At 43.6% G+C, this 71,727-nt stretch overlaps 2 protein-coding genes across 2 annotated transcripts; one reads left to right on the top strand and one right to left on the bottom strand.

Annotated features, from left to right (window-relative positions):
- Nucleotides 1-25,424: 25,424 nt before the first annotated feature.
- GLRX3 (glutaredoxin 3) lies at nt 25,425-39,422 on the bottom strand. Its single transcript, XM_050337583.1, has 11 exons — nt 39,288-39,422; nt 36,245-36,353; nt 33,967-34,041; nt 33,446-33,647; nt 30,137-30,309; nt 29,985-30,046; nt 28,730-28,787; nt 28,174-28,226; nt 27,364-27,403; nt 27,125-27,217; nt 25,425-25,675 (listed from the first exon to the last, which is right to left on the bottom strand). Exons 1-11 carry the CDS (start codon nt 39,353-39,355, stop codon nt 25,625-25,627), a joined length of 984 nt encoding a protein of 327 aa, XP_050193540.1. The 5' UTR covers nt 39,356-39,422; the 3' UTR covers nt 25,425-25,624.
- A 6,288-nt stretch (nt 39,423-45,710) lies between these two features.
- Nucleotides 45,711-53,587, top strand: CUNH10orf143 (chromosome unknown C10orf143 homolog). The gene is made up of 4 exons (XM_050337610.1): nt 45,711-45,838; nt 49,544-49,687; nt 49,813-49,878; nt 51,314-53,587. The coding sequence occupies exons 1-4, from the start codon at nt 45,752-45,754 to the stop codon at nt 51,341-51,343; spliced, it is 327 nt and encodes a 108-aa protein (XP_050193567.1). The 5' UTR covers nt 45,711-45,751; the 3' UTR covers nt 51,344-53,587.
- The last annotated feature ends 18,140 nt before the right edge of the window (nt 53,588-71,727 follow it).

Genomic DNA, 71,727 nt, shown 5'->3' with positions numbered 1-71,727 from the left:
TATAGACACTTCTCTTTTTCAAAGAGCCTCAGAATTTAATTTTGCTCTTCATTCAGAGCCACACAAACACGATCCCCAGGGATTCATTAGTGGCACAGAGGAAGCTTTTCCAGCACCCGGCACTGCAGGAGGCGGGTGGGGAATTTATTTTCCAGTCCTGCCCAAGGTCCACTGGCACCATCTCATCCAGATGCAGAACTGTGCATGTAAGGATTAGATTCTGAGGATTAGACTTTGTTTGTGTTTACTCTTGCTTGATAAATTCAAAAAGTCATTTGAGATCTTAAAATGGTTCACTATTAGTTGCTATTACATTTTTCTCTATCACCAGGTAGAAAATTTCATATCACCAGATGACACACATTGCTATGCTTTTTTATTTTTTTTTAACTTTTTGTTGGGTTTTTCCAGGATTAGTTTCTCATGGAATTTACAGTGGCAGTGTCACATCACACATTTTTGGGTGCACCATGGGTGTCCCTTGCACCAGTGTGGCACCAATGGACCTTGTCACTTCCACCCCTGCAGGCCACACAGCAGAGCAAACCCTTCCCATCTCACCCTTCTTCATCTCCAATTCACAGAATCCCCGAATAGTTTGGGTTGGAAGGGACCTTAAAGCTCATCTACTCCAACCCCCTGCCATGGGCAGGGACACCTTCCACTAGCCCAGGTTGCTCCAAGCCCCAGCCAACCTGGCCTTGGACACTTCCAGAGACTGGGGCAGCCTCAGCTTCTCTGGGCAGCCTGTGCCAGGGCCTCACCATTTACTTTAAGCGCTGTGGTTTTGGGGTGAGGGGCATTAATACTCCACACCAGCTGCAGGAAAGGTGAACACAGAACACCTCAGTCATGATTAACCTTATAGTTAAAATACACTGACAAATTTGCTAAAAATCTGAAGGCATCTACACCCCAGATGTGCTGCTCAGAAGCCTGGATGTGCCCATCTCTCATAGCAGTCCCTTGGTGGGAGAAGCCACCCAAATGCCCCTTCCATCCAAGCAATGTCCTTCTCCAGGCTCTGGACACAGCATTTTGGCAGGGACAGGGTTCCCATCACCTGCACTTCACATGTTTGAAAGCAGCTGGCAGTGCCCACACACCTCACAATTTAAATATCCCTCCATTAACAATTTATACTTCCATGCCAGGAGCACCCCATGTCATCTCATCAAAGATTATTTTTGAGAACAGAAAGCTCAGCTCTCACTCAACAGATTGGTAGCAATTAAATCTCTTACCACTGGCACTTATTTTACATTTCTTACCTCAGGAAATGACCTTTTTGACCAAAGGACAACCTGCTGCCTCCTCAGATGGCACCAGAATGGAACTGAGAACATTTTGTTTAACTCCTGAAGTCAAAAACCATAATCTGTGTCGAGTCTTTACTGAGGGATTGTATTTCCCAACACCTAGGTCCCCATCATTCAGGGACATGCCCAGGTGGGTTTGAACATCTGCAAGGATGGAGATCCTGCAACATCTCAGCATCCACCCTTGGCTTTGTGAGCTGAAAATCCTTAAAGAAAGCACAGGTGGTTCCAAGGACTGAATGGATTCACCCTCCATGGCAAACTGTGGGATGTGGCATCACCCCACAACATCCCATCCCCACATCAGCCCCATTACTAAAAGACTCCAAATCTCCAGGGTTTTTTAATAGTGCTAAAATCCTGACATTTCTGCACCTACATCCCAGCTTTGTCCTGTCCCTGGAACCAGGCTCTGTATTTCCAACCCAAACTAAACAAAGATTTGGTATTCATCTCCCAGAGCAGAGATTCCAGATTTTCTGTCTTCCATTCACCTCTTTCCCATGATCAACACTGAACATTTCATCAGTGCACAGGCTCTTTTTTTCTTTTTTTACTAACTCTAAATCATTCTTTCTGTACTTCCACAACTCAGAAATAACAGGAACCATATGCTGGTTTCTGGTTTTCCCTTCAATTTTCAAATTACTTCTAAATTGTGACCTTGACTACCAAGATTTTGCCTAAAGCAAGGTTTTATTGCCATGTTATCAACTCCAGAAAATAAACCCCTCACATTGTAAAAGGAAACAGACCTTTAATTAACTGTAATGATAGTTCTGGGTACCATTATCACACATTTTAGCTACAATAAAGAGCTTTTAAGGGAGTTGACAGCAAGTTCAGCCCTTATTTCTCCCTCCTTCCCAGCACTCAGGCTTAAGAAAGGAGGAAAGCTCTGAGCTCCCTCTGTAAAAGGAAAATTTGGAACATCTCAGACACTTGAGCAGTTGCAGGAGTGCAGTGTTGGACCCACACAAGCTCCAGAACTGATGTGATGGGATGGACATCTCTCTGGAAGAACCTCTAGAAGACATGGAGGAGTTTGCCCAAAGGACCAAAAGGAAAATCTCCATGACAAGCATTTCCCTGGCTATCCTGAAGATAAAACAGCTTTGGGAAGGACAACCCCCAACAAGCTCCTCCCCAGTTCACATTTGGTTGTGTTTTCTCTTCAATCTTTGGCAAAATCCCATTTTTTTACCTCCTGTCCCTTTGGAACAAAAGGCTGGGGAAGAAACTCATCTAATACCATCCGAGTTGCAAACTCAGGTGGAACAGGCAACCCAGAAAAACTTTCTCCTTAAAAAACATTCCAACTTTGAGGTTTTTGGATTTTCACATAATTCCTGAATCCCAGACTGGTTTGGGTTGGGAGGGCTCTTAAAGCTCATCCCATTCCATCCACTGCCATGGCCAGGGACACCTTCCATTAGACCAGGTTGCTTCAAGCCCTGTCCAACCTCAGCAGATAATTTGGTCAGTGGGAGTTTTTTGCCACTAGATTTTGGTTTTTTAAACACCCACCCACAGCAAGACTGGGGAGGGATCCCTGCAGGTCACTCAGTCCAACCCAGTCCCTTGGTTGTACAGCAGAAATTTCCTCAAAGTTCTTCCTGCACAGAATAACAGCTTTTATCCACTTTCACATTGAAAGGTGTACAATCATTACTCATTTTGATTATATCCAACTGCATCTCAGGGCTTTGGTTACCATCCCACCTCTTCCCACCTCTGTGGCTTTTCCAGGCACTGTTCAGCAGTCCTTAAACCACCTAAACACAGGAAAATCCAGATTTGCTCCGATGGCAAAGCATTTTCTGAGTCTCCTGTTCCATCATTGAGATGGTTAATATGCAAATCAGAACTTGTACCAACGTTTTTGCAGCTACAGTTCCGTGGCAGGAAATGTATTTCCATGCTGAACCCAACTGGTGGGATGGGAATTGCAGCTCAGTCTCAGCATTTAATTGGACACAGTAAATTTAATGAATAAAAAGGACTAAAAAGGCACCACAACAGCAACATTTAGCACATAAAAATTAGCATCCTGTGGAAAGAGAAACTGCTGGAAAGGGCTCTGTTAATGGAAAAATGTTCACAAATGAGCCAGTGGAACAGCAGAGGCCAAAGGAGACATCAAGGAACATAAAACAAGTGTTTAGCTTTGTGTCTCATTATCTGCACTTAGGATAAACCAGGAGTATTTGCCATGCACAAGGGAACTGAACCTTCATTTGGAGACCACATAATCTGCAGGGTTATGGACTGAACCTCATCTGGAGCCACAGCATCTACAGTAATCCTGGGAGACTGATAAGGGCCCCTAGGTTTGGGGTTCCTGCCTGATGGGACCCCCCTGCCCTGCCCATGTCTCCAAGGATTGCACCTTGCTGAGGCCATTTTTCCACATCTTGGTCCTAGTGCATAGTTTAAAACTTAAGTATTTAATGGCCTAACCCATTAAATAAGATCTCAGGTTCAAACTAATTTCTTCTGCTGCTCTGGCCCACAGGTGAGCAGCTTTTCACTGAGAAATAATGGGAAAAGACCAAGGGAGAGGGAAGAAAGCCCAAAAGTCTGGTCTTCCCTTTCCCACATTTTCCTGGCTCCTACGTCACGGGAGGAGGCCCAGGAGATTCCTCTTTTCATCAAGATTTTAAAGTCTCAAGGTGCAGTCAGATCTTCCAGTGAGTATATTCTGGCTGAGATTGTTTCTAAATTATTGATGCCCCATCCCTGGAAGTGTCCAAGGCCAGGTTGGACTGGGGCTTGGAGCAACCTGAGCTAGTGGAAGGTGTCCCTGCCCATGGCAGGGGGTTGGACTGGCTGAGCTCTAAGGTACCTCCTAACCCAAACCATTTTGGGACTCCATGAATCCATAATTCCATGAATTTAATAAAAGATGCTCCAGAAGCCACGCTGACCTCAAAAAACACCTCTTGTCCTTATATCCCCATTTTCTGTCATTTTGCTGGTTTGCATAGAAGGAAACTTGCCCTTGCAGGTGATAATTAAAGCCACAAAACACGGAACTAACACTTACTGAAACCAGCTCTTACTGATGCCACCAGGTTCCTGCTCCCTGGTTATTCATCTTTTTAATTTAAAGAAACTGTGGGTTAGAATATTGATGTATTCCTCAAATTTACCTTTGTCTTCCCAGGTTTCTCCATGCCAAGTTATAATTGTTACTTTTGTACTTTTCTAATCAACTGATGAAATAATCTCCCCAATAAATCCAGTCACTGGAGGGATTTTGGCCTGAAGTGCCTTGGTGGTCCCAAGATGTCACACCCCGCTCTCTGCCACGTGTCAGGACACAGGTTATGAGACCCTCACCTTTCAGGGCTGATCTCCCTCTTATTGCTGCCATCGGGGGAAGAAATATCAGCCACAATTTATTTTCTTGATCTGCATCAAAACCTTTGAAAACAGAAAGAAAGAAATTAGATTTTCAGCACTCTGAGCTCGCTCCGACATCGATAAGGAGCAAACCCCTGCTAGTCTGGAAATGAATGTTTTCATTCTCCAGCAAACCCAGCACCTCAGCTGGGAAAAATAACAGCTGCATTAATATAAAATACACTACTTGACCAGAAGGAAAGCATTTCAATATTCTGCAGGGAAGCCTCTCGAAGGGCATACTGTGATAAAATATAGATATGGTTAAAAACGAACTGTGCTTTAATATGTTAACCAGGAACAGGCAAATCAATGGCAGCAATTGCAGTTTGCGACCAGGAGAAAGGTCCCTGGTTGGGTGAACGTTCAGAATGTACTGCCTGATGCTCCCAGAGCTTCACTCAGGGGTTTTTGTGTGCTGGGTTTGAGGAGACGCAAGACACAGAATTCCAAATGGATGGTGAGAATCCAGAGCTGTGCTGGCTCTTTGATCAGATTCTCTTAACTCATAGCAACTCAACACAATTTTTAAAGGTAAGCGCCACCCCAGACCACAAACACTTATTTTTGTCATCTTTTTAACTTAATGCTGCCTCATTCTACCACTTTTCAGAACTGCACGTTAAGATACTGTTTTTCATACTTTGGACTCAGTGATGTTAGAGGTCTTTCCCAACATAACCCATTTTGTGATTCTCTTTTTTTATTATTATTTAATCAGTTAAAGAGCTTATAAATATTTAAATGTAGAATGGCAACACATTTTCATTTGGAGTACATTTAAGGTATTTCACTGCAACACAGAAATTATCAGTTGCCTTCCATCTTTTTGAGCCCTGTCACTTAAAGCAAAGAGGTGTTTCTCATGGGAACACTGACTGTCCTCCTGGTGCATGGAACCAAGGAATCATGGAATCACAGACTGGTTTGGGTTGGAAGGACCTTCAAGTTCCACATCCTGCTGTGGGCAGGGACATCTTCCTCTGTCCCAGGTTGCTCCAAGCTCTATCCAACCTGGCCTTGGACACTTCCAGGGATGGGGCAGCCACGAGGTTGAAGGAATCTCACCCAGGATAGACTCACTGAAAGATTTGGCTCTGTGAGTTTTTTGGGTTTTCATCTTTCTATTTATCCTATGTACTCTTTTCTTTCTTCTTGTCATGCCACTTGTGTTATCCCAACTCCCTGTGAGGCACCTCCTTGTTTTTAAAAGGTCTAAGTTAAATTTGAACTACTACACCACCATTCAAGTAAATCTTCTTGGCAATTAAGACACAATGATCCTCAGGTGAATACTTGCCTGGGAACTCCCCATCTAAGCCAGAACTGCAGAATCAGCTACGGTTAGATTTCTAAAAATACTCTTGCTTGGCTTTCAAAGGAGAAAACAGTCCAGAATGGAAATTTCCAAAGGAAATTCCCCAGAGCCACCTGCTTTTAGGAGAGGACCAATTTCCAGACTTCAGTTGTTCAGTCCAAGTGACAGATCTGGGATATCAATATGGGCAATTACTGCCTGACATGTTCCTCCTCTTTACAGTGCAAACCCCTAACAGAAGGGCTCATGTGTGTCTTTTTTGCTCAAACTCCTCATTAAAATCCTGAATTTTCTCTGTGACTTTTACTCATTTCACTGACAATCACAGTTCTGCTTGTCCTCCTGACCCCACGTGCACTGAGCAAACAGAGATTCTACCTTTCCCTTCTCTAAGGTAAAATCAAACCATTACAGACACTCTGGAGAGCCTGATCTGAACCACAGACACCTCCAAGATCCTGATCATCCCCACCAAGGTCAATGTCATGCATTTACCAACAGTTTTATGGCTGAAGGTGTGTCCCCAGCAGTGCAGCACCAGGAACACAGTTTCACACCCTCAATCCTCTACATTTTAGCCAAGTCATTTAATTGTTACTTTCTCCACCAGTACCTTTTTCCCCAGAGACTCAACTCTTGAATTCACTGTCAGTTCAAACCAAGTTCTCAATTCAAGGCTTTCTTCTTGAGTTCATCTGTCCAGCTTAGTGATGCTTCTTTCCCAGCTGTCTATGGTAGGAACAATAAAATGATCAGGTGTCAGCAGACAGGTAACTCTGTGGTACTTCATCTGCTTTTCTAAAAGTTTCACTCAGTTTAATAATAAAGAGAAGAATTAAAAGGTGATTCAATAGACCCTGGTGGTTCCCCAGAAACTACAAAGTCTAAAGTAAATTAAAAGTGATTTTAAATTCTTAAGCAATAGCAGAGCACGTTCTGAGGAGAGTTATCATAGAACCTCAGACTGGTTTGGGCTGGAAGGGACTCATCCAGTCCCACCCCCTGCCATGGGCAGGGACACCTTACACTAGCCCAGGTTGCTCCAAGCCCCATCCAACCTGGCCTTGGACACTCCCAGTTACTCTGGGTGACAGTGAAAGCAACAAAGATGGATTTATAAAGTAAGAGCCCCCAGATCTCAGCTGCTTCTCCTACAGCGTCACTTCCCAGAGCTTCTTGTTGCACAGTCTTGCCACTACCCACAGACCTATGAATCAAACATAATTAGCTTTATTCTGAAATTAAACAGGTGCTTTTCAGTTTATTACTTCCTGGCCTCCCCCTCCATGGAATCTGACATAGGAGAGGTTTGATTTATTCTGTGCTCAGGAATTATTGCCCTACAATAACCCCAGTACAAAGTGATCTGTTGGAGGCTGTGTTACCATCCAGGCTCCTCAGCATTTGCCTGATCCACGTATCCAGGCCCTTGGAGAGGTAAATAATTGATAGGAAACGACTCATTTTTCATCTTCACAGCTTCTTTAAATCCTTTTTTAATGTACATCAGAGCATTCCTAGGACACCACAGTGCTAAAGGAGGCAAGTTTTGTTCAGGCAACTCAATAATCAGCAGTATGGTAAAAAAATGGAGCACTCTGGATGTTTAATGGGTGTTTAGCAACATGGCCAAAGCTGATGATTATTATTATTATTGTTACAGTATTTTCCAGAATTATAATTAACAAAGCAGGAAATTGAGCATTAGGTCCATTTGCCAAATCAGGAAATTACTTGCAAAGCCCTTTATTGAGGGCAACTCTACTGTCAAGTAGGGCCCAGCATGAGTACCAAGATATACAAGGGATACAGCAAAAACAGGTCCTCTGGCTTGGGGGCAAAACTGAGGTTCTGGAAGACACTCAAAACCATGCAAAACTTAAAAAAAAAAAAAAGGTAAGATATTCTTTTCCTGCTTTCCTATTCCCTTTCTCCTCTGATGTTCTAGTCTTTGGTTAGTCAGTATTAGGAAAAAATATAAAATAAAATCAAAGCACAAAAGAACAACAAAGAACCAAAACAAACCCCCACCAACAGAAAAAGTAAATGAAAAATAATGAAAAATAGTAAGAAGAAAGGCAATGAAGAATAAGTTAGAAAGGTAAAAGAAGAGGTGAGAGAAGAGTGAAGGCCACGTGGGAGAGAAACAGAAAGAAGGGGCTGATCAGTGGTAGTTTTAAGAAGAAAAGGAACAGCAGTGTTGTATAAAGTATCAACCAGATTCTCAGCACTTCTGATCAACATCCCCTTCGGAGAGACTTCAGAAAAGTCCTGCCATTAACAATTCACTGTGTGCTCTGCAGGAAACCTAATTACAGCCACTGCTCCAGAGCAAGGGCTCTCTCCTCCCACCATCTCTGAACCTCCCCCTCCTCACACACAGCACTTTTCCCAGAGCTCAGTGCACGTGGGGGGCTTTACCCCACCCACAGCAGGTTCCTGTGCCCCTGGAGCGCACATGAATCAGCTCAGCTCTCTTCACTCTTCTCTTGCATCAACAGTAAGAATTTTATCCCTGTAAAATTGATAAAATCTAATTGTAGGGGCGGGGGGGGAAGCACCTGCATCACCAAAATCACACTCACAGAGCAGTGCAGGTTGGAAGGGACCACGGAGGTCACCCAGTCCAACCTCCCTGTTCAGGCTGGGTCATCCCAGATCAGGTTGCTGGGGGCTGTGTCCAGAGGGCTTTGGGATTTCTCCAGGGAAGGAGATCCCACAACCTCCTGGGGCAATCTGGCTTCTTGGATGATAATCAGCAGCCATGATTTGAATCCCACCTTTCCATCCCAACCCACACCTTGCCAATTACCCCTCATACACCTTTGTCATCACAGTTCCTCAGGACCTTCTCCTTCTTCTGTTTTCATTTCTCTCCCATTTCAGTGTTTTTCCCCATGCTTTCCATGCTGCTGTGAGGCACATCACAGGCTGCTGGAGAGCCCCAGCTCTCAGGCTGACAGGAAGAATGTTGCCTCTGGATTGCTGCTTTGAATTGCTGGGGGTCTAACACAGCACCACTCTTGTCCAGGAGCTGCTCAACTCTCATCCAAGGATTTATAACCCAGCAGGTATTCCCTGCACATGCATTTCCCTCTGCTCTTCGCTGTTTCTGAGCAGAATGGATGCAGATGAGTCAAATCCTTTCTGATAAATCCCCAACCCCTCCTGCCTGGTTACAGCCATGCTCTCCTCACACAGCCCTTCCAGAGCTCTTTGATGAGGAGGAGGAGGAGGATTCACATACAGGTGAGGATGTAATTTCTTGCTACTCTGCCATTCTCCACCCAGATAATTAAGATGCCTTGTCCCTAGAGGTCCTGGAGATCCTCAGCAGCCTCCAAGGAAGACCCTGAAAGCAGAAATAAATGAGCAAGGGCTGAATACCCAAAGTCTCTGAACTCATCACTAGGGGATTCTCCCATCATTCCCACCTGACACTCAGTTCCTTCACCTACCTATTCCAAGCCTTCAGGAAATCTATCAGGAGGAATTTCTTCCTGGAAAGGGTGTTGAGGCATTGGAAGGGGCTGCCCAGGGAGGTGGTGGAGTCCCCATCCCTGGAGGTGTCCAAGGAACGACTGGACATGGCACTCAGTGCTCTGGGCTGGGTGACAAGGTGGGGATGGGGCACAGGGTGGGTTTGATGATCTTGGAGGTCTCTTCCAACCTCAGTGATTCTGGGATTCTTATATCAGGAGTTAAGTGCATGGATCTCAGGAACTGCAGAGGCTCCTTGTTCCACCTTCCCTCAACACAGAAACAATGTCATTCTCCACTAGAAATTATAATCAATTAAGGGCCAGCAGAGCGTGAGGCATTTCTGTGTGCTCTCAAATTTAGAGGGCTCAGTCCTTCTGAGCAGAAATGAAAAATAAATACAACTGGAATTAAATCTCTCAGGTTATTAGACAAATGAGATTTCTCTCTCTGCTGCAGCTTCTCTGGCCTTTCATCCAGCCCTGTCAAAGCCAGCAGCACACCCTGCAGGCCTGATGGGAATTCCCCTGCTCAGAGCAAACCTGGACCATGGAGAGGGAAAGCCAGGGATTAGGTCTAGCTTGCAATATTCCTTGGACTTCTACACTCTAACACAAGGCCTAATCACATGTTTTCAACTCAAATGAGAAATTACACATTTATCAGCTGTATGAAGCAGAGCTCCCATGGATAATCTATTTTGTTCCCACCACACATCTTTCTTCTAAATAAGAAACTGCTCATCAGTCCCCCTTTAAAATCAGATCTGCTGCTCTCTGTGCTGGAGGAAGAAGACAGATCACTCCTAATGGGGTCTTGTATCCTGTTACAAATGCCCTAGGAGAAGGGAAGTGAACAGAGAGATGTGTAACCAAAGAACATGTGGAGGAGGTTCACTGAGTTGAAAAGAATCACAGAGAGACTTCATGATTTATGAAATGAATGTAAGGCAAAAGAAGAAAGTTAAGCCATTAAATGAAGATCCACCTATTTAAGAAATATTTTAATTTATTTTTCCTGTCTGCTAATGATTGGGAATAGCTAAGGAGCCTCAGATATGGGTGACATGTCCCTCCAGCTAAGAAAAAAAGGATGGGAAGGAAAGGCAAAAGAGAAAGCCTTGGAATCCAAACACAGTGGGATGAAGCACTCAGGGACAAGAGATCACCTGCCCCATAGGGAACACCAGTTAAACCAGTGGTACCAATTAAAGGCAGAGCAAGGCTGACACTGACATCTCCAGGTGCTTTTATCCACCCACCTTTAGAGTGTGAATCCAATCAAAGAGGGTGAACTCAGGCCATTCAAAAGCCAGAGATAAAACCACTTATTTTAGTAACTATTCCAACATGTGTATAAGGTTCAGAACTGAAGAGACCAGGATTCTTTTCTGATTTTTTTCCTTTTTTTTTTCTCCAGCTTTTCTGTTGTTCTACAGTTTCCATAGAACCATAGAATATCCTGAGTTGAAAGGGACCCACAAAGATCATCAGTTGAAACCAAACTCTTGCCTATGCCTGGTCCTGCACAGTAAAAAGTACATTTGAATCCCACCTGTGCCTGAAACTCCAAAGAGCAGCAGGGCTGGTGCTGAGGGAAGGGTCCCCTCCCAGGGGGAGGCACGAGAGGGACCCCATGGCCAAAGGGAGGCTGCACCTCAAGGCAGCAACAATTAAGAGCAAAACAAAAAGGAAACACAATCAAAGCTGACCCTCAAGAATTAGGACTGGAAAAAAAAAATAGGTGACTTTCAAGGCTGACTAAAAATAATTTGCTCAGATTTCTTTGTAATCCTTTCGAAGATGGAAAATGACAACAGAAATGAGAAATCAGAGTGACTGTGCTCAAACCACAGCCCAGTGAGGTCAGAGGGGACTGTGGAGATTCCCCAGACCAAATCAATCATCACAGTAATATTTCCTTCCACACCTCAGGTGAACAGGTATTTACTCTTTCCCTTAAATTAACACTCCCACTTTTGGACTATAACCCCAAACTGATCATTCCTCTCCCTCTTTTCCCAGTCCAGGCACAATCTGCCTCCTTTTGACACATTCTCCAAGGATGATGGCAGCTCTGTTTGCTCCAACAATTTAACTTCTTCAATTCTATTTAGAGTTTTAAAACCTTTACACTTCTTTTAAGTGTCTCCTTCCTTTCATTGACTGTGCTTTGATGTTCGTTTATTATTGCAGGTTCAGCCTTCTGATGCACATCTTATATTCATCTATTTAATAAAATTTTGATTGTGCCATGGAATCTAAAACTTTCCTCCCTCATGCTTTAAAAACCTGCATTTTAGAGAGTTTACTCTATATTATATGATATAATCATTCCTGTCAAAGCCACCACTAACACATGTCCCTCAGTGCCACATTTACGTGGCTTTTAAATCCCACCAGGAACGGTGACTCCACACCTGTGCCAGGGCTGGACAATCCTTTCAGGGAAGAAATTTTCCCTAATAGCCAACCTAAAACTCCCCTGATGGAACAATTTCCTCATGGAAAGGGTGGTAGGCACTGAAGGGGCTGCCCAGGGAAGTGGTGGAGTCTCCATCCTTGGAGGTGTCCAAGGAATGACTGGACGTGGCACTCAGTGCTCTGGGCTGGGTGACAAGGTGGGGATGGGGAACAGGGTGGGTTTGATGATCTTGCAAGTCTTTTCCAACCTCAATAATTCAGTTATTCTGTGATTCTAATTCTCTGTACTGCCATTATGAATATTAACTCACTACAACTGTGAATGATAACAAACAGTGCTGAGGATCATTCCTCTCCCAGGCCAGTCTCAGTGAGTCACCTCACACCATTTTTTTCCTCCTCTGAACATCTCTATATTTTGGAGCACTGACAAACCCCCTCCTCTCTGCAGTCATGTCTCATCCGTCCTGCTTTGTGCTGTTCTGCATATTTGCAACTGCTCTAATCAGCTCAGTCTATTCTCCTTTAGGCTCCAACGAGATGTACAACATTAATCAGTTGATTGTTATTAACCCAGTTACATTGTAGCTCTGCATAAAGCTGCTCCCTCTCTAAATCCATAGTCTAATCAGGCATTACAACATACATTTAATTATGCTACTTGTATACTTGGTAATAATCCTCTTATTAAGTGATCGGGGCTTGTGGTTGGAGCCTGAGGGAATTTCAGCAAACCAAGGGTAGGGAGATGTTTATGGGTCAGGATTGGGGGTCTAATAAGGCTGCTTGGTACTGAACACCTCCCAGAAAACCCCCACAAACCTCATGTTGCATATTCCCAAAGGGCAGAACACCACCACTCCCTCAGGAACTTCCATATCCAGGCAGATCCCAGACTGGGTCAGGCTGGAAGGGACCACAGTGGGTCATCTGGTGCAACCTCCTGAGCACATGAATTGTGTCCAGATGGTTCTGGAATATCCCCAGTGAGGGAGACTCCACATCCTCAGTGGAAGGTGTCCCTCTGCCCATGGAAGGGGGTGGGATGAGATGGCTTTGAAGGTCCAAATCATTATGGAATTCCATGATGACAGTGGCCTGCAGGACAAAACAGAGTTTAAAGGTGGGAAACCGACCTCTCCCAGTGCTCTGTCCTGCTTATTTAGAGAAGGTTTTGTGCATCTATTTATATCTATATCTCTCTCTATATATCTCAATATAGAGATATCTACCTATATAAATATATTTATATCTCACATCCATCTATCCATCTTATTTATTTACTTCCCAGGGTTTCTTCATCCAGCAGCAGTTCAGGTCTAGCAGAGATTTCACAGTGAGCCACCACAATGAAATATTTCACTTTCCTCACCTATCCAGGTATTCCTATGGAATCTCTTGAAGCCACTGACTTCCCAGGCACTAGAATCCTGCAAACATGCTGCCCATCAATAATTTAATGGGATGAACAACTCGACTATCAGTTAAAATTAAAGCTACAAAACTCTGGCATGAAATCAATGGTCCATAAAAATAAACAGCATCCTGGGAAGCAGAGGCTTTGCCACTGGATTTTCCAGGATTGCCTGTGAGCACAGAGCTGTTCCCGAGTGTGCCTGGATGAAAAATACATAATTGTAGTAATTAGCCCATTATTTGCAGAATTGTTGTAAACATGTTAATAATTAATCAGTACCTACAGTGGATAATGTGCTCATGGTCAATGTGGCAGATATTAAAATCCATTAATGATTCCAAGACAGTTCATGTGGATATTACAAATCCTTTTTCCAAGTACAGCAGCTTTTTGTTGTCTTTTGTGGGCTCGCAGTAACTGTATTTTTAACTAAAAAAAAAAAAAAAGGCATATAAAGATAATTTCTCTGTAAACTATATTTTAATGCATCACTGTGCATTTCCTTAAAGTCATTTTTTGGGACTAAACATGTCTGGTGGCAAAATTATTTGTTATCAGGCTCGGCACCGTGAAAAGTCTGATTAGACCTGCAGGTAATAAAATGAAAGATAAAATATTTAAAGCAGATGCTCACAAAACAGGCTGCTCCCATAAATGATCTTTGTGGGATGTCTACAGTAAAAAAAAAAAAAAAAGAAATATAAAATTGGGCTGACAGTTTAAATGTATTTTCCCTTCACCCTGTGGGATGAGGAATAAAATCCATAAATCTATCGCTGTGTTACAGCTGTTGGTGCCAAAATCCTGCACCAGCTGTGCAGGTTTTAAGCCAGGCTTTTCTAAGCAACTACAAATTTAATTTGGGCTTTTCACAAGTGCCAAAAGATGCATAAAAATAGATTTCTTTGGTTCAGTTTATTCCCCGGAGGCCGGACCAGGCTCTGCTCGATGGTGTCAAATTGGACAAGAGGCAACAGGCAGGAACTGAACTGGAAGATCTACCTGAACACAAGGAAGAACTTTGCCATGCAGTGACCTGTGCCAGGGCCTCCCCACCCTCACAGGGAGGAATTCCTTCCCAATATCCCATTTAAAGCTGCCCTCTGGCAGTGAGAAGCCATTCCCTCTTGTCCTGTCCAGAACTCCCCCAGTCTGAGGGGTTGGAGACACAAATCTCTCCAGAATCAGTGAGAATGAGGGGAAAACTCATCACAGCAGGACATAAGGGATTACTGGACCAACTTATTCCCATGGTTCTGGAAAATCTTGTGGAAAAGACAAGTGTCTTTATCTTGGACACAAAGAAACCCTCAGGTCTAAAAATGATATTTCCCTCTCAGCACTGAGCTCAGCCCAACCTGACAAGGTTGGGCAGATCCCAACTTTAGTTCTGGCTGACTAAAGGGAAAAATCTTATTACAGAGATAATGATGGGATTTTGCAAAGCTCCCAGGAAGGAAAAGATTTGGAGATGCTGGAATTGAAAATGCTGCTCACAAGAGGGGGAGGAATAACCTTTGGAGCTGTGAGGAGACACCCCAATAACAGGCTGTCCTTTTGAGGGAAGGAAGTAAATAAAAAGTTGGATGTAATAAAGGATTTCTGTTCTTGGAACACAGAATTATTTTGAGGAAAAGGGAGCAAGGACAAGTGTGGAAATTACTCAAGTTTTCCTCTGAAACATCTGTAGCAGCTGCTGCTGGGGCAGGGATAAAGGGTCCAGGCTGGTGCTGCTGGGTGGGAGGAAGAAGCTTTTCTTCCCAAGGTGGTAGTTCCACATGGCCTCAGGAATAACAGATGGGAACAAAAAGGGGGAAAAAAGGAAAAAAGGAGGGAAAAGGAGGAGAAGAGGGATAAGGGGGAAAAGGAGGGAGAAATTGAGGGGAAAATGGGGGTGGAAATTGGGGTAGGGGACTTAGGGGTGCAGAAATTGGAGGGAGAAATTTGGGAGGAAAAGGGGGGGGGAAAGTGGAATATATTAGTTTATTGAAAAGTCAGGTCTTTATTTAGCAAAAATAAAAGGTAGTTTTCCAAAAGATCTGTGTGGCATCCTCAGAGCCAGCGTTTCATGACAGTTGACTTTCTACTCCTGCCCAGTTCACTGAGCCTCCCAAAGAACTGAAATTATGAGTTGGGGAAACTAAATTTCCATTTTGAAGCAAGGAAGTAATAGAAAAGGAGATCTTAAAAATTTGAAGGGAAAAAAAATATATCTCGGTGGTGTCTCATCAAATTTCAAGATAAAATGAAAAGGGTACAAGTGCTCTGGTCTGTGTCACGCCAGCTCCTGTCACCAGGGCTGTGTTAGAGTGTGGAATATTGAGAGGAAAAGGAGTGCCAGTCTCCTTGGGGAAATCCAGGCTTCACAGGAACATTTTGTAAAGTGGCTTCAGCTCAGAGGGAACTGCCAGGACCACGAGATGAGGCAGTAAAAGGCAGGGATTTTAGCATGAAAAATATCCTTCCTCGCAAATTGAAGGTAATAATGACCCCAAATTCAGGCACTGGGAAGTGGCTTTTTTCTCCAAGTAACTTTCATGTTATTTTTATTGTTATTATTAAGATGTAGCAGGGAAAATATAGTTTAGTCTAAAATAGTATTTTCATTACATTTGCTGGTTCAGTTCCTTCGTAATGTTTAGGGCTAAATCCAGCAAATAGCCAGGAAGTGAAGGTTTTTAAAACCATTAAACACATTTTCATAAATTCCATGGAAATCTCTTGATTCTGCTTTGGGATGGAAAGATAAAAGCTTTTGCCACACAATTATGTTCTGTCTGGGCATGAAAACCAGGGGAAGAGCAGAACCATAAAGGCTGCAGGAGAAGGGGCAGTTGGTGGATGCCATTCTCATGTGAGGAGCTCACAGCACATTTACCAGGAGCAAAACTTCAGGGAGTGGGATATTTTCTGTGCTTCTAATGCCTGTAAATTGGGTTTTCATGGCACCAGGCTCCAAAACTGCAAACAAAGCATCCTTTGCATTCTTTGTTTTGATAAAAAACAGCACAAGAGGGTGAAGCCAGTGCCAGGTTCTCTCAAACTGGCCATGACCTTCTCTCCTAATCAGAATCCCATAATTTTTGAGGTTGGAAAAGCCCTCAAAGACCATCAAGCCCAACCATTCCTCAGCCCTGCCAAGGCCACCACTAACCCATGTCCCCAAGTGCCACATCCACACGGCTTTTAAATCCCTCCAGAGATGAGGATTCCACCCCTGCCCTGGGCAGCTGTGCCAGGGCTGGATAGCCCTTTCCATGGAGAAATTTTCCAGGCTCATCCATCATCAGGCAGATGGAAGGTCTGCACACAGATTCTGACAGAATCAGAGAAAATTTTGGGGCTTGAAACAAATGTCAGCGAGCCTTCCAAAAGCACCACATTTATTACAGGCCCTGTAATTTCCCAGGATATTGTATTTTCCTCTGGCTAGAGAAAGTCGTGGTACAAGAACCAATTTGTCCCTGGGAGCATTAATTGTTTAACATCAGCTCTTAATGAGCTTTCAGCATCAAAACCAGCGGTGTTCAGCCCCCAGCAGAAATATTCTATTTACAGGAAACACACTTTGCCAGGAGACAGCTCTGAAGGCACAAATTGTATTTCCTTCAGCCAGTAATTTCCTGAGCTTTCTGAACACGGTGCACAGGGCGGGGGTTGTCATTTTCTGCTGGGTTTTGCTGTGGTTGGCCAAAGCCCTGACATCTCCCACCCAAGTGCCAACACATTAGTCCTTCTTCCTGCACAAACTTCCAGGCACCACCAGAAGCTCCAGCAGTGGAATTAGATCACAACTGTTGTGTGGTATGTGCACCTAATTCTTTTATGTATTTTAATAACCTAATATCTGAATTAACACCTCTGTTTCATCTAAAAGTCTTCCATGTGGCTGTGGTACTGCAAGTGCAGGTCACACCAGCCAAGTGCTGGGTTGGTGAAACCCATACTCAGTGGAGAAACAAACAATACAGAGCAACATTTGATGGTTGGACTTGATGGTTTTAAAGGTCTTTTCCAACCTTAAAGATTCTGTGATTATAACATCTATTGTCTTGAGATATCAAGCTACTAAAATACCACCTTCCAAAGAATCATGGAATGGTTTGGATCAGAAGGGACCTTAAAGACCATCCAAGTCCCACCCCCTGCCATGGGCAGGGACACCTTCCACTAGCCCAGGTTGCTCCAAGCCCCATCCAACCTGGCCTTGGACACTTCCAGGGATGGGGCAGCCACAGCTTCTCTGGGCAACCTGTGCCAGGGCCTCACCACCCTCACAGCCAAGAATTCCTTCCCAATATCCCATTTAACCCTGCCCTCTGGAAGTGGGAAGCCATTCCCCTTTCCATCTAAAAGCCCTGGAAAACCTAAGGTAACACAGGTCTGGATGTGCAGTTGAGGTCTGGTGCAAAACCGTGATTTAATCTGAGACTTGAGCAGAACAGATGAAATCAGGCTCCCGGTGACGCACGACAGCGATTCTCTCTTTCAACCTCACGTTCCTATTTCATATTTTGCTGCTCCCAAAGGCCTATTGTGTTCTCTTTATGCTTGAAAAATTAAGGTGGAGGTTTCACTAATATGAAACTACATCTCTCCCTCCCACCATGCTGGTTTTCTCTTTCCCTGGTCTCCTTCACACACACCCTGTCAGCTGCTTCCACATGCAGATACAGTTCCTCCCTGGAGCTGGGAAAAACTTTTCAGGTGCAGCTCTTTCATTTGGCAAAAACCATTTGGGGCAGGCAAAGCTGTTTAAAAATTCAAATTAGGTTTTCAAAATAGTTTTCTAGCTCAGGAATTCAAAAACATTTCCTGAAAGACAGGAGTTTGTTCTCAGCAAGACTGGAAATGAATTCTGGATGAAAGTTAAATGAGGGTAAAAAAGACACTTTTAAGACAAACCATGTTTAGAAAATTACCATTTCAGGGGATGAATTTGTGTTGTATTTGATCTGAAGTTAATGAGGTCTGCTTAGGTATCCTGCTGCTGAAGAATCACAGAATTATTGAGGTTGGAAAAGACTTTCAAGATCATCAAACCTACCCTGTGCCTGATCCCCACCTTGTCACCCAGCCCAGAGCACTGAGTGCCATGTCCAGTTGCTTCTTGGACACCTCCAGGGGTGGGGACTCCACCACCTCCCTGGGCAGCCCCTTCCAATGCCTCAACACCTTTCCAGCAAGAAATTCCTCCTCATGTCCAACCTGAACCGCCCCTGGCACAGCTTGATGCTGTTTCCTCTCATCCTATCCCTTGTTCCCTGGGAGCAGAGCCCGACCCGTCCCTGGCTCCCTCCTCCTGTCAGGGAGTTGCAGAGCCAGAAGGTCCCCCCTGAGCCTCCTTTTCTCCAGGCTGAGACCCCCCAGCTCCCTCAGCTGCTCCTGGTGCTCCAGACCCTTCCCCAGCTCTGTTCCCTTCCCTGGACACGCTCCAGCCCCTCAATGTCCCTCCAGTTTGAGGGTCCCAGAACTGCCCCCAGCACTGGAGGTGCCCCAGCAGTGCCAGCACAGGGACAGTCCCTGCTCTGGGCCTGCCCATGGCAGGGGAGTAGAACTAGATGAGCTTAAAGTCCCTTCAAACCCAAACCAGTCTGATCTGAGTCTCCTTTGCCCGCTGGGAAGCCTTTCAGAGGGACAGAGAGAGGGAATCTGAAGGAGGACGGGGAGGTGTGACCTGCTCTTGTACTCCAAAGGCATTTGATAGAGTTTCTGGTGCAGAGGAAACACAGTTACCACAGGGTGAACGATAAAGTCTTGTCAGGGATTAAAACAAGTTAAGGGATAGGAAAGGGAATGGAAATAAATGGCCAATTCTCTGTGTGGAGAAAGGTTAATGGGGTAGTGCCCTGGGGATCACTCTGCAGGCTGCTGGTTTGCAATATATTCATTAAGAGCCTGCAGGAGGTGGGCAACAGCAAGGCAGCAATGCTGACAGAATTGTTTTAGGTCAGTGGAGAGCAGGGGAGGCTGGGAAGGAGCAACAGCAGCACATGGATCCATCCTGAGGGACTCCAGCTCTGCCCGTCCGACACAGGGTGGGCTCAGAACCAACAGGGCTGTAATAACTGACCCAGTGCTCTGATATTATGCCACAAACCTGATATAATGTCATAAATCTGATATAATGCCTCATATTGACTAAGGTCAAGGAATAATCAAAATGGTCACTGCAAGAAAAACCACACAAAGAAAACACAGAATCATAAATTGTTAAGGAAAGACCTGTAAGATCACTGGGTTCAATCATCAACCCAGCACCAAATATTGTACAAAACATCTACATTCTACAAGAAATTCCCTCTCAGTTCTCACTTTCAGTATAAACATAGTTTTTTTTGCCACAGGTTTGTTTTATATTTGCATTTTCTTGCTATCCCATCATCGTTCTGGATGTCAGCGAAGTGCCCAAGTTGTTTATATTCAGTCTAAAATTGGCAGAGAATAATTAAGATGACATGGTTCATTCCATAATGATGTTGCAATTTCATCTTCTATGACACTAATATTCTATAATCTGCTTTTTTTGATGCTTTCAGAGGCTGATTGTGTGCACAGAATGATGACACTGCTCTGCTGCTGCAGGAATAATATTGGGAAGAGCTTCCCAACACACCATCACCACCACTGCATCACCAACCACCACAGCACTGCCATCGAAGCCAGACTATAAAATAATAATCATATTTTCACTAATTTTCCTATGAAAGACAGCTGGAAATGACTGTGGACACAAAACCAGAAAATTCTGCATATATCTACATGTTCTCAGAGCCACAAGCCCAACCCTTCCTCTCCACATCCTTCAAAGTCACAGAATCCCAGACTGGTTTGGGCTGGAAGGGACCTTAAAGCCCATCTTATTCCACCCCTGCCGTGGGCAGGGACAGTATGTACATAATGCTATAACTGCTCTGATTCTTAATTCTGATGTATTTTCCATGCAAAGGGAAACACCAGGTGACTTTTGCCCTCTGCAGGTGTAAGAAATCACTTCCCACCATGTTTTTCCCACTAAACATTAACCCTATTTCCAGTGGTAATGGCATTAACACATTTTACATGACACTGGTGGAAGTGAAGATGCTGCTCTGAACTCCCCAAACCCCTCTGCTCCTCCCGTGCACAGAAGGCTCCATCTAGTGTTACACAAGCATATTCTCAGGAAAAGGATGAAAGTGGGAAAAAAGCCAGTTGATAATAATTGCTGTAGATTTTTAAGTAGTCCTGGCAAAATAACTGGATTTTCCTGCCGTGCTTTGCTGTTCACAGAACCTCCATCCCAAACCAAGTGAAGACCAGACCTTCCATTCTGACTTTGGACAAGGGCCTGGAGGGACAGGATAATGGGGAATGGCTTCCCACTTCCAGAAGGCTCAATGAAATGGAATATTGGGAAGGAATTCTTGGCTGTGAGGGTGGTGAGGCCCTGGCACAGGTTGCCCAGAGAAGCTGTGGCTGCCCCATCCCTGGAAGGCCAGGGTGGACAGGGCTTGGAGCAACCTGGGATAGTGAAAGGTGTCCCTGCCCATGGCAGGTGTGGGACTTGGTGATCTTTAAGGTCTTTTCCAACCCAAACCAGTCTGGGATTCTGTAATGACCCACATGTGTTGACATCGCTTCATTACACCAAAATCTGCCTGTAACCAGCAGTGGATTGAAATCCAACAGAATTCTGTAGAGAACCAGGATCGTGGTGTGCAGTGCTGGGCAGCCAGACTGGCATCCCAAAAGTTCCAGGTTAAGGCAGCTCAGCTGAGGGATCATCCCAGTCACTGAGCAGACACAAATGTCACTGACTCTGCCATGAGCCTGAACAGCCCTTGGCTCAGCTGAGAGTTCCAATCTTCCTGACACTCCAGTCTGCCCAGCGCTGGGATTCCTCATTTAAACCCAACCCTTCAAGTTGCAGGAAAACCTCTCCTGCCTGCCCTTCCCTTGGAGGCACCGCTGGGAGTCCAGAGCCCCTCCACCAGCTGGGACACTGCTCCTATGGGGGCTCACCCAGGTCATGCTCAGGGTGCAGCACCCCCCAGGAACACCCAGATTTACCAGTAAATGCATCTGCTATCATCATTATTATTATTATTATTGTTGTTGTTGTTACTACCCAGAATTTGAGCTAAAAAACAGCTGAAAAGTCCAACTTCACTTTGTGAACAGAAACCAACAAATTAAGCTTTAAACTTAAAAAAAAACCCCAAAACAATACAGCCACATCTGAGAGTTCATGCTGAGCCTGGTGGATGCAGAACTAAGGAGCCCCCACCCCACGCTTCTCTTCTTTTCCCTGTTATCCCACTCCCAGCATCCCCCAACCCATGTTCCCGCCTCCAAGCTCCCTGTTATCCTACCCCACACCATCCACAGCCCATACCCCTGGTTATCCTGTTCCCCATTATCCTGCCAAGCATCCCAAGCCCCAGCATCCCGTTATCCCATCCCGCAGCACGCCCAGCCCCATGCTCGTCGAGGTTCCATCCTGCAGCATCTCCAGCCCCACACATCCCGTTATCCCTCATTTTCCTCCCGTGGCCCCCATTATTCCCCATCCGCCCCGCAGCATCCCCAGCCCGTGATCCCGTTATCCCGCCCCGCAGCATCCCCAGCCCGTGATCCCGTTATCCCGCCCCGCAGCATCCCCAGCCCGTGATCCCGTTATCCCGCCCCGCAGCATCCCCAGCCCGTGATCCCGTTATCCCGCCCCGCAGCATTCCCAGTCCGTGATCCCGTTATCCCGCCCCGCAGCATTCCCAGCCCGTGATCCCGTTATCCCGCCCCGCAGCATTCCCAGCCCGTGATCCCGCTCCGCGGTGCGCAGCGCCGCCCCGTGGCCACCCACGGTACTGCCGCCTGCATCAAAACTTCCCCAAAAGTGGGATTTTCACTCAAATCCCGGATTTTCCACACCCTGCCCGGGCTGCGCAGCCCTCGCGTTCCTGGACATTCACCTCGGAACGAAAGCTCGTCATTATTCACCTTCAGACAGCACCGCACTGGGGCACAGCAGGGGATTCCCCTCCAGGGCACAGACGAAGCTCCTCGATATCTGAACTCCAGAACTTCCCTATTTTCCTAGTTTGAAATATTCACCTCTGGATGATTCTGGCTGCAGGGCTGACTGGGCACAAATAGTTCTTGCACAGGAGAAAACACTTTGCACACACACACAACTACATGATGACAGAGAACAGAAAGGATGACATGGTAGAAGGAATTGCAGACCCTGAACGAACAGTGGGATTAAGTTTTTACATAAAGGACATAAGGACTGTGCCAACATCTCCTCTCTCCTAATTTTTTTAGCCCACTTCCAAGTGTTTCCCAGGCTTGGAAGGGGATTCTGCTGCCCTGCCCACACACATCAGAACAGAGCAGATAAATCTGGACAGGAGGAAAGGACGGTGACCTCTCCCCAGAGAGGGTCCAGACTCTGCTCTTCACTCCTGCAGTGGCAGAGCAGGACACATCTGCCTGGGAAAGATGGGAAAGTCACTGTCATGAGCCAAAACCAGGCTCTTTAAACCCATATTCACTGACTGCCCTTCAAAAAGCTCCACAGTCTCACCTGAACCAGTTCCCTGGAACTACAACTTGAGGAAGAATCACTGTTTACCTCCACTTCTGTCTCAGCCCCATGAAATGAGATCCTGATTACTTCCCCAGAAATCCTCCCCTAATTAAAACCATTGACTGAACCAAACTTCTCCTTGGCCTGTCAGAAGCTTTTAACTAACATTCACATATTGCCAGGTTAATTTTTAATTTGAACTTAATATTGCATCACCTGCCTCGGCCAGATGACACTTGCCTTTAAAAACTGGAATACTTCATAATGTTTTGAAGGTATTTCTTATTCCAGCAGAGAGGAGGTGACAGGGGTAAAGTTATTAAATATATTTAGTACCACACAGTGGTTAATCACTGAGGGCAGAGAGCTCCAACCTCCTAAGGCTGCCTGTTCCCCTCTCAATCATCCTCATGATTAGTTTGGGGTTTTTTACTTATATCCTAATATTAAAGCGCAGGGAAAAATGTAATGAGACTGAAATCTTAAGACAAATAAGGAAAAGAAAGCAAAAGAGAAAAATACAAATAAGCAGGATGTAAGTTATGTTAACTGCACCCAAACACTGATGTCAAGTGCTCCACCAGTGAAAAGGAACAAGTTTAGCAGCTGTAAAAGCTTGGGACATCACTCACCTCTTCACCTGGAGGATGCAGCTCCCACACTCCATTGCCTTTTCCTCCTTCTGAGCAAATCATCCATTTTTCCTTGGATGTCTCCCAGCACAGCTCCCAGAGCTCCCCACGCTCAGCCTGAGAGCTCTGGGAATATCCTCTGACTTTATTGCCCAAATCCTTCTGATTTATAGAAAAACAGCTCAGAATTCAGCCTACACTTCTCCGTAGGACAGAGGAGTGACTCTGGAGGAACACCAGGAAGGATTTGTAGGAGGCAAGGTGTGTGTGCACCTGGAAAGTGGAACAAGCACCAGCACCTGCCCTGGTTACAGGTGCCAACCACAGAACTCCCACTGACCTTCCTGTCCCTCATTAACTAATCCACCTCATCATCTCATTACAGATGCCAATAAACCAGTCTCTTCCAGATGAAGCCAATTTTCCCCCCAGTATCAGCCTACTCCAGAGGCAGTGGGACAACATTCCTAGAGAGTTATCTTGTGCAGTCCCAGGTTGCTCCAAGCCCTGTCCACCCTGGCCTTGGACACTTCCAGGGATGAGGCAGCCACAGCTTCTCTGGGCAACCTGTGCCAGGGCCTCCCCACCCTCACAATTTCTTCCTAATATCCAATATTGGAAGAATACATAAGAATATAAATCATCAGAGAATAAACTGTTACTTGCCTTTGCTCTCCTGCGTATCTATAAATCCATCAACAGGACTCCAAAAACACCAAGTAAATTCCACTGCCGTGAATTCTGAAGGAAAACTATTGCAGAGAAAACAGCATTTGGTATTTAGTACTTAATTAAAGCTTCTAACTCCTAATTTCACCACTGGGACGTTATATTTTGATATAATTTATAATTTTTTTTTCCCACTGACAGCTGCCTGGATGCACTTGCAATTCACTTGGAAACATGAACTAAGGCTTGTTTGCATGAGAGGGAAAATTTTATAGCGATTAAAACTGATTTTAAAGTTATAACAAATCCTATTTTATAGTAATTACTAAAGCTAATCCTAGAAAATTAATATCTGAATCAAGTATCAATCACTAGGAATCCTGTAACACACGTCAGTACCTTCTTACCTGCAGCCAACCTTTCCAGTCTGGGATTAGGCTCAATACCAGTCTTGCTTCAGGTTCTAAGACTTAGATTGTATTTAGAATTTAAGTAGAATCACCCCAAACTTGCTTCCAAAACCTTCCAAACCCCTCCCTAAAACTCTCCATCTCTTCACTCAGGCCTCTTTTTTTCCAGACACACTTGGTAGTGTCAGTCCTGACCCCTCCTGACAAGGAGCAACTCCCTGGAGGAGTTTCTGGCCACGATCCTGATGCAGACTCAGGTATTCAAAGAAGGATTAAAAGCAAAATCCTCTGAATCCAGCAGTGAAAGATTCCTGTACTCCCAAAGCCACAACCCAAGAAGCAAATCCTTCCATCTCACTGAAGGATCACTGAGGATGCACCCACAGTGGCCTAATCACCGTTTATTGGCTCATTTAAACACGCCCAAAAACAATGTTAGAACAAGCTGAACACCTGAAATTAGCAATTACTGTGGCTGCTTAATGAAGATGCAGAGTATAGAGCAGGAACTCGTTAATAACTTCCTAATGCTGCACTGGATGAAGGTTTCAGTTGTAGTTTTCTTGCTCACTAGACATGAAAACAATTAAGAGGGACGGGAAATTATGATGCTCCATAACATTGTCCATTAATATCCTTCTAATGAGAGCTGAGCCCAAAAAAAAACCAGTTGTAATTCAGTCTTCTACAGTTCTCATCTACAGGATGGAGATTGAGGTCATTACTCAATTCTTAAACATTCAGATGCAAATAATACACAGGAAGTTCAAACACCCAAAATTCTGGAGCATTAGATTTTAATTGACATTTTTGTCTCTCCAGTGAATCCACATTTTTAAATGGTGAAATACAGAGAGTATTTATTTACTATCTTTCTGTACTCCTGATATTCCACAGGGCTAAGCTGTATATTGCTCCAACAGAATCTCTAAATGAGTAATTGTTCCAAGGATTTCTCTTCTCACTGATATCCTTCCCCATTAATTTTCTCCCTTCAGCACAGGCAGCAATTCACCACTTTCCTTCAGCTCCTGTAAAGAAATAAATACAGCAATTATGGACAATTTGTGATTATGCCAACAGGATTTCACCAGGGAATGGTGATGGATAAGGAAATAATTCCCTGACTAGGAAGGGAATGCATTGATGACTCACTAGAGGTCCCTCTTGGCCAAGACACTGAGGTTTATAATGTTACATTTAAATTCTATTTTGTGTCTATTTAGTAAGAGAGGCAAAATATTTAATGGAAAGATAAACCTTGAAAAGAAGCGGTTGTTATCAACCTGGTATTTCCTCCTGGATGTAATTCCAGATTCTCCTCTTAGATGTAACTCCAGATATATTTTAGGCATCCACAAAATTTTACAACATCCAAAAGGCCTCCCCAAAAGTGTAGAATTACCATCCATTGATAAATTATGTTCCTCCTACCCATCAAAACCAACAAGATAATAACGTATTCTAAGAATTCTGGATAAGAGGTACTTGCCCATATTATCTTGATGATTGAAATTCAAATTACAAGGCTGTTAACTTGTAAAAGAGCTACATAACACCAGGAAACAGTTTTAAAATAACATGGAATATATATTCTTTTCCCTCATCTCAAGAGGAACAGCTGTCTCAGTTTTATTCCATATTATGCTGCATTAAAAAATGCAATTTAAAACACTGACAACACTCATCCACCCATAGTGTGAATTAATACAGCCCAAAGACACAAATAGACAAATTATATTTAAATACCAGGGAGAGAATTTTGCAGCATCTCCCAATGCCCAAGACTCTACTTACTGATCTCTGAAAAAGCCCCCACACTTGTTAAATAAATAGAATTATCTATATAATTTAAGCAATACCTACATTTGTTAAATAAATAAAATTATTCCATAAAATTTAAGTAATACCAGTATTTTTTAGAACTAAATGAGATTTATTGATTGTGCCTTCCCAGGAGTTACAATGTCCATGGAATTGGCTATAAACCATCCAGACAGGAATGGGCTCAGGAGTATTTTGGGTTGAGAACTCTGGGCCTGCTGTGTTACAAAAATCAACAACCAGAGGAGATGCAGATCTATTTTTGTAGCTGCAGGGGCTGTTCGAACCACCGCAATAAACTTTGATTTTCTTTCAGGAATGAGACTGTTTGCAAGGAAAAATAAGTCTCACCCACCTGATTTGAGAAAAAAAAGCAATGTCAGAAGTAAAACTAAGGAAGAGAAACCTGTAAAAATGGGTTTTACAGTAACTGAGTGTTGTCAAGGAAATACATCCCACAGCTAAATGGGAATGTTGGAGATTTAAAGCCCCTTTCCCTGGTTGTGAGCTCAGAGGAATCACAGGAAAAGCATCTAAGTCGTTTGGGGTCAAGATTTGAGGCCACCACAGCAATTTCTGTAGGTTATGGGCAGAAAAAAAATTCCTATTATTTGGAATAAAAAGTCTATTTAATCTCCAAATTCTCCCATTCCTACCTTCACAATGTCCAACCCTCCAACCAGTTCTCCTTTCACGTAGAGCTGGGGGTACGTGGGCCAGTTGGAAAAGGTTTTTAATCCTTGTCTCACCTAAAAAATAAAATAAATCTGAAATGTAAATTTCTGCTTTAAAAATATTTTTTATGTATTATTTTTATTTGTTTATTATTATTATATTTATTATTTTTTTCTCCAAAGCTCCAGGGGAATCCTCAGTGATGGAGAAGCTTCTTTACCTCCTCGTCTTCCAGGATATCAAAGGTCTCGTAGTCAATGCTAGAAAAAGGAAAAGAAATTCATCATTCACTGTGGAGTTTAGAAAAATTCTCAAATAAACAAAAACCCTCAAAAATTCTGGAAAACCCCTCACAATTCTCAAAAAAAAAAAAAACCCTCACAATTCTCAAAAATCCCCTCACAATTCTCAAAAACAATTGTCAAAAAAAACCCCTCACAATTCTCAAAAAAACCTCTCAAAATTCTCAAAAATGGGTATATTTACAGCTTCCAAATTACTCAGATTTAACAGGTATCAGGAGGAAAAATCTCAATGCCAACTCTTATGCCAAGAACTGTAATGTAAAAAATGCCTAACTTTGTAAGAAACTCTTTAAATTGCACAGATGACACACTACAAAATTAAGCCATGTATCTTAGGCTCTAACTGGTCAGCATGTGTTCAAATTAATTCTGTTGACCATCAGCTTAAAAAAAAAATAAATAAAAAAAGACACACACAAACTTTGGAGGTTTTATTAAAGTTCTAAGAACTGGCACTTTTCAAGGATGTGGAATCCTGCAAGTGGACAAGGATTTCAGTAACTGCTGTCTATTTTTGAGTTGTATATTGATATATAGTTATTAATTATCTCCACAAGCCCATCCTAACACCCAGTAATGAATTCAACTGCTTTCAAAAACTATTTAAAAATAGAAACTTACATCTGGGGAACTATTCCACCAGTATTTTCTAACCTCTTGATTTATAAAATGCAGTTCTTAAACCAAAACTTGCTTCCCAAGCTCAGTAAAAAACAGTTACTTACCCAGTGTTATTCATAATTTCTATAATTTGCTTGCTGAAGCCACATTTTGCCATCTAAAATATAAAACATGCATTAAAATACAGATCTGTTGTATTTAATCCACAAAATTCCACATCCTCAGCTATTCCCAATTTATTGCTGGATAAGCCATTCCACTTAATCCCTTTTTCATCCTTTATATCCTGCTTTATGTGGATTTATAGAATAAATGTGCTTTACTTTGAGACATCACTAGCCTTTATTTGCCATTCCAACAAACTACAACTAATACACGGTTGTTAAGTAAAGCAATTCTCAATTAAAATTAATTAATAATTAATACCTACTGTAAAGTCCTCACATTGGTAGTATAAGGACAAAAATACTCGATATTTTTTTAGACACTGAATTTATATTCAGGAATAATAAAAAACAGGGACTGTTCTATGGCTTAGAGAAGCACCGGATAAAAGGACAAATAACTAAGTTTCCAGCACTATTAATTGAATTAAGAAAAAATAAGGCAACTGTCACTTTTTAAAAAATATATAATATATTCTGCAAGATTTTATCTCACCTGTTTGTTTCCCTTCATAAAGAGCATCACAGGAGCTTTGTTTATCAAGGATTTAAGCCTAGGGAAAGCAGGAAAAAGACACAAAACACCTTGGTTATTATTCCAAAGTTTGTTTTGAGATGAAAACAAAGTGCAAAACCAAACTAAAACTGGGAATTCCAGACTGGTTTGGACTGAGAGGGACCTTCCAGCCTATCCCATTCCAGGACCAGGCTGCTAAAAAAACTTGATAAAAACTTCACACCCCCATTCCTGCTGCTCCTCAGGGAGACAATTAACAACTTTAATTACTAAAACACTTTAGGGAAGTAGAAGACATTCCCTATTGCCTGATTTCCCCCAAAAGATTAAGCAAAGCAAAAAATCATGGATAAATTCAATCAAGTTGCTCTTTATGTTGTGGAAGTGTTAATTATCAACACACTGAAATGGAACGTATTAAATTTTTTCTTCACTGCACTGAGAAGGCGAAAGAACCTGGAGGAGTCACATCCAGAGCACAGTAAAACCTGCAATCTGTGCTGAGACATTTGCCTTCCAGGTACAGTCCACCTTCTTGGAAAAACATCCCCTTTGCATGTCTTAAATGGCACCATTCCCATAAAAATTAGGAGAAAAAAGCCACATCTAAGAGCAACTTGTGCAGCAGAGTAACTGATATCCAGACGTCAGATATCCAGAGCCTGGATTCCTGGGAGTGGATCTTCAGATGGGGAGGTTAAAGGAGGACAAATTGGCTTCCAGATACTCCATCCAAGTCAGGAATCAACAGAATTCCCACTGCTGCAGCAACAGATTTGTGTTGCCAAGGTGAAAGAAAACAGGAACTGAAGGACACGAGTAAACAAGGAAAATGAGGAGACAAGAGCAGGGGTTCTCTCCAGTGACATCAGAGGCCTATGGCAAATAAAGCTGATAAAAGCTACTCATGTTTAAAAGATGATTTTTGCAGTTATCTCTAAAGAATAAATTCTCAAAAGAGACGCAAGAAGGAATCTCTGTATTCGTGCTACAAGTAAAAATTAAACCACAAATATAACAGAAGACTATTGGGTCAGTACAACTTTATATTAAGTGACTGATGGATAAAAACCAGAAGATTTGAAACAACTGAAGACTTCTGTAAGTAAGTTCTTGATGAATTTTTTATAAAAGCAAAGAGCAGGAATTTATAGGAGGCTTTCCCCTCTGCAAACAAACTTAAATGAAACCTCCAAAATAATCACCCTGCAAATAACGACAAAATTCCTCCCACCTGTCCTCCAACTTCTGGGCCTTGGGACACATCGTGTCCAGCTCTCCAGATGCCTCAAGTTCCTAGGGAAATTGGGAAGGAAAATCACGTGTAAAAAGCAAGAAAAACATGCTCTGACAACCAAAAATACTCAGGAAATCCCAGTTTCTTACCTTGATAATATCCAGCCCCCCTATGAGCTCTCCATTCACGTAGAGCTGAGGGTAAGTTGGCCAATTGGAATAAGTTTTGAGTCCCTGACGAACTTCTTCATCAGAAAATATGTCAAAGCTGCTGAAGGAAACACCATGTTTGTTCAGGATCTCCACCATTTGCCTACTGAAACCTGCAGAGACAGAAGCAGGAATTAAATAGGATTTTAAACAAAGCAGTCCCACGTCTGTGTCAAACCTTATTCAGTTAAAAAATGTGGTATTTCTGGATAGCAAGTTCAAAACAGCTCTAGCTGCTCTTCTTTGCTCTATCAATATCCTCAAATATTATAAATGGGGAAAAAAACCCAACATTTATTACTGCTAATTGATTTATTAGTTTAACTTAAAACCTGACTTTCATATTTTCCACTATTTTGCTTTAAGAGTATCTTTTCCTACTTCGTGGTAAAAGGCAAATTCCTTTTTAAATTTTTTATGTTCTCCTGAGTACTTAATATTATTTTACTTCCCTTGTGACACTTTCATAGCATGTTTTGTTTCCTTTAATGACAGATTTTCTTATGTCCTGCCCTCAGCAGGATATTAAGCACTGAATATTATGATTTTACAACCAGATTTTATAAGTTTAGCAGTGGCCAATTTGAGAAGAAAAGTTTCTCCCTCTTGTAACTAAGCATCTTTTTCCCAAGAAAATCATCATATTATTTGTAAAGAAAAATTTGTAGGTATGAAAATTTTATTATTATGGAATTTACAGTCATCTTTTTACACCTCCCAGACAACACAATCCCATCGTTTGCAAAAAGGATCCGGGAGAATTTGCCCATAAATCAATGTGATAATAAGGTTTTATATCTTTGCCAACTCGTTCTGGTTTGCATTCAAACACCCTTGCAATCCTACCAATTCCCTCAAAGAATTCCAACAAATGCTGTGCAGACAAATGAAAACCTCTATACAAATATTAAATAAAAAAAAAAAAAGGGAGAGACAATGCTTAAAGGCTTTAATAAAAGAATAAAAACCCAAGGTTTAAACAGGGAAAAGGATGGAGGTGGCAGAACAGAATAACCTTTGATTTCAGCTCTTAGCTTTGAAATATGGGGTTTTATTGCAGTTTTCATGTGTAATTTATTGAGATATGAAGCAGCAGTTTTTATACTTGTGGCATCCAAGTTGCTTTTCTTTGCACAACTGAAAAGTGTTGAGTTCATGTACAGCCTGAAGTCAAACAGATCCTGGAATTTCTCCTACATCTGGGAGTTCATTAATAAACAGCTAAAGGCTGATTGCTGGTGGTTATTCCAATATATTAACTCATTTCTACTGTAAGGAACTGGGGAGGAGGAAAAAAAAAACAGCTTTATTTTAGCTGTAGGCAATTCCATGCAAACCAGAAAGATTGATTGGTTGGGGCTCATTTGAAAGTGTTGTGTTTAGGAATAAAATGCCCAAACAGCTTCACTTCCATAACAAAAGGGAATTTAGGTCGAATTTCTGGAGAAGTGCCTGACAAGGATTAATTAAACTGCTGACAAAAAGGTTAAGGCGTTATCTGTGTGATCACAGATTCCGCAGCAATAAATACACCCTGAACAAATTATGGATGAAGCAAATAAATAAATACTGCCAAATAAATGCCAATAACACCAAATAAATACCAATATTGCCAAATAAATACCAATACTAGCAAATGCATACCAAGACTACCATAAATCCACTAAAATAATACAACATCTGTAGCAACCACATAGAAGTGTAGTAAACACACATCTGAGAGGACAAGCCATATCCCAATCTCTATTCCAGCTGGTTTATCCAAGGAAAAAAAATACCAAAAACTACAATAAAATCCCAAAATTCCTTCTGGATAAAGTCCCCTTCACTTGCCAACTGAACCAAAGAGTCCAGCCAGTCTTATTTGTATCAAAATAGATACACATCAAAAATATCTTCACCTTTAAACAAGCCTGGCTCCTGTACTTATTTCTATTTTTATTACTTCTACTACTGATAAAACAGATCCAGATCATCACTGACAAAATTTTAAATTATCTTCACCTTGAAGATAGATGAAAATGTTGACAAAATGTTTAATTACCTTCACCTTGAAAAAGATTTTGTCTTTTTTAAGAAATTTAATGGACCCAACTAACATTTCCCAACTACTGCCAGGAACCAGAACATCAGCCTAAGGCAGCACAATATGTACCTGCAAATTAAGAGCTGGCAGTTCGAATAATTTCATGTGTTCAGTCCATCTTAATACTTCCAATTTTAATATATACTTCTATTTAGGTAAGTACCTCCTGTGCACTTTTCCTGGGGTACCAGGGAACTGAAAGCTTGAAGACATATCTCAATAACCCCAAATTTTAGACACCCCAAAAGTACTCAGAAATCTCAGAAGCTCATCAGAGCCTACTACAGAATAGGCCAAAATGTCCATTCCTAGAAAATGATCTATAATTTCCCATTATATGGAACTTCTACACACCTACAACCCCACTGGTACATGATACAAATGCAGAATTATCTACACAGAAATAGATGGAACTTCATCAGCTCTTCACAGGAAGATATAGACTATTATCAGTCCAAAGCACCTGATTCAACCCCAGCAGGCCCTTCCAGCAGTTCGACCACTGTGGCCTCTCCTCTCAGCTCCTTTATTTGCCAGGTATTGCTCCTGAATCAAAGCCACCTGAAATTAAGGAAAATGCTCCTATATTCACTCTAGGGACTCAGCTTCTCAATTTCAACAACTATAGAAGAGCAGAGGCTTCCTAGTACTTAAAAATTTTGTCATTTGACATTTGTTCCTGAGCTTTTCATGTAGAGCAATACTTCAAGTTAGTCAGAAACTGAGCACTACACTGTGAGCAAGAGTTAAGAGAATGAGGTTTAAGAAAAAACATTTCCACTGAGGGAGAAACACACAGAATCATGGAGTGGTTTGGGTGGGAAAGGACCTTAAAGCTCATCCAGTGCCACCCCTGCCATGGGCAGGGACACCTTCCACTATCCCAGGTTGCTCCAAGCCCCGTCCACACCATGAATAAACACATGAAAACTGTCCCAGTTCCAGGATAACACTGCACATCCCGTATTCTTTAGGAAGCTCCTAATCTGTGACTCCATTTCCACAATTTAACCGAGGGAATAACAATTCTCCAGCTGCATCTGGGCAACACGAAAATCCTCCCATTAACAGGCAAACAAGACGCTGTTGGGACGGATCTCCCCAAACTCCCACAAATCCGACAAACGCCGCCAAACTGGACACGAACTCCAGGAACTCCTCACCACAGCGAGGTTCTTTGGGAGAGCCCTTCATGAAGAGCATGCAAGGGGCAGCGTTGATGAGCTTCTTCAGCCGTGAGTTGAGATCCTCCTTGGCGCTGTCGCTGGAGGAGGGAGACAGGGACGTGCCGGATATGTGGCGCTGCACCTTCTTGGTCAGCTCGGGGGCATGGGCACCATCCAGCCTGTCCACTTTCTGGGAATTCTGAAGGAACCAAAGCACAGGCTCAGGTTAAAAATAATTAATAATTAATAAATGAATGAATAAAATGCATTAATCCCAAACCGGCTAAGGAAGCTCTGAAATATTACATAGGAAGTGGAAAAATCATTTCTATCTACTTTTTTAGGTTCCACTAGATAGACTTCAATCAGATACAGAAGCGTTCCCTCACTGAGAAAGTTCTTAAGGTTCTGGGAGCAGTATTACAAAAGTATACATATTAAGGGTCCACATGGAATCCAGTTTCTCTTAAATCCATTTTCCCTTAAATAAATTTTCTCTTAAACCCGTTTTCTCTTACCTTAAAGAACAAAAACGTTGGAACAGAACTAATTCCATATTTTTCAGATACTTCAGGCACGGCTTCAGCTTCCAACTAAAAACCAAAGCAAAAACCACCAGATTATTTTCGTAATCTTCTTTCAAGCTTCCAGACAGCATTGACACACACAGCGAATGTTCTACATTCATTGGGTATTTTCTACATTTAAACAGGGTCTGATGCTGAAGTTTGGGAGACATTTGCATTTAAATGAGACTCTCTGTGCTGGGTGTCTCCCCCTGAACCTCGGCGGTGTCAAAACAGGTTCAGAGGTTTTTATTTTGTTGCACATTCCAAGAGGCGCCCGGAGGCTGCGAATAAAATTTTTGGTGCACTCGTGACCCTGTAAATTTTCAATCCCGTGCAGCTCCCACTATATTGAAATCCATAAATCACTGACCCAGCCATGTCACCTCACGGGGCGGGAGTTGTGCCCACAGCAATCCCGGCTCTTGGCTCTATTGACTCACCCCGGGGCTCTACATCACCACTGACATTTGCGGCCTCCTGCAAATTAGCCAGGAGAAAGGAGGGGTTCTTCCCCACTAAACTTTATTTTTAACTCCTGCAAGGCTGCTGAGTGGCAAACTTGAGCTTATTGCTTCCAGTTTTATCCACCATTCAAAGCACAACTTGAAACTATGGAATGCAGCAATTTGCTATGAAAATGTGTCTTAATCGACTCAAATTTTGAGCTGCTCCTGCTCTACAGGCTCTTAATGAGCCCACTAATTACAGAAGCAAACCAGTAATATCAAAACTGAAAGCCCAAGGCTCACATCCTCTTCTGTAAATCAATGCTCCAACTGAGAAACTAAAGCTAGAAATTGAAAGCTTATATTCAGTTGAAATTGAATTGAAAGGGAATAGATAATTCCAATTACCTCTTCTCTTTCCAGTGGCATATGATGACTTCTACATTTAAAACTAATTTTCTTTCCCAGTAAAACTTCCTGCTTGGATACTTCCTTATATTTGTTATGTTTATTTATTTATCTATTTATTTGTTTATTTATTAAGAGGTAATTCCACTCATAATGGATTTCATTTCATATTTCAGTAACTTGCTCTTACTGGTACAACTTCCAAAAATGTTGCTTCTAAGTGTTTTGGGATCTACACACAACTTTCATTTCAACCAAATATCTGAGGACTTAACAGGTTTTTGACAAATAAAATGCAGGTTTGGCTATTTTGGAAAACAAAATGCCACAGAACCTTCCAAATCAAACACATTCCTTATGAGGAGCTTCTCCCACCAAAACATGTATGAAGAAAATTCACCCAAGAATTGCAGTAGCTTATTTTCTCTAACCAAGTAATATTTGGAGGAGGGAAGCAGGGGGAAGGATGTGGCATTATCTTAGTTTTACAACATTGGACCACTTTGGAACCTTAATAGAAAATAAATTGTAGCAGAATAATAAAGATCATAAATAAATATCATATGAATAATAAAAAGGCAACTGAGAGTTTTCAAACGCTGTTGGCCTGACTAAAAGCTACTAAACTCCAAATAAATTTAAGCATCTTGAATTTGCAAAATGTTGAAAACTGGTCTTTTGAACCTCTAAGTCATAAAATACCATTAAAATAGTTCTGACCTGTTTTACAAACACCAACTGAGAGGCACCATTAAAAAACACAGAACCTGAAGGCTTAGTGGAAGAGATCAAATATCCAGCACTCACAGCTGGCTGCTCCAGGACTCCCTGCCCTCAGCACCACAGAGGTGTCTCACTAATGAGAGAAATTCGGATTAAAACCAACAGCAAATGGAAGAAGTGCATTCATTTCTCCTTTCCCCTGGATCTCTTACTGGGATGTGCAGAGATTCTCACAAAAACAGTATCTCAGCTGTGTTTCTGTCATCCAGAACTACACAGCTGTCATCTGAGCATGACAGTGTTGTACAGACTGGAGTTCACCTTCCTGAAGATTCATCTTTAGTACCACAGAAATCCTCTGTGAATTCTGAGATCCCTTTAACTGACCAACAACATCAGGGTTGGAAGTGTATGGTTTTTAAGGTCCTCCCAACCCAAACCCTTCCAGGATTCCACGTCTGACACGACCAAGACCATCACCAATGGTGGAAGCACCTCTGGGACAACAGATTTAGGAAGGTGAAAATGTGTTCAAGTCACATCTTCAACAATGAAGCCACTTCAAAAACAACCTCACCCATATTTGGTAATACTTTGGTTTATAATAATGACTGCTCTGCGTTTAAAAGAGGCTCCTCTGCCTGACTCACCTGCACAAAGGTGACCTGTGTGTGCTCCTTGGCCAGTGCTGCCATGACCTCGTTCATCTGTGCACACTGAGGGGCCCATGGTGCCCAGAAATGGACAACTACCAGGGACCTGGGAAAATCAACAGCATTTAATTGTTAAGGAAAGACTCAAGCAAAAATAAACAGAAACACAGAGTCACTTAGGTTGGAAAAGAACTCCAAGGTCACTGAGTCCAAACTGTGCCTGATCCCCACCTTGACACCCAGACCAGAGCACTGAGTGCCACGTCCAGTCGTTCCTTGGACACCTCCAGGGATGGGGACTCCATAAACAACCCACCCACACTCACACCATCTTCCTCAGGACAAAGAAAATCCAGCAAGTGAAACCAGGAATGTTTTCTAGGACTTGCCCAGAGAACTTCAGTGCTTTTTAAGGAAACATTTCAAACCCCAACCAGCCTCAATGCAAAGAAAAATGTCTCACAAATGCTATTTTTCTGCTTTTATTTGCTTCAACTTCTTATTCCAGCCTCAATCAAGTTTCCTGGAATGTTTTGGACTGATTCCACACAGCATTTAAAGCTAGGAAGTCACAGGTGTCAGCAGAAATCCCATCACACTGGGTACCAGAAGCTAATTCCCACAGACTTAAACATACAAGTTATTGGAATTTTCAATTCCCTTTTCTAGTTTTGCTGAGGTCAAACCCACTAGATAATGGGAATAAACAGTAAAAGAAATCAAGTCAACAATATCACAGGAGCCATTTAGTGTCTTTTATTACTAAATAATGGACATTCATTATAAATTGTAATAGCAGGGCAACATCCTTAGTGGATCCTTACCTGCTGTAACCACACACCCTGAATACTTTAAGGTTCATAAACTTGATTTTCCAAAACAATTCTAGAAAATTCTGGTAGAAAACGAATAGTAAAACCTTTCTCTTTCCCCATCATGCCCTCAGAGTGTGGTCCTGCTTCAAAAGCCAATTAAAATTATGGAATTATGGAATGACAAGGCAGCTTTGTTGTTGTGTAAGTTTCAACCTTGCAAATTTAGACCTGAGCTCAGGAACAGTCCAGGGCAATCTTCTCCAGGGTCCTCCCCTGTATAACTCTCAAAGACTTTCATACATGAGATCCCAAAACTGTCTCTCCCAAATTCCAACAAAACAGAGCAGGGGAAGAGGCAGGTTCTAGCCCAGGTAGCCCTCACAGACAGGGGTCTCTTCAACATTCCCACAGTTTTCAGCTCACAGATACATTTAAACAAGACTTTTGAGCCAATAGGGACCAGCTTTTCACCTCCCACCAACCAACACTTCTTGCCACAGTGTAATGAGGAGAAAATAATTAGGTAGGTTGGGCATTGATACATCTGAGAACACCCAGTGACAATGAGAGAACATTTAAAATGCAAAAAGCAGCAGCAACTTGCAAATTTATGGGACAAGGTGCTTCCACTGGCTAAAAAATAGTGGAAGAGAATAGAGGACATAGACATAATCTAATGGCCACACATTAGGGCAAAGCGCTAATTACTGTTTTGATGCATCTTCTTTCAATTAACTTTTCCATTCTCCACCAGGAATGTAGATTCTTACCCTGCGTTTCCAAGGTCTCAGTTTAATTTAGTGTCCATAGCAGGACACATCAGATCACAGGAATGGTGGAGGACAAATAATCACATGATTATTTAATCCTCATCCCACCAGAGAACATCTTTCCTTCCCAACATCCATTTACAACAAACTCAATTTTTAAATTAATTTAATTTTAACATATTTTGGTGTAGTTTGTACCAAGAGGTTTGGGGTTGGTTTTTGTTGGTTTTTTTTTTTAATTAATTCACAGAATGTTTCCAATTTTACAACTGAACTGCCCTCTGAGCACTTAAATTTAACCTTAAAAAATAGCAAAAGAAATAGAAAACGTTAAGAATTAAAATAAAGACTTGGCAAAATGAAGCACATAAGTGATTCTAAACAAAGCACTCCCTGCATCCCTGCAAAGTATTCCCTGCATTTTGACACATGACAGTTCCCTCTGCAATGTCCCCACACAAGAATTCAGCTGAAGGACAATTCCAGAAAAGAAACTGAAAGTGATGCAGCAAGTTTCAAATAATTTTGGCTTCTTCTTCCCATAATCAACATTTATCAAGGTTTCCTTATGCTGTCCTTAGGAATGTGATGCTGGTGGTTTCATCACTCATTTAATCAGTAAAGCACCCACTCATCTGTAATTACAGTGGTGGTTAATGCAACTCCTGCCTCCCAAAGTAAAACATGAGCATGGAATGCTGGAATAAGATCCCTGGAAGAGTTCAAGGCCAGGCTGGACAGCGCTTGGGCAACCTGGTCTAGTAGAAGGCGTCCCTGCCCATGGCAGGGGGTGGAATGGATGAGCTTTAATGTCCATTCCAACCCAAAACATTCCAGGACTCCATGAATTACTCCAAGAATTACTCGTTTTTAGAGCACAAAAACAGATGAATGAGGAACCAGCCCCGTGGCACGAGATGAATAATTTGATGCCACTTTCTTTCTCGATAAACAACCCAGTGCTGCTGTTTCCACTGAAAACACCGTGCAGTGACTGCTGATTTTGCTGATTCTTAGCAGCCTGCAGAAGAACAACCCGAAATCGCAGGGTAGCTCTATTTTATACCATTTTTCTGCCGATTTGCCCATCTGGCCTCTGTTTTTCCCTACAGGAGCTGCTGCAGGGTGACACCTCCAGCTGTGCCCTCCCGCAGCACCCACAGGGGGGACAACCGGGGCTTAAGAGCATCTCGCCAAGACCCAAACCCGGAGCCTTTGTTCAATTTATGGGTTTGGTTGGGCGTTTTTATTTCTTTTTTTTAATCTTTCCCCGGGCGGGTTTCATTGAGCCCCGAGCTGTGCCCTGGGACCCCCGGGAAGGAACCCCAGGGATGGCACGGCCGGGACGGGACTCCCGGAGGGAACCGCGGGAGTGCCCCTGCCCCGACCCCCAATGACGGGGCCTTCAGGATGGGGAAAACGAGACCCCCGTGCCACCCTTCGGTGCCCCCTCACCTGTCGCGGAGCTGCAGCAGCTCCTGGAGCTGCTCGGCGGATCCCGCGGCCGCCACCGCCCCTGCCATGGCCCGGCAGGGACAGAGGGAGGGACGGAGGGAGGGGACGCGGGGCACGTGGGGACACCGGGGGCCACGTGGATCCGCCTGGATCATGTGGATCCGCCTGGAATCCGCGGGGGTTTGCCCCCCCCCCGTGACGCGGCGCCTCGGAAAAAAAGCCCGTCCCATTTCCCACCCCTTTTCCCGGACCAGGTGGTTCCAAACCCCGCCCAACGCGGCCCGGAGCGCTGCTGTCCCGGGAACGTGTAATTCAGTGATCGAAAGTAAAAGTAAATATTTTTGTTAAAATGATATAAGTGACATCAGAAAAGTAATAACGTTTGAGAAAAATATTTGTAAGTATAAGTGAAATCTCTGAAATATGGAAAATGTAACATTTCCTTAAGAAAGGCTAGTCTTTGGATCTCTGTAGACTTTCAAGCCTAATCAGCAAGAAATGAGATTTAATCTGTGGAATGGAGTATCCAGCAAGCTCAGAGTGGTATTCCGGTATTGGAAGGACAAATTCCTGGTCAGTGGAATTGCCTTGTTAAAGTTTAGGACTTGACATTTATTAACGATCTTGTCAAGGGGCTCTCAGGTCTCCCTGGAGCCTTCTCCAGGTAAACACTCCCAGCTCTCCCAGCCTGGCTCTGGAGCAGAGGGGCTCCAGCCCTTGGAGCATCTCCATGGCCTCCTCTGGACTCGTTCCAGCAGCTCCACATCCTTCCTGTGCTGGGTCCCCAGGGCTGGAGGCAGCTCTGCAGGTGGGGTCTCACCTGAGGGGGCAGAGAAGCAGAATCCCCCTCTTCCCTGCTGCCCACGCTGTGGCATCAGCCCAAGACATCCACAAGCACCCCCAAACCCTTCTCCCAGGGCTGCTCCATCTGTTCATCCCCAGCCTGGATTGATCCCAGGGGTTGCCCTGACCCAGGTGCAGCACTAGCACTTGGCCTTGTTAAACCTCACGAGATTCCCATGATCCCACTGCTCGAGCGTGTCCGGGTCCCTCTGGATGGCCTTGTCCTTCAGGTGTGTCACTGATGGTGCCCTTGACCCCTTCATTTGTGTCCTTAATGAAGGTATCAAGTAACACTGGTCCCAGAACGGACCTTGAGGGGCACCACTGGTCACTCCTGTCCATCAGGACTCGGAGCCATTGATCACCACCCTCTGGAAAATCAGGTTGCTGCTCAGGATGACACGTTCCCATTTTCCTTTGTGTTTGGAAAAGAATCCGAGGTGTTGTCAAGTGAAATGAGATTCTCACTCCTGGAGCTCACGGCCCATAAATCTGTTGCTGGAAGCAGGATTACCCCTGGTGATGGGAAATTTGGTGTGGAGAGATGGAATAAGACGAGTGCCTAGTAATCCTTCTGATGCAGAAAGAGAAAAAATTAATCTAAAATACTCTTATCTCTGTTAAAAATATGATCATAAAGCATCTTGAAATTTTACTATTCTAATAAATTTAATGTCAATTTTTGACACATTAATCTTCAGTATTTTGCAAGAAATCTCAAGACCAAACCAGAAATTAGTAAAAAATAAAATATTAATATTTCCATTTGTCTTTTCTCAAAGACCATTTCTAAGAAAACAAAAGCCTATTTCTGAAAAAAAAAAAAAACAAAGAAAAATATATAATATTACATCTTTTCTATAAATAAATGCTGGTTGATGTAAAGTACATGGGTGGAGGGAAGAAAGTCTAATTCTGTATATTTTCTCTGACATTTTAAACTGAACAAAACCCAGCGGAGTAATCAGAAATTTGAACCTTTAGGGAGAGCCTATTTGAGATTTTATACCCTATTTTGCTGAGTTTCAGAGCTTTTAAAAATTATTGTTCCTTTCAGGAAAACCTGGTATTTTTCCCCATAAAATATTTGTTTCAAATAAAATGATTTTGCTTAAATCCTGAATTCTTGGGTTATAAATAAGCTCCACGGGCTGCCCAATTTCATTTTAGATTTCAGATCATAAAAATAAAATTACATACTGAATAATATGGAAAACGTTATACTGAGAAGAGCAGCACAGGGCTGTGCTGTGCTATTAAAGAGGCTAAAACAGGTAATTCCACAAACAAATCTGTTTTCCAATGGGAGATCCCTTTGCTTTTAAATTCCCCACCAAATACACTCTGTTTGATGGAAACATTCCTGCTGTATTAAAGTCAGAATTCCATGGAAAAAGATGGAATTTTTGCTGCCTGAAACAGATTCACTCTTTGTTATTTCTTGTCCATATTTTAGTCCCGTTCCTGACCCATTTTCGACAAATGGAGCTGGATTTTGGCTGTGAAGGGATTCAGCAGAGGGTACACCAAAGGTTTGGGTCAAGGCATTATGGGATGGAGGGCTAAAGCCAATGCTCAATGACACAGCTGCACTTCAGGAATGAAGCATGGGACAGATGTAACTCCTGGAAATAAATCTCTCCCCTCTGTAGCCGATGCCAACTCCAGCTCTGGCACATGATTTAAACCCTCATCCTTGAATAAGGTTCCCAAGACCTTTTCAAGGTTCCTCTGGAAGGCAAAGACAAGGATGGCTGTTACAAATGGATAGGCCCATGGAGACATGGGAGAACTAAATCTGCCTCCCATCCAGCCATATTTCTGGGCATCCCAGATGGAGGCTTTGGCAGGAGGGTCCCAGGGAAATGCGGGGATTCAAGGACTCTGGATGAACAGGCAGCAGGACAAATTATCCTGGCAAGGCTCCTGCTGATCCCCTGCTCACCTGGAGCTCCAAAGGGATGGATTTGGAGACCCAAATCAGGATGGAAAAACCTCCAAGGGCACAGGCTGGATGGGCGCTCCTGACTGCTCCCAAATCCCGCTCCAGTTTTCCTGAATCAGTGGTTTTACAAAATAATTGTGTGTTGGCTTTACATGTGCTAATTCCCAGCTGGAGGACTGAACGCACATTCCTTATGGACACAGAGGTTAGGCTGTTGCATTCCAACTGGGAATTCCCTAAAATATTGCTCTTTTAACCTAATTCCTCATGGACACAGGGGTTAGGCTGTTGCATTCCAGCTGGGAATTCCCTAAAATATCGATCTTTTAACCTAATTCCTTGTGGACTCAGAGGTTAGGCTGTTGCATTCCAGCTGGGAATTCCCTAAAATATTGCTGGTTTAACTTAACTTTCATCCTAGCCAGTCCCTGAACCCACAATTTTACGTGTGGCAGAAAAGTTACTGGTGCTTAATAATAATAATAATAATAATAAAGATATAGATAAAGATATAACTGTATAGAGACTGTGGAATGCCAGTTGGAATAAATGAAAATAGCTGGAAGTTGTCAATGTATAGCTTGGATATAGCCAAGCTCTATTTTGATCCAGAAATAGTATTTATTGCAGTGTAGAATAAAAAATAATAAATTTAGAATAAACCTAGCAACCTTTTTCTTATCTGGCAACATCCTTTTTTTATTCTAGCATTATTATTCTGATATTAAAATACAATTGATATTAAATGAAGAAATTGATATTAAATTTAAAAATCTTTAGTGATAAGCAAGAATGTGGTCCAGGATTATATTATATTTGTTTAACATTATGTCATATATTATATTACATTATGTTATGTTATGTTATAATATACGTGATTTTTTTAATGTAAGGTACATGTTAAAACAAAATGCACTTTGGTGTGGCAGAATGTCTGGGTTTGGGAGATGAAGAGGTTGTATGGTGTGAACACTGCAAAAAAAGAGGAAATATCCTGAAACAAGCCAGGAATTCCCTTCAAGACATGTCAGGTCTATGTAACAACAGTGGGAAAAGGTTCTGGCAGGTCACCAGTTTTCCTGATTAGCTGTCACTGGGTTGTACACACAGAATAAAACAAAATGAGGGGGAGTTTAGCAGGGAACCAAAGGCAGCAAACATGGAAACACTGATATTTTCCTCTAAGAAAACAGTAAAATGAAGGTCCCACTCAAGGACCTAGCGATCTCAGTCAGCTTTGGCCCAAACAAAGAAAAAAGTGTTTGTAATTGTAATTAATGTTGTAAATCCTAACTCTGTCTCTCAGCACTCAGCGAGCTGTGCCAGGGAACAGCTGGGAAGGTGTAATGAGTTTGTGGCTCCTAAATCCATTTGTTCAGAGTAAATAGAACACAAGAAAACTGTTTTTTCACTGTGAGGGTGCTCAAACTCTGGGGCAGGGTATGGGATCCCCATCCTTGGAGATAGCCAAGGTTTACCCACGGGAGACTGTCCTGCAGGGGGCTTGGACTTGATCAACTCCAGAGATTCCTTCCAACCCAAATGATTCTGTGAAATTATTCTCCTTTTAAATTACCTGGGACTACATGAAATGATGGAGTTTACAGCAGAGAAAGCATGGAGAAAAAGTGGGGGGAAACCTGAGCAAACACAGAGGAGAATGACACTTATGAGTCCTTAGTTTCTCAGGATGAAAGAGTAAACCTAAAAATGGGATTTTTGGGTGGTACAAAACAATTTCTCTGAAAAAGAAAAGAGTAAAAGATGTCAGATAAAAATCAAAAAAGTCTAGTTGATGGTCTGGATGGCAACAAGCTCCTTCTGACAGCCAGAGCACATCTTGGATTCTTTGCTGGAGGGTGTTTGTTGGTCAGGTCTCACCTGGAGAAGACAAGGTGCATCCCTGATTGGAAATTTGGAGGTGTATCCATGTAAACATCAGCCACGTGCAAAACTGGCACCTGCAGGAAAGGGTCCCCTGCCATGTGCTTGGCACATTTAGATGGATGTGTCACAAAACACATAGTTTTTATAGAGCATCCCATTGTTCTAAACACAGGAATATACACAGGAAAACATTCCACAGTGCTCTACTGGCAAGACACTTAACAAGCTCTGGGGTGGAATTGGAAGGTGGCTGGGAAATAATTAAATAAATCTGATTTGATGGGACTGGATTTGGGTTTGGTTCCAACTCCACACTGGTTTCAGATGTTCTACAAACTGGATTATCTCGATTTCAGGTTATTTTGCTATCAGGCATATCAAGTGCTAAATTAAGAAATAAAAAAATAATATGTAGATTATATTTTGTGATATGCCCTCTGGCTCAAGGAATGTGACAGAGCATATCCTGGAAGTACTTCACTGGACCCCCAGTGAAGAATAAGCTCCAGATCTAACAAATGCCAGGGGTAGCTTGGTAATCCATGTTCTCTCCTGCAAAACTGTTCAGTTCAGCAGAGCAGGAGAGACAAGCAGTGTGTTATTATTGTAGAGGGCTGGAGCACCTCTTCTGTGAGGAAAGGCTGGGAGAATGAGGATTGTTCACCCCGGAGAAGAGAAAGCTTTGGAGTGACCTAACTGGGCTTTCCATGACCTGAAGGAGCCAACAGGAAAGATGGACAGAGACCCTTTACAAGGGATGGAATGACAGGACAAGGGGGAATGGCTTCCCAGTGCCAGGGGGTAGGGTAACATGGGATGTTAGGAAGGAATCTTTCCCTGTGAGGGTGCTGAGGCCCTGGCACAGGTTGCCCAGAGAAGTTGTAGCTGACCCATCCCTGGAAGTGTCCAAGGCAAGGCTGGATGGGGCTTGGAGCCACCTGGGCTAGTGGAAGGTGTCCTTGTCCATGGCAGGGGGTGGGACTGGACTCATCACCCGTCATCCCAATGGAAAGAATCACTGAATCCCAGGCTGGTTTGGGTTGGAAGGGACCTTAAAGCCTATCTTGTTTCACCGCTTGCCATGGGCAGAAACACCAAGTTATTCCAAGGTCACAGCAGCACGAGGAGGCTGAACTGATGGTGCTGAGGTGGATCTGAAGTTGTTGGAGAATGTCCAAAGGAGGGACATGGAAATGGAGAAGGGGCTGGAGGGGCCACATGAGGGGCAGCTGAGGGCACTTGGCTTGTTCATCTGGAGGAGAGTGAGGGGCGACTCATCGTGGTCTGCAGGTTCCTCACAAGGGGCAGATCTCTGCTGTGGCCAGGGACAGGCCTCGAAGGAATGCCTGGAGCTGTGCCAGGGCAGGTTTATGTTGGATCTCAGGAAAAGGTTCTTCCCCCAGAGGGTGGTCGGACACTGAACAGGCTCCCCAGGGCAGCGGGCACAGCACCAAGGCCGACAGAGCTCAAGGAGCGTTTGGACAACGCTTTCCGGGAGAGGGTGGGATTGTTGGGGTGCCCTGGGCACAGGGCCAGAAGCTGGACTGGACGGTCCCTGTGGGTCCCTTCCAACTCAGGATATTCCATGACTCTGAGTCAGACGGTGCTGAGCTCTCCCTGCCCCGTCACCCACGGACACTCCGCGTCTGCCTCCTCCATCCCGTCCCTGCCTGCGTGTTTCCGTCGTGGGGGCGGATCCCGGGGGTGGATCCCGGGGCGGATCCCGAGAGCGGATTCCGGGGGTGGATCTCGGGAGGCGGATCCCGGGGGCTGATCCATCCCCTCCGCCATGGCCGCGCTCCCGCAGCCGCCGCCGTTCCCCGTGCGGGGCCGGCGCGGGGCGCTCGGGCCGGGGGGTCCCGGGGAGCCGGAGCGCGTGAGTCGGGAACGGGGAACCGGGAACCGGGAAGGGCTCGGGATGGGGCACCGGCCGCGGAGGGAGGGAAGGGCGGAGAGCCGGGCCGGGTCCCCCCTTTACCCCTCCCGCCGGTCCGGGGGGTCCCGAGTCGCGACTGTCGGTGCTGAGTCAGGACCGGGTGGATTTGGAGCCGCCGGGACCCCGCACAGACACGGCCGTGGAAGTGGAATAGAACACGCTCTGGGTGTTCTTTTTCCTTCCCCCCGCTTTCCTTTTCTCTTTCTCTTCCCCTCCCCTTTTCCTTTCTCTTCCCCTCCCCTTTTCCTTTTCACCTCCTTTACCTTTCGCCTCCTTTCCCCCCTTTTTTCTTTCTAAATTTTACTTTCTTTTTTTTTTTTTTTTTTCTTGCTCAAACCCTCTTTACCAGGTGGCCTCAGTAGTTCCATCTCTTCCTGCTCTCCTGGCTCCAGGATGTGCCTCCAGGAATGGTGTGTTTACCATTTACCTGTTGGGCTTCTGGAGCAGTTTTCTGTTTCAGCTGAGTGTTTGTGTGTGTCCGTTTCTCCATTCCAGCGAGGAAAATCTCCATCCCATCCACCGCCTTGTGAACATCTCCCATCCTAGAACGTGCCCAGCTGCTCACTTTGCAAAAGTTTAGCAGGAATTCCAAGCAAAACTAATCCTGGTGTTCACACTGCCCTTCTCTCCCTTGGTCATCTGCTGTCCATGTATAACACGAGCAAAAACTTGTGTGTTTAGGGGTAAACTTCATTTATCAGGGACACACTTTACAGAGAAGGAGAGGAACTTCTATGAGCTTCTTGCCTGTGACTGACAAAGTTACATAGGGAAGAAGGAATTTCTCCTGGGTTTGGGGCTAGAGAGGCAAAGAACAGCTCTCTTTTTCTGCTTCATGAGCTGATGTTTGCCCATGAACAAATCTTGAGCTGGTTGTCTGTAGAGCAGGGAAAATCTTCATGAAACTTATGGGACAGAGAGGGATCAGAATCCCAGACTGGTTTAGGTTGGAAGGGACCTTAAATATCATTTAAGATAAGAAGCTGTGCCTGCCCCATCCGTGGAAGTGTCCAAGGCCAGGTTGGACAGGGCTTGGAGCAAACTGGGAGAGTGGAAGGTGTCTCTGCCTGTGGCAGGGGATGGAACTGGGTGGGCTTTAAGGTCCCTTCCCACCCAAACCATGCTGTGATTCCCTAATTCCATGATTTCAGCTGGCAGCATGAACCCAACTAGCAGCACAGACAAGGTGCTTTGAAACACTTCTTCCCTTGTCCCAACTCTTTTTGCTCTGCCTCAGCTCCTGCTCTGTGCTTTAGATATGCACATTTGATTTCCTTTTGCACCCTGATGTAGTTATTTCCATGGATTTCAGAAACTCGCTGTAGGGTGGAGCTCCTTGTCCTGGTTTTAAGGCATTTGGACTTAAAGGAATATCAGATTTTCAAGGCCAGAGCTTCTGGTGTGTTCTGGTTTGGAATGGCCTTTAAGCAAAGTGTCCCAGAAGGATCTGCATGGATCTTTCCTCTGCTTTCCCAAACAGAGCCATCTTTCCATAGGGAGCTGGGCCCTAAAAACAAGGAGCATCTCCACATGGCCATCAGTGTCCTTTCCATAGAGAAATCCAGTGGAGCTGGAAAGCTGGGCTGCCTGGAGACCTGAGTTATAGCTGTAGGACAGGTGTTGATGGAACCCCAAACAGGAGTTTGCCTGGCTTTTAAAAATAGGGTAAAAAAGGAGAAGTTGTTTGAGATGAACATATTAAATTTATAGGAGATCTTACAAAAAAAAAAACCCAGAAGCAATAATCTTTCTTTTAACTGTTTTCTGTTGCATTTAGGTTGGTTGGTCCATGCAAATAGTTTTTGCACCAGTTTGGTTTCACTGTTGATGAAAAGCAGCATCTGTGAGGCTTTTACCCTGTCAGCATCATGAAAACACATGGGATTTTCCAGGACTTTCCAGCTGGAAAAGAAAGCTAGAGTGACTTCTCTGCAGAGAGATCTGTTTTCTGCCTGTATTTGGTTTGTTATGGCTTGTCTTCACCTGTATTTCCAAGCTGGATGTGGCATGATCATTTCCTAACAAAAGCAGCTGTTTGGATGCAATCCCTGTTTACTTTTTAATAGGGGCTCGTTTATCCTTATTAATCACAGGTTCTCTGAATCCTGCCCTCTGTTCCCTGCACAGGCAGGATTGATGAATTGAGTGCTTCTTCCCTAAGGCAGAATTCCAGAGAGTCTTCCCTGAAGCAAGAAACTTCTACAGATTATCTTGGCATTGGCCTAAGGAGTTTGTCCCCTCTGTGTCCTGGATGCCTGTCACTGATGCCAAGTACCTTAAACCCCAAAACCAGTACCTTGAATTTAGTTTTGATAAGCCAGATTCCTTCTGATGTCTAGCACTGAGTCATTTTTCCCTTTTTTTCCTTCATTTCTCACATCATCTCAATCATCTGCTGCACCAGGGGGCTGTTCCCTTTAATAAGGGATGAGTTCTCCAGCAACAAAGGGAAGAGGATGGTTTTACAGTGGAATTTCATCTCTCTTTAGAGGACCTTCTCAGACTTTTTGTTATTCTATTATTCACTTTCTTACAACAATAGATACTTCTATACTACAACAATACATTTTGATTCCTTTCTGTCATCCAAATATCCCATCTTCCTTCTCAGTGTTCCCATCTCCTCTGCTTTCCACCGAGGTTCCTGTTGTATTGATCCATTCATTTTAGTGTTATTACATAATATATTTCCATTTTAAATTTAATTTCTGTGCTTCAACACTCTGTTAGTGCTGTGCCAACACATCTTCCTGGGGAATCATGTGCTGGAGAAAGAAATGGAACAAGGGTATTCCTTAAAGTTTGTTTGGAAAAAAAATTCAGTGTGTGTATCTCTTTGGAATTCAGGGCCAGACCCTAAATCTGTGTCATCTTCATAATTTCCCATTACTCTGGTAATTTGCTGTTGCAATTCCAAGGAGCCCCTAGGATTTGGGTAGTCCTTCCTTTCCACGAGGCAGTCACAGCCCAAAGATTTTGTTCTTAAGGTTTCCAGTTGTTTTCCAGAGACTTGCAGCTTAACCTTCCCAGTTCCTAAAATGGTGCTCAAAGCAGTATTTTTGGGAATCTCCAATCTTGTGTTCAGTTGCTCGGCACTGTGAGGGCTTAGCCCAGCCCTTTCTCCCACCTTGGATTCCCAGGACATCCCAATGTCAGTCGGTCCTAGCTCAGGTAGAGCTCCAGGAGTGTGAAGTTAATTGATTATCCTGCTGTGGAAAGCTGGGAAAAGGTGACAGTATTCAAGAAAACATCACAAAGTGTGTCCTCATCGCTGTCTGACTTGGCTTCTTCAGGGTTTTCCTTCCATTCCTGAATTTAGTGAGTCATTTCACCCAATTTCCCTGATCCTCTCCTTTGATAAACACCAGCCTAAATCCTGCACTAATGGAGGCTGAAGGAGGGTCTTTTCCCAGTGGAATTTTGTGATACTGAAGCCCAGAGTCACGGTGAGATGAGCAGAATTCCCTGCTCACCCAGCATGAGGTGCAGTGGGAAATACAACATTTTGGTGTCTCGTAGTCCCTTCCTAACTCAGTGTTCTTCCCAATGAACATGGGATCCCTAGGAGTCATAAACAGGAAAATCCTGAAAATTTGGGCCCTATGCCTTGCAGAGACATGGAAATACTGCTTTTGATTCTTTCAGAAACGAGTGTGCAAACTGTTGGAAAGCAGCCCAGGGGAGGCTAATGGTGACCACCTCGTGGATTGTGCCATGGAGCTGGATTCCAGACAGAAACTCTCCCCTGACTGTGATCCTTGGGCAGCAAAAACAAAGCAAAATTCCATGGTATGTTCACATTGTGAGTCTGTTTGTTACACGGTCATATTTAAAATATATTTTATAATAAAGCTGCAAAGAAAAAGCCTTTTTTTTTTTTTTCTGATGGTGTTGTATGTGGTTTTGTTCATCAGATTTTGGAAAACCATGGAAGCAGAGGAGCTGCACAGCCTTGCCCCAGATGTATTGCTGGAGAGTCTGTGAGTGTGTTAACCTGCTTTCTGGGACAGAACTATTAGATCCATTAAACATAAAGTTAATAAACCTCACAATGCCATTGCTCAGGAGTAAAGCCATGTAAATAAATAAATAAATAATTAAAAAGGGCAGATTCATTTAGCATTTCAGCAGAGCACAAATTAATATCTTTGGAGCAGCAGTTGGAAAATACATAGGCTGGCAACACATTTTTCAAATTCCCCCTGAAAAGCAGAGTTTAGGAAGTCATTGAAGCAACCAGTAACATACAACTTATCTACCCCATACTGGATCATAACAAAGTATCCGGGAATCTCCTTCTATCACTTATTTTTCCCTCTAAACGGATACTTGCTTTCCAATGAGTAGCCTGAAAATATTTCTCCTTACAGAGCCAAAATGAGGAGAGATGTGGGGGGATACTGAATGTTCATAGCAAAATCTGGGATTTGATGGAATTCATGGCAGAATTTCCATTGAATGCTGTGAGGAGTCAGGAGCTGTGACCATAAAGACATTGGCTGTGTCAGCTTATTTCTGCTCATCTTTAAAAGGAAAACCAGATCCAGGGCTGACTGTAGGAATATGGGAACCAGTGTGGCCAGTTTGTGGAGAACATCTCTGAGGTTAAAACCCCCAAAACAAAAGAACATCTTGGGATTAAAACCCAGTATATTAAGTCAGTTTTGTTGCATTCCAAAGCTACAGTGACATCAGACTTTGAAAATTCTTCTGTCAGTGACCACCTCATTTTAGAATCTCATGACTGAGTACAAATATCATCATCCCAAATAATAATAAAATAAAATAACACCATTTCTATTTTAAGTCAGATCAGCCTGACATGTTTTTTCCTATGGCCTAATAATGACCTTGAGATAAAAGCCAGATAATTGGAGGAGGTAAAATTCACCTCTTCCAGAACATTTATCTATGGAAGTTTGGGATTACTGTGATGACCTGTTTTACTCACTGCTAAATGCTCTTCAGCAACAGCTGTAGGAAGCAAGGGAAACACCTTGCCAGCTTTGCTCAGTGAGAGCTGGAAGCTCAAACTAAAGATTTTTTTCTAGTTTGAATGTTCTGTGCTTTCAATGTAGAAACTCAAGGCTGGATTACAAAATCCTGGAGCCCTTGTAGGGCTTCCTAAATCAGTTTCATATTGTCAAGTTGAGATGGAAAATGCTTTGCTCAAAGCAAATTTTTAAAATTTGTTTCTGATTTTGACTGACTATGAAGACTCTTCAGTTACTGTGAAGAGACCACAATTAAATCTATACAGAAACATATTTATTCATGGCCAGTAACAGATAATACAGTGATACTTCAGTAAATTTGGTAGAAGTTCTTATAGTAAATTATCTTCCTTCTTAAAATCATAAGAAGCTGATACTTTGTTGAGATTATTTTTAGTGACGTGAAATTTTGGCGTTTCAGGGACACTTCAGTCATATCCTGGGCTCCTAGAAATGGAGAGCTGGCAGAGGAGCAGCACTGCTTTCCTGGAGTTTGGATCCTGGAGGTGCCCCTGTTCCCACCTGGATCCCTGCACACCCCTCCCCTGGTCTGGTTTGTGGTGCTCAGCACAAACCAAATGGCTCTGGTAGCACTCAGTGCACAATTTGCATCATTTTTACACTTGAAAAAAATGCTTCTGCTCTTAAGGTAGCTCAGAATATGTTTGAAAAGGAAAAGAAAAGGTTGATTTAAAGTTCTGGACTAATTGAGTTGATCTGGCCTTGGGCCTTGTCTTTGCCTGGGCCTGGGCCTGGGCCAGAGGTCATGCTGATGTCAGAGGTTTTCCTGGACACATTCTCTGACACTCTTGGAAAATGCTCCTTTTACAGGCCCCTTTTACAGGCAGAAACAGGAGGACACAAATACCTTGGTTTTTAAGTAGCTGCTCAGCTTTGCAGCTGTGAAGGCCAGTAAAAATCCCCTTGAAGCTTATAGTGAAATCCAAAAAAATCTGTTTAAAAAGGCTTGGACTCATCATACAACATCCTTTTATTGGCTTGTCACAAATCATTCCATCTATTTTTTAGCCAGTCTGTAGGTTTATATAACTTTTAGGCTCTAAGACAACATCATTTTGCTATTTGGGTGCAACACCTCAGCTTTTGGGCAGAGTTCAACCCAAGAAAGGCACAACAACATTTGGCTTCTCCTGTTCTGAGAGCAGCCAGGAGCCACTTTAAATTCAAATAAAAGCTCCAAAGTTGGACAAAACTAGTAACAGGCTTTTAAAGGTTAATTTTGGGCTAAGACTGCAAAGTCCTCAGGCAAAGGACTTTTGGATCCTAAAATCCTTCCCATGTTATGTGGGGAGTTGTAATTAGCACTGAGTTGACTTACTAAGGAGATATTCTTAATAAATGGATGTTGTATAAATACTTAAATTAATTAAGAAATAGATGAGGAAGTAAGTCTATAAGCAGACCTGCAGTAAATTGGCATTCAGACTTTGGTTAGGGAAGAATAAGTTTTCCTCCAAACCAATAAAAAATTTAGTTAAATTTAAAAGAAATATTTTAAAACAAGTCTTTACATACTTGTTACCAGTGTCTGAGAGGTTATATTTTGTAGGGAATTCATCTTCACTTTCCCCAACCCTTGTTTTTTTTTAAAAATCCTGGTAATCATGGTAGTATTAAAGGGGGAAAAAAACCCCAGGACTGATAAGCATCAATTCCTATGCTGGAAAAGCTGAAATAGCTGATTAAAGGTAAAAGGCTAAAAGGTATCTAGAGTTTAGTTACTGCAAAATCACTCTCAACCTGTTGTGCTGCTTCAAGTGTGACAAGTAATGAGTTGGTATAACAGTGTATAGTCAAAATATAGGGTGTTCAAAGAGGAGACTATCAAAAGTAGACTCAATGATGGAAGAATTTTCTATTGTAATACATTAGGCAAAAGTATGGAATCATGTTTAAAACACATCAAACATACTGCTTTTCGTTTAAATAACTCAAATTTTATCATGTTAAGAATTCACAGATACCTGTGAATATTTTTTTTTTCTTCCTTTTGCTTTAAACTTAAATCTGGGCTGGAATATGGTAAAAATAAGAACCAGCTGGGCTTTTTTGTGGTCCTTGCAGGTTTTGTGCCATGTTGTTTTAAATTCTCCTCCTTTTGGAACAACCATTACTTGGTTTTTTTTTTCAAATCTGATGGTACATAACTCACAGGGCTGCTCACAGTTTGTGGCTGGTGAAGTCACACTAGTGTTTGATTTTTAATGTGATTTTTGGTATCAGTTTGCCATTGTTCCTGAGAATGAGGAGTTTAACAGTTTGCTAAAGTGAAGGCTTTTAATAGTGCTATTGTTTTAAATAGATATAATTTATTTTGGAATCTGCCAGAATCAGAAGGGTTTTGTGGGAGGTACAGGCTGGGACAGGTGAATATTCCTTTAAAGCAGATTTGTGTCAAATCTGCAACAGAACCACAGAATTATTTTTGTACGACTTGTAAAACTATGAATTTTTGTATTATAGATATAAAATATATAATCTCTATATTTCCTAATGCTGTGGTTTGTACACAGAGTAAGCAGAGCAATGCTTTATTTACATGTACATAGGAAAAAAAGGAACCTAGTCTGTTTTTAATTCAGGTTAAAATGATATAATTATTATTTTTAACTTTGTATTTTGTAAATTGTTCCTTAAAAAAGCAGAAGCATTAAAAACCACTTTGGCTACAGCATGGAATTGTCTGGGTGTGTTATGATTGATTTCTGAAGACACTGAGGTATAAAGGCAAATAAAATCTTTGAGGACAATAAATATATCATTATATATTACAGGTATATATATAACAGATATATATATATATAAATATCTCTTATATAAGATTGTTGTTCTAGATTTAGTTGCTTTAGATTATGGTACTGGTATTTGCTTAACTATTTTTTTGATGGTAATTCCACATCCATTTGATATCTTGACTGCCATCTCTTAATATCTTGAGGTTTAAACGCAGTTTGGATCTGACAAACCACAAAGGCAAGACTTATAGAAGTTATATGTTGAAATTAATATATTTAAATTTATTTTTGTTTATTTAAAATATTATAATTTATTGAATGTATTTAAATTTGGTGGTGTTTATGTCTAAATTAGTTGCTTAAAACCTCAGCAGCTCTCCTGGGAAATTTATGTGATATCATCTATTTCCACATTAATAGTCACACATTAATAATTCTGCTCTTGCTTTGATTACTGGCAGTAATTATCAAATTAAGAGTTACACCGTGGCATTTCTTCTCACACATCAGGACATTCAGGACACCTGGATATACACCCAAAACTCTGCATAGTGCTCTGAGAAGGAGCTTCCAGTGCTGCATCCAAACAGCTGTTTGACCAAAGTGACTTGTCCTGAAAACTAAACTCCACAAGTATAATTCGGACACCAGCAACTGGGATCCTTTTCTCCTGGATTTCCCAGTGGGGACAACTGGCTTGGCTAGGGAGCCATTGGCTTCCCCACCTCCAGGGGCTTCAGGACCCAGCCAATTCCTCTCTGGTTCCAAATTCTTCTCAAGGAAGCGAGAAAAATATTGGCCATCTTGTTTGCTTTTTAAATACACACAAAAAGGAGGGGAAAAAAAATAGGAGGGCAATAGAATCACAGAATCATTAAGGTTGGAAAAGCCCTCTCAGACCGTTCAGTCCATCCCAGCACTGCCAAGGCCACACTAACCCACATCCCTAAGTGCCACATCCACAAAGCTTTAAATCCCTCCAGGGATGAGTCTCCACGACTGCCCTGGGCAGCTGTGCCAGGGCCACACAACCCTTTCCATGAAGGAGTTTTCCCAGTATCCAACCTGAATCTCCCCTTGTACAACTTGAGGCTGTTTCTTCCTGTCACAAAAGTCCGGACTGGTTTGGGTTGGGAGGGACCTTAAAACCCATCCAGTCCCACCGCCTGCCATGGGCAGGGACACCTTCCACTAGTCCCAGGTTGCTCCAAGCCCCATCCAACCTGGCCTTGGACACTTCCAGGGATGGGGCAGCCACAGCTTCTCTGGGCAACCTGTGCCAGGGCCTCACCACCCTCACAGCCACAAAAACCTTCCCAATATCCCATCTTATCCTGCCCTCTAGCAGTGGGAAGCCATTCCCTGTGTCCTGTCCCTCCATCCCTTGTCCAAAGTCCCTCTCCGGCCTTCTTGCAAGACTGGAGCATGCTGTGTTTTGTTCTTGTCTCTGATATTCCAGACTGTGTTTCTGACCCGGACTTTCCAAGCACAGCAACACCTTACCTGCTGCTCACCAGCCCTGTGGGATGAGGGATCGATACAATATCAACATGCACATGTTCCATCCATGTGGCTCTGCTGTAGCACTCAAGATAGATAAGATTAGCTCCTAGAGTCCTCGCTTTATTGCCATTTTCTTTGTAGAACCAGGTGGGGTGATATTTGTGTGTGATTATAGTGTTGTTACTGCAACAATCTCGAAATCACCGCGTGATATTTGCTTGCAACACAGGGTGTCATTCATGAGTTATACATAAATGGCAGCTTTACATATTTAAAAGGAACATGGACTGCTTCATATCTGAAGTATGTTTCCCAGGGGAGAACACCACCATTTGATCTATTTTTGATTAAAATGTAAAAATTAAAAATTAAATCAAATGGTAGTCGAATTCCTTGGGGAAAACATACTTCAGTTATGAAGTATTCCCTGTAGTAACCTTGAGAATCTTACAGCTGTATTGTCTCATCTGTAGGTGGTCTTTTTATGTCTCACATAATTAAAATGAATTGCTGTTAGAGAACCCCTACTACTGCATACAGATTTATGAACCTTGAGGCACCTCCATTCACAGACAAACAGGGAGAGCAGAAGCTCCCTGTGCAGATGCGCTGGGGCTGGGCAGGTGCTGGGAATGGAGATGTTTACTGGGGAGTGATCCCCACCCCTGCCTTGAAAGGGTAAATAAGGAGTGTGCTGTGAAACCAAGCTGCATTCCCAGTGAAGAACGGGGTCTAGGGAAAGGGAATGTGTAGAATCACAGAATCATTAAGGTTGGAAATGCCCTCCCAGCCCATCAAGTCCAACCTGTGCCTGATCCCCACCAGCCCAGAGCACTGAGTGTCACATCCAGTCGTTCCTTGGACACCTCCAGGGATGGGGACTCCACCACCTCCCTGGGCAGCCCCTTCCATTTCCAGGAAGAAATTCCTCCTCATGTCCAACCTGACCCTCCCCTGCTACAGCTTGAGGCCATTTCCTCTCATCCTGTCCCTTGTTCTCTGGGAGCAGAGCCCGACCATCCCCTGGCTCTCCCTTCCTGTCAGGGAGTTACAGGGAGCGAGAAGGTCCCCCCTGAGCCTCCTTTTCTCCAGGCGGAGCCCTCCCAGCTCCCACAGCTGTTCCTGGTGCTCCAGCCCCTCAATGTCCTTGTCATGAGGGCCCAGAACTGGACACAGCACTGGAGATGCCTGTGGTGACACAGGGGACAGTCACTGCCCTGGTCCTGCTGCCACACCAGAGCTGGAACAGCCCAGCTGCTGCATGTTGTGGAACTCGGTGGATCAAATATTCCAGGAACACTTGCTATGCTAAGGAATGGCTAATGTGTCACCAGAACCAGATTGTGAAATTGGATTTACAAGGAAAATGTGCTCTACAAAATCTAATGCAACTTATTTCTAGCAAGCTGCTTTATCAGGCTGCCTCAGAATATGGGAATGTATATTTGATAAGATTAGAGAATAGTGGGGATCAGAAAAAATAAGACTGTAGACTTTGCATTCCTATTTTCACGTAGCTGAAGGACAAACATGTCATTTATTTTGTGTTTGGTTTTGATTCTTGTACTCCTGTTAATGTATCCACAGCAGTGGCTTGTGACTGTGCATCCTGCTCAGGTTGTGATTAAAACTTTCTGACATACATTTGGATGAAAAAGAAGTGGGTGGAAGTGAAATGCTTGGATTTATAGAGAAAAGGAAACAATTCTAACAATGAAAATATCAAGTCTAAAAGTTCCATAGTGCCCTGTAGAAACATTTTGTAATAAGCAGCAGGAGTGTTCAAATAATGTAATGTTTAAAAGAAAATGTCTCTGATCTTCAAGTTTCTTTAGAGAGGGGAGTTTTTAATGTATAATCAGACTAAAATCCTCCTGTAATTGCACAGTGAGAGGCTTGTGAAGTTTTGGAAAGGCTGCTGATGGGATACAGACCTACAGAAGCAAGAAGATGTTTCCTAATCTATGGAGCCAGAAGTGTGAAATCAGCCTGAGCTTTCCCCACATGTGTGTTCCACATGGGATTCTTTCCTACCACTGTGTTGCCACCCAGTGCTGGCCACTGGTGGTTCCAAAGAGGCCCTATGGTCACTTACTGAGGATTAATTTCTCTATATCAGAACATTAATACCCAGCTCATGTTGTACTTTCTTCCTCTTTCCACTTGTTCCAGGTTTGCAGGTGCTCAAGAGTCTGTCCATCTCCCTGGGAAGCTTTTCCCTCTCAAGCCATGCTATTAACATTTACCTTTTAATTACAGAGAATCCCAGACTGGTTGGGGTTGGAAGGGACCTTAAGGATCATCTCGTCCCACCCCTGCCATGAGCAGGAACACCTTCCATTATTCCAGGTTGCTCCAAGCCCCATCCAACCTGGCCTTGGACACTTCCAGGGATGGGGCAGCCACAGATTGAATCCAGAATGATGAGTTAGTCCTTACTTAATAAAGACATGTCAACACACCTCTCCCTGGGTCCCCTAAGCCAGGCTTGTCCATACCTTGGGAATAACGAGGCACAAGTTCAGTGGAATGTGGGTATTCCATTACAACCTCCCACCAGACAGGCATCCATCTCCAAACCCTCAGCACTCACTGCACCAACAGTTCTGGCTCCAACACCCCCACTGGATGCTGGTTTCTTCAAGTCTTGAACAAAAAAAATCTTTTAAATAAAAGAAAGCTCTCTGAACTCAAGACCTCCAGCTGGAAAACCCCAGTAAGTGACAGATATTTCAGTCCCTGACTCAGTAGCTCACCAAGGAAAGAGTTTGTGAAGCTTTTAAAATGTCAATTCCTGAGCGAAGCCAAGAAGGAAACAAATTCAGAGTAATTTTAAAATGAGTTTGTAAGAAAAGGGGAATAGCTGGTTTGAGTTTAGTAAAGAGAGGTTCTTTCTTTGAAAATTAGGTAATTTAGGGTAGTTAGGAAATAACATTCAGAGTTTTCTGTCTGTTTTTATGGCCAGGGTTACCTCAGTTGTGCTGAGCATCATGTAGAAGTTGTTCCAATTTTCTTCAAAGCTGAGTCACAAAATCTTGCCCATTACAAACCAACACTTTTCTCAGTCTTTGTGTGCAGCAAATCCCTTCCCCAGACAAGAGGGTATGGCAGCTCTTTTACAAAGAGGACCAAAATGTTTTCTCTCCCATTTCTTAACCAAAATACTTCTTTCTGTGTTGAAAAGCTGAGAGGTGGTTTGGTTTTAGTGCTAGCCCTTATGGCAGGGATTTTGGGGTTCTTATTGTCTCTGCTTGGGACAAGAGAATGCCTCTGGAATAGCCTTTGGGATAAGGACCTGATACCCTTGGTGCCCACTGAGGGTCATGTCTGCACTTAGAATAGAATCATGGAATGGCTTGGGTTGGAAGGGACTTTAAAGCTCATCCAGTCTCACCCCTGCCATGGGCAGGGACACCTTCCACTAGCCCAGGTTGCTCCAAGCCCCCTCCAGCCATCCAGGAATGGGACAGCCACAGCTTCTGTGATGAAAATTCCTCCCTGATGCAGGGGTGGGAAACTGCTGCTCCTGGCAATAGGCAGTTGGCTTCAAATAAAGCTCTGCTGGGTGAGAGATGCTTGTTTTGAAACAAGCAGAACAATGAGTTCATATGATGACAATTGTTCAGGGCACTGCCACAAAGCCGGTACTAAGGTGGAAAGGAATCAATATTTCCATGGTTTTATGCTGAAAATAGAAAGTGTCTGTTTTTACCATCACTACATCTTCAGTTATTCAGGTGTAGCAATGTCTAAATCTGCAGGGAAAGCCAGACAGCAGAAGTCCTTAAGCTGAAGAAAGGCAGGTTTAGAGGGGTTATTAGCAAGACATTCTTCCCTGTGAGGGTGATTGGGAGGCCCTGGCACAGGTTGTCCAGAGAAGTTGTGGCTGCCCCATCCCTGGAAGGTTGGACAGGGCTTGGAGCAACCTGGACTAGTGGAAAGTGTCCCTGCCCATGGCAGGAATTGGAATAAGAGGAGCTTTAAGATCCCTTCCAAACCAAACCAGTCTGTTATTCAATGAATTTCAGACTAACTAAAGAAAAAAGATGAGTTTGGAGCTCCCCTCTGATGTGATTTGGACTGACTCAAACACAGAGCTTGGTATAACTTTTGTAAAATAACATTGCCAGGTAAAGTGAGCTCCGTGGTTTTCTAGGTTTTGAAGAGCAGATGATTCAACAGCAGGATGAATAAATAATGAAGGAAAGTGAGATTATAAATTGTACTTCCTCATTTGAAAGGACTTGTCTCCTGATTCATCATTATAAATGTGTTACAAACTTCGGGTCATTTACAAAATAATAGAACGCTTTAAGATTACCCTTAGCTTTATGTAAATGTAATTTTAATATTCTATCTTCATTAATTATCTAATCTTGGGAGCAAATAAACTCCTGACACAATTCTGTAGCTATTTTGCCAGCAGGATTTCCTTTGAAGTTGACGGCAGTTGTAAGAGGAAGTGGATGACAGGACTGAGCCTCACCGGCACTTTTAGAAGAGAAACTTAAACAGTAGCTGAAAATCCAGACTTCCTATGGGCACAGAGCTATTCCTGAACCGCCACATATTCATTAGTGCCAGAAAAGAGGTGGCATTTTATTCCCACTGCTCCCATTCCAGGGGTACGGGAGGGGTTTCTTCCCACTCCCACACAGTCCTGCATTCCCTGCTTTGCTCTCAGTGCAGTGCCCAGCCCTGAATGGAGACTCAGTGGGGTTCAGAGGGCTGGAGTTGGACCTGGTGTATCTCTGTAGCTCTACTTTCTCTCTATAGCAGGTTTAGACTTCAAATAATTTTGGGAGGTGGGCGTAGGTAAGGCCGGGCTCTGTGGAGCAGCATGAGCAGGTGAGCATCATACACAAATGTGAGAGAATCATGGAATGGTTTGGGTTGGAAGGGACCTTAACCATCACCTCATTCCACCCCATGCCATCAACAGGCACACCTTCCACTAGACCAAGTTGCTCCAAGCCCTGTCCAACCTGGCATTGAGGCCAGGTCACAACCCTGAGCCAGGGAAGCCTGTGCAGGCTCCCACTTGTATCCCCACTCAGTGTCCCATTCCTACGTCAATACAGGCAAATTAGCCTGGATGTTTTCTACCTTATTTTTAATTTCACCAGCTATATGCATATAAATGATCATATTAAAAGGAATTCATTAATAAGTCATATTTAGTTTCTTTAGAGCGAAACCAGTCCGTCGGATAGAAAAGCACCAGGTTCAAAATCACCATCCAGAGCCCAACCAGCAGCAGGGCTGCTAATGGTCCCCTCAGAGCTCATCAGCTGAGACAACAGATTTCCAAGTGTGAGCTCTGGCATTGCACAACCCCAGGGCTATTCATTACATTCCCCACTTCCCCGTCTGCTCTCTGCAAGGTAGAGATGTGTATTGCAGGCTATCGCCGTCATTAATAATCTGATCCATGTCTTTCGATTATTTTAGTAATTACTCCACATAAAAAGACTACTGAGTATGATTACAAATATGGCTTTGTTTTGATTGTCTGCTTTGGTGGTGAATACCAGCTGCCTGAAATTCCTTGACTTTGTTTAACAATATAAATAATGTTCGCTGCAGTTTCTGACTGCCTCATGCTGACCCCAGGAGTATAAACTTAATAACACAACACTCTAATAAACTCATCTGCAAACTGTTCAAAGTTCAGAAATTAAACCTTATTTGCATACAAAAAACACATCAAAAGAGCATTAAGGGCCAAATTCTGTTCTTTTGAAGATCTGCAGGCACCACTTGCAAACTGCTGCTGCTGTGCCCGTGGCCAGGGCAGCAGGATGGACCCACAGCTTGGCCCATCACCTACCATGACCAGGGGTTTCTTTGGGGCTGGCAGGGCTGGGCAGGGGCTCTCCAGAGCTGTCTGTCCCCCAGATTCCTTGCTGCTGGGGCCAGGAATACCTGTGGTGCAGACGCTGCATTGTCTGCATTACGTCCTTGCTCTATTTTTCCATCCCCAACACCAATTTGACCATTCCTGACTGGGAAAACACATGCACCTGCAGTAAGAAAATAGCATTATATATGGAATATCCCACAAGTGACCATACAGCTGGCACAGAGCTGGTTGGAATGACCACTCCCCTCTGGACTCTCCAGGAGCAGACAGTGTCCAGCAGGTCACCCTGCCCTGTGCCCACCGGCCCCGAGGCACCACAGGGCTCCTGTCATCCTGGGAATGTCCTGGCTGGAGGGTGGATTACCGGGCAGGTGGATGCTCAGGCTGATCTCAATGCACCAGGCTGGTCACAGCCATGAGTTACAGTGAGTAACTCATCATTGCCACCACAGGAAGGAGCTCCAGCACTGCTCGTGGAGCAGCTCTCCGTGCTCCCTCAGAGCTGCACATACAGCTCTATTTGCTCTGCTCTGATTTCCTTCTCCTGAGCATCACCTCTCCACAGCTCAAATACTGCCAAGGCTGAGGGTCTTGGAGAAAGCTGAGCTCCATCCTCTCCTCACGCCAGCAAAGGGAAACCCCGGGATGCAGCTCAGGCAGATGGGGAGGAACCTTGGCTGGTACGAACCTTGTTCCTGCTGGAAACCAGCCCTGCCTGGCGCTGGCAAGGCTGCCTACAGGTATCTCACCGTATCTCCCTTCCAGGAGCGGGTGATTTGCAATTCTGAGTGAGTTCAAAGAAGACATAATGTTCTGTTTTATCTGCAGGGGAAGCACAGGGAGTAACCTTTGCCAGCAGCAAAACGCCCGGCTCAAGTATTGATCAGCCCTTCAGGAAATCAGTGAGGGCTTCTGACACCGGGATCCACTCACACCTGTTGGGATGGCAAGTGGATCGGTCCTCAGAGAGCAACACCAGCTGAGAGGGAACTCCAGACAACCACAGGAGAGTGAGCAGAGGCTCTGCTGGAGGAGAATCAGGTGATTCAGAACCAGAATGAATTCTGAATTCTAACCCCCCCAGTTACTGGGCCACACCAGCAGCTCAGCTTCCTGCTCACCACTGTGAATATCCAAAAGCAAATACGACCAAGGACACCCACCCCAGACAAAGCCAGGTGCCTCAAAACCAGTGATGCCCACCCTAACCAATCCCAGCACCAGCTCTGACAGAAGGACCTTCTCAGAAGTGCTGGTGCTTTGGTGGAAATCCACAGCAGTAACCACGTAGGGGGATAAATTAATAATTTGTGGGTGCTCATAGAGGTCCCCCTGTGCTTCCTCCCCCCTCATTGCTCAGTTTCATAGAGTCACAGAAGGGTTTGGCCCCTAAAGACCACCCAAGTGTCCCTTGGCTGCCTTCCAGTCACCTCCTGTTGTAGCCTGATGCCGTGAAGTGTAAAACATGGGCAACAAAAAAAGGAATAAAAATACAGCAGATAAGTGTTTTTTGCATAAAAATTAAATTTGAGTAAAAGTATGTTCATAAAATACAGAAGTGGAAACCATGTGGTGTTTTTAAGCCCCAATGTGTTACAAAGAAAATTTTGGTTCCAGGACACCCCTGAAGGGGACAGACATTTATTTAGGAAACTGAAAAAAAACACAAATGCAAAGCAAATTTAAAAATCAATTAGTTAAACCAAGGTTTCTCACTTTCTGATTTAAATCACGATTAAAAGCAGTTACTTGGCTGATTTCAATCAATTCACACCGTCTGTCTCAGCTGATCTCGAGCAGTTAAATAAGAACAGAGAAAATCATCGATAACCCATCTGTGTCACAGATGAGGAGCAGCCCCACGGGGACTGTTGTTCCCTGTTTCTCATGTGGTGGCCCCTGGATTTTTGAGGAGTGGCACAAGCCCAAAGGAAGCCACAAAGAACTTTGTACTTGCAGCTCTATGACAGGAGACAGAAGTAGGGAGGGCTCACACAGTCAGCGTGTGCAACATACATATTTACTCTCCCTAAACAAAACGTAAAACATCCCTAAGTGACACTGGCAGCAATTAAGTTTCACAAAAATTAGTTTTCCTGAGGGTACTATCCCTGCTTTGGGAAAATTTGCACGGGAATAAAGGCCAGAGATGGGGACAATGCACCTGCAGACAGCAAAAACCAGCAGGTCAGACATCATGGAATAATTTAGGAAAAGTCATCTATGATCACTGAGTCCAGCCATCCATCCAGCACTGCCAAGGTGATAGACAGAGCAGGGAAAAATTGCACCAGGGAGAGGAGGAAGAGCAGAAAAGCCCAGGGAAGTGAGTGGGTGCCGGGGCGAGTGCCGGGCTCAGCCGGAGCCGTCGCGCCCGTCACGGAGCTGTTTCCCATGTTTGGGCAAATTCCCTTTAGGCTGCAGTTCCCCAGTTGTCTAATTGTCCTTGATGTATGTTCTCTCCCCCAGGAATGCCATCCAGACCTAGCAGCTCCAGATGTCTGAATATTATGCAGGAAGCTGGTAAACAAATTCCTCCTATTTTTCCTGCTAGCAATTAGTAACGTAGGAAGAACACATTGCTGAGCAGGCGAGGAACCCAGCACACATATTTCATATGCATTTAGAACCACTTAACGCCTCTGGAAGGGTGAGGAACACTGAATACTGTAAATCTGTTCCATCACCCCTTGTTGCTACAAAAAAAACCAGTAAAAATAAGGAAAAAAAAGCAAATGTTGAAATAAGAGTTAAAATTGGGACAAATTAGTGATTTCAACAGCTTGCAGAGTAACCATCAAACACTCAGGTGACAGAGCAGTTCTGCCACCTCCCCTCAAGCAGCTCTTTTAAATGATTTCAACTTTTTACCCCAACTTTAGCTTTGGAGGAGGTACCTGCCTGCTTCCTGTGCTTCCCCTCTCCATTAATTTCTTTGCCTGCTCCAGCAATCCTACCCTGGGACGGATGGCTTAGGTGGCTTCAGGAGTCTTTGCCAGCATTAATTGTTATGATTTTAGAGCCCCACAGGGTGAAGGCTTTGAAAAGGAGAATTTGTTCCTAAGATTGGGAAGAAAATGAAAAAATCCAGCACCGTGGCTGCGCAAAACTCCAGCACAGAGACAGCGCTGGGAACACTGAGAAGAGAATTAAAGGTTTCCAGCTCAGGGGGGTGAAAGGACAGCATTCGTGGAAAGCACAAGCCACACATCCACATGCTGGATTTTTACAAGTTGTGGACGCAACTGAATAAATTTTGTTGTGACAAAGATCTTTATCTGGTCTGGCTGCCCCAGAGTTATCAGTGCCATGGCACTTTCCGGGAGAATTGTGTTTGTCTCTGTTAGGACTAAACTGAGAGCTCTTCTTTGCTAAAAACACAGCTGTAGCATATTCCTAAATAAACAGCTGTCCCAGAGTGAGTTAAGTCACTCTGTGACTTAAGTCACATGTTTTAGTCTTATGAAATACGTGTTGCCCCAAGTAGTGGGAAAACCCAGAAGGAGATAGAGGCAGCTCCTACTTTGCACCTTCAGGGTGTTTGGCACGTGGCACCTTGGCGACCAGCGGGTACCAGGTCACCTCTCTGAGGGTCCCAAGGGCCACCTGGCACCAGGGTACCTGTCTGTGGGTCCCCCTCCACAGCCACCAGCTCAGATACAGGTGCACCTGTGGAGGTACAACACACACACACCTGCGGGAGCTTCCCAAGACATCCCACGTCCTGGGAGCTGCAGAGGAGCTGTGGGCACTGAGTTGGCCTTGCTGGCCACCCCTGCCAAGCCACATGTGGGAGGTGGCCACCACACTCATCACCCCAGCCCAGCTCATGGACTGAGGTGATATCTGGTAACATCAACCCCAAAATGAATCTGACCTTCACAATACATTGTGTCCCGTTTTTGTACATTTTTGTCCTGGTAAGTGTGAAGAAATTCTGCTTTTTGACACTTTTTGGTGTTGCCCAAGCAGTGAGCCCTAACCACTGCTACAGACCACATGCTAAATCCGAGGCAAGCAGGAGCTGGTGCCACAATAAGTGGCTTTATGATGGTTTATCAACCCTCTACAAGAATTCCTAATCGCTAGACAGGGTTATGGACAGTCAGTCCTCTCAGGCACAGCCCTCCACCTGCAGCACAAAGGTGAACATTGCACTTTTCAAAGCATCTTTTGGTCCCATTTTATATTTTCCCCTAAACAAATGGGTTGGTGAGGCTCTAAACAGCCTGCAGTGTGTTATGGACTGTCCATGTCTCCCTTGGTCAGTGCTGGGAGCCAGGCAGAAAGGGTTTGGTGCCACCTCTGCTTAGGGAAAGGGTGTAGGAAACCTGACCCAGGGCTTTTCAAGCCTTCTCAAATGAAGGTTTAAAATAGCCCCAGCAACATGGTGAGTGACCACAGCAGCTTAAACCAAGAACTAAGAGAGGAGCACGAGAATGAAGTTCCTGAGCAAAATGTCTACATTGAGTGGTTCACAGGTGATGCTCAGAACCCCCTCAGTGCCCTTAAACACCAGCTCTGCAGAGGGTATTTAAAGATCCCTTTGCAACTCATTATCCTTAAGCAAAAATAAACTGCAAACATGCAAAATATGTGTCCATTTGCCATTTTCATCATCTCCCCTTCCTCTGGCTCAGGTGTGTGTGTGTGGAGCATATACCTGTTGGAGGACTAAGATCATTCCTGCTCCTTACTGCGATGGAGGAATTAAATACAAAATCTTCTGTAGGAAGCAATTGTGAAGTGTGGAAGTTTCTAGTCAGGCAAATAAATTGGATTTAAGTATATTACAGTCATAATCTTTTTCTGCCTCTCTCCAGACAGCCTTTGTACATGGAGAAATGAGAATGTATTCTCAGACAAATCTTGACCTGAGGGAGAAGGCTGCGGGAATCTGGATTTTCAATAACATAAGACAATAAAGCTCAGACTTCTAACCTGCCGCAATATGGTAAAAGTATAAAGAGCTTAGCAACTAATAAAAGAAAAGGGTCTTCCAACTCATATTTGAAGATCTAGACCCCCAAAAGGACACTTCATAAAGATCATAATGGGTTAGTCAGTATCTAACAGATACCATGTACCTTGTTGACCAATTGTCTGACAGTTGTCTTCTGCAGGCCTGGATATTAATAAGCCTTGTGTTGATTTCCTTGGGGTATTTTGTCTTCGTAATTGTACATCTACTTGTTGTGACACTGCAGCTTGCTATATATTTATCTAATGTGATTCCTATAGCAAAAAAAAAAAAAAAAGAAAAAAAAATCAGTGGATGTATGGCATTGTTTCCCTCAGATGAGATGCACACACCGCAAATTTCCTCTCCCTCCGAGCTGCGGCGAATCAAAGCTGTGCCAGGGAAAGGGAGAGCTCCCGGTCTTGGGGCAAAGAGGAAATCCAGATGTGTTTTCCCCTTAGGTGTGAATATGTCTTACTCCTTGCATTACACAGGGAATATAAAGGGATTCAATTATCGCCGCATTTTGATTTCTAATAATAACAAAAACTCCTTCTAGAAGGGATTCCATTAAACAATGTTTTGACAGATAATGCTGGTGTAAAGTAGCTGTCAGTCACGCAGCGAGATCAAGGGGAAACAGATGCACGAGGCAGATCACAGAGAGGCTTATAGAGTGAAAATGAAGCCTGTTCCAAACTCCTCTCACTAACAAAACAAAGGCTGCCTGTGGCCTGATCCTGCTCTCAACCATGTTCTGTGCAGCTACTGAGCAAAATGCAAATATTTAGAGATTGCCTGCGAGAGATAAATTGCAGTTTTCCATAGATTCTCAAATACAGGAATATTTAAAGAGCTCTGTGTTTGCAGCTCCCTCAGTCATACCAGGCGTGGCCTCACCACTATAACACCACAAGGCAGAGGGAGAAATGGTGGTTGTTGGGTCCTTGGCCAAGCCATCCCTCTTCCCTGCACCAGTTCCTGGCTAGGACAACTTCCCTGGCTTTCAAAGAGGCTGCTCATACTGATGCAAGTCTGAAAACACCAGATTTACCCCAAAATCACCTTTACTTGTCCCTGGGAACAAAGCTCAGCCCCGATTTGCTGCTTGGCCCATCCCTTCCATGGTCTGGAGAATCTGTAGCTAAAGGGGAATTTCCTTCCTTAGTCCCACCTTCATCATCATCATGGAATCACAGACTGGTCTGGGTTGGGAAGGACCTTAAAGATCACCCAGTTCCAACCCGTGCCATGGGCAGAGACACCTTCCACTGTCCCAGGTTACTCCAAGCCCCGTCCGACCTGGCCTTGGACACCTTCACTACATTCCCCTTAAAGTTTATCCTGTGATTAAATATTTTCCTCTTGCTCCAAGTTGTGCACAAAATCCCATACAAATGCTTTATCACAGCCCTCTGTCCTCCACTAACTCACCCTGGCTGTGCTGATCCCAGTTCCCAGGTAAAACAAGCCCCTCAGGGCCATTCCTGCTGCTGTTGCCCCTCTCCTGAGGTTTTTATGTTCTGCCTCCAACACAGGATACAACAGAGATAAATGGAGCAACACAGTGAAGGGAGCCTGTGCTGGAAAAGACAGAGAAGAGTATTAAAATTAGGAATATGTTGATTTGTAGCAGCACCCAAAGTCACCGTAGATTGTGAAGTGAGCAGCTGCCTAATGAAGAGGGGTCTGCAGGTAACATTTCCATACCTGATCTTGGCACATCCTGGGATAAGATAAATCATGTGAAATGAGAGGAATAACAGAGATGTGTTTCAAGGCATTTACTTAGGGGGCAGATTAAATTACAACTAATCATAGTATTTAAAAATAAATCTCCAAACATTCCATATGAGCTCTGAAAGAGTTCGTTGAAAACTATTAACTATGAACTATATTTACGGGTTACTCAGCTTTTAAAAAATAGGCTTGATTTTTTTCTATTGCTAAAATTACCCTGGAGCTTGAGCACAAAGTTTAAACATGGGATTAAGAAAGAAAATACACACACAGAAGGGTCACTGCTTTATTCCCTGGCAATTCATGAGTCAGGCACAGGAAATCCCAGTTCCCTCTCCCAAATCACCTCTGCCCCACAAGGGTGCTCTTCCAGGGTGCCAGAGCAGGGATGAGACCAACCCAAGTCACAATCAAATGTGTGACACTCAGGAGATGCCTTAACCTGCTCTAGAGGAATGTTATCTTCAACCAAAGTGTTTTAATTTAAAATGTTCAGGGTTTGGATAAAATTTCAGTTGGGGAGAAAATAAAAAAAAACAAACAAACACAACACCTGAAAATAGCAAAAGTTTCTAGAAGGAAGAAATGAAGCTTAAGGGATCTGCTCCACCACCTCCATATTCCTCCAGCACCTTCCCCACCAGTGATATGGGTAAAAATACAAATATTTATAGAAGACAATTAGCCCAGGTGATAAGAGGGGTTTGTTATGGGGTGCTGTGCTCATGGGAAAGTGCTGGAAATTATGGGGTAAGGCAAAGGAATAGTCTATCTGGATAATCCCAACAAAATCTGCTTCAGGACTGTGCAAGAGCCAAGGAAAATGGGAAATGCTTCTTTTTAAGTGGATTATTAATCTAGAGTAGTTTAAAGCTCAAAGCATTGTGAGTGCTTGAGGTAGGGTAAATAAACCTGTGTTTTTAAGATAGATTCCATTAAAATACTTTCCTTTAAGCATTCAGGATTAGTGACAGGAGGATGCTTTGCCCCTGGAACCTCAGCATTGGACAGCACATGGCCTTGGGCACCAGTGAGCTGCTTATTCATTTGTCTTTTTTTAAACCCTCAGACAGAGTTACAAGATAAGACACAAGCGTAACTAAACTTAACAAGCATCTAATTTTATCCTTTGTTTTGTCTGGTAAACATCAGCTTACAAAATCAGAGCTGAGAGCTGCAGCTACACTTGGGAATTAAATAATGTAATTATTTACTACAAAATATACTGGATTTGAGTGATATTGTGGTAGCTTTATGAAACTGTGGCTGAAAAGTTTTGTTTCCCCCCCCCTCTTTACCTGAAGTTCATTAACTAAATAAATTTCCCAAAATTCATTTCTCTGAACAAAACAATAAGTGGGTTTTACTTTCCCCCCAAAACTCATTTGGACACAGGAGCCCCTGAGCAGCCCCCATTCCATGGGAAGCAGGGCTGTGCACACACAGATTTTTGAGCAGAATTATGCCAAAACATGAACTTTAATGCCACAGAAGTGCTGAAAATTAATAAAATTATGCACAAAAAGAAATCACTTGTGGAGCCCAGGATATGATCAAACTTCCCATGACTGAACTAGACAGGACATGGGGAAAATGTCCCATCCCTAGCAGTGTCCAAGGCCAGATTAGATGGGGCTTGGAGTAATCTGGGATAGTGGAAAGTGTCCCTGCCCATGGCAGGAGGTGGGACTGGATAAGCTTTGAGGTCCCTTCCACCCCACATGAGTCTGGAATGCTATAAAAACCTGGTTCACTTCAAAACCACCAGCAAGTCCATTCAGAGCAGAACTGCTGGAATTTGGTGTGCCATGATTCTGGGAATGCTCCTGGGTGGAGCACAGGCACAGACAAACACAAGCCCATGCCTCAATACTTGATTTATTTATCATTTATTATGTTATTATCACTTTATTTATCATGTATTTTAGGCAATCTGCTGCAGCAGCAGCACTAGCTCCTGCAGGCTGCCCATCATCTCTGACTGTGTTTCACTGACCTACAACTTTTACATCTGCATTTTCAAGCTGATATTTAACTTGAATTATCAAACCCAGTATTTTCTGGCTCTCTGACAGCATTAAACCAGATCAAGGTGCTGCACTGGGAAATGGACTGTCTATCTCCTTTTCCTTCTCTATTCCAGCATTAAAGTTGCATTCAGGACCAAGTGCAGGGATTTGTGGTCCAGCAGCTTAAAAGACCATGGCACTTGCTGGAGGAGACAGAGGGAAACAGCCTAATGTGCTCTTGCCATGTGGTAATTTTCCAGATAAATGGACAGTTGCTTCAGCAGCTCCACTGTTGAAGGTCAATGATCCATATAATACGGGCAATTACGGAAGTATTTCCATTGCAGACTCGGTGACAAATTTTTAGTGCAAGACAACAGATAAACTGGAGCAGCAGCATCAGGATGAGGGCACAAAACTTGGAATCCCACACCCCAGCTCCTTTCTGGTGTTTGCTGGAGGGATCAGCTCTCCATCCCCAGCTCACCTGATCACTTTCTCCCTATTTTCTTATTTTGGCATTTCTTAATCCACTTAATACTGAGACTAAATTGAGACTAAATATTGAGCCACCTCCTGGCTTTCACACAGCCCACTTTGCCTACCTTCTAGTTCAAAGTTAAGCACTTGGCTGCTTTATAAAGATTCTCAAGGGCTGAAGGAAAGTGGGGGTGGGGGATCAAATAAGAGAAAGCTCCTCAGCAATTTAAAAACTTGGGTTCCCGGTGGAGGCACAAACATAACCATTTATAATCACATTTTAAAGCAAGGCAGAAAGCATTTTCAGGAGTGTGTTCTGCTGGTGCTCTGACAAACACCACACACAGGGCTGGCTGGAATCACAGCTCACCTGCTCGTGGTTCAGTCACTGGAATGAAGATTCCAAGCAAAACATGGGTTGAAATAAACAATTGTTTTGTGTAATGAAGTGTGCAAGAGGTCTCTGGTGACAGGACCAAAGGGAACAGCTGGAGCTGTGTCAGGGGAGGGTTAGGTTGGATATTAGGGAAAAGTTCTTCCCTCAGAGGGTGTCTGGGCACTGAACAGGCTCCCCAGGGCAGTGGTCACAGCCCCAAGGCTCCCAGAGCTTAAGGAGTGTTTGGATAACGCTCTCAGGCACAGGGTGGGATTGTTGGGGTGTCCTGTGAAGGGTCCAGAGTTGGACTAATGGTCCGTCTGGGTCCCTTCCAGCTCAGGAGGCTCTGTGATTCTATGAAATAACCACTTGTACCATGGCATGGGCTGTTTCAGCACCACTTGCATCCCCCAAAAAGCCCAGGTTCTTCCTGCACAGCGTTACAATGTGCCATGAGAAATCAATACCAAACCCTCTGAAAATATTCCCGAGCATCCCAGAGTCCCTCCCCAGCAGCACCAACAGTTCCAGCTCAGAGTTTGTAAAAGCAAAGAGGTTCCTGCAGCTTCAGCACCTGCTTATAAACCATCTACACACACCAAAATGTAAAATATCCAGGTGCCCTCAGCCATCCAGGGGCTGGGGAAGTTTAACGATAAACACACAAGACCCTGAAAGACTTTTGTGATTTCTGATGGGAATACATTAAACCTGTGGTAGTGCTTCCCCTGTGGATTGTACTTCTGTTTCAGTTTCAGTTTACTGCTGCTTTTCCCTATCATGTAAGAGACGGAGTGCCATTTCATTCCACCAAAATGAACGGGAAACATCCGTAAAGAGCAGCCTTAATGGTGGAGGAATTCACTGGGGACGGCCTTTGGAGTTGTTCAGGAACCTATTTCAAAATTTAAGCAGATTTTGCTAAAAAGGAAAAAGAGAAGAAAGAGACTTGAAATGCTGGAATTTAACCTTCATGTAGGAAATGAAAGAATGTTGTCAGGAACACCTGAGGCAGAAGCCATCCCTCCCTCCCTCCCTCCCCACCAGCAGGAGCACTTGGCAGAAGCCAGGACCGACACAGGAACCATTCCTTGTGCAAATAAGTGATTTTGTACAAGATTAGTTAATAAGGGAGGGGGTGTTTTGGA

Source organism: Myiozetetes cayanensis, unplaced genomic scaffold (assembly GCF_022539395.1).
Source record: "Myiozetetes cayanensis isolate MyiCay16 unplaced genomic scaffold, myiCay2020 scf10, whole genome shotgun sequence".
NCBI lineage: Eukaryota > Metazoa > Chordata > Aves > Passeriformes > Tyrannidae > Myiozetetes > Myiozetetes cayanensis.
The sequence above is the reverse complement of the archived record's forward strand: the minus strand, read 5'-3'. Positions and strand labels throughout refer to the sequence as shown.

Excerpts from the sequence above, each read along its gene's own strand:
- GLRX3 (XM_050337583.1), bottom strand. The coding sequence starts at position 39,355 with ATGGCAGGGGCGGTGGCGGCCGCGGGATCCGCCGAGCAGCTCCAGGAG. Across the intron at positions 30,047-30,136 it reads GGGGGCTGGATATTATCAAG|GAACTTGAGGCATCTGGAGA; the intron begins GTAAGAAACTGG and ends CAATTTCCCTAG. Across the intron at positions 25,676-27,124 it reads GAGGGTTGGACATTGTGAAG|GAGCTGAAGGAAAGTGGTGA; the intron begins GTAGGAATGGGA and ends ATTTCTTTACAG.
- CUNH10orf143 (XM_050337610.1), top strand. The coding sequence starts at position 45,752 with ATGGCCGCGCTCCCGCAGCCGCCGCCGTTCCCCGTGCGGGGCCGGCGC. Across the intron at positions 45,839-49,543 it reads GTCCCGGGGAGCCGGAGCGC|AAACGAGTGTGCAAACTGTT; the intron begins GTGAGTCGGGAA and ends TGATTCTTTCAG. Across the intron at positions 49,879-51,313 it reads GATGTATTGCTGGAGAGTCT|GGACACTTCAGTCATATCCT; the intron begins GTGAGTGTGTTA and ends TTGGCGTTTCAG.